General features: G+C 39.3%; 1 protein-coding gene across 8 annotated transcripts; it reads right to left on the bottom strand.

The window, feature by feature from the left end:
- Window positions 1-4318: 4318 nt before the first annotated feature.
- On the bottom strand, window positions 4319-48140 carry LOC123880021 (protein AF-10-like). 8 transcript variants are annotated; one of them, XM_045927893.1, is made up of 26 exons: window positions 47807-48140; window positions 44827-44974; window positions 43956-44035; window positions 42908-43072; window positions 40386-40461; window positions 39791-39912; window positions 35098-35241; window positions 33562-33655; window positions 31330-31389; window positions 29843-29968; window positions 29193-29337; window positions 28595-28772; window positions 27654-27752; window positions 27009-27121; window positions 24386-24461; window positions 20986-21123; window positions 18120-18176; window positions 12829-12929; window positions 10107-10243; window positions 9366-9470; window positions 9001-9037; window positions 8198-8369; window positions 7522-7633; window positions 7174-7308; window positions 6023-6132; window positions 4319-5198 (listed from the first exon to the last, which is right to left on the bottom strand). In XM_045927893.1, exons 2-26 carry the CDS (start codon window positions 44945-44947, stop codon window positions 5163-5165), a joined length of 2739 nt encoding a protein of 912 aa, XP_045783849.1. In that variant the 5' UTR covers window positions 44948-44974; window positions 47807-48140; the 3' UTR covers window positions 4319-5162. The 8 variants fall into 8 exon arrangements, with proteins under 8 accessions (XP_045783849.1, XP_045783848.1, XP_045783850.1 ...); XM_045927892.1 differs by having other exon boundaries at window positions 47914-48140; XM_045927894.1 differs by having other exon boundaries at window positions 7174-7305; window positions 47914-48140.
- Between the last annotated feature and the right edge of the window lie 7551 nt (window positions 48141-55691).

The following is a 55691-nucleotide window of genomic DNA, read 5'->3' as shown; positions in this document are numbered from 1 at the left end:
TCAACGTTACACAGCCTCAAGAATTTATATACAAATTTTTAAGCCCTTGTAATTTTAAAACTAGTTACTTTTACGGAAAACTGACATACCACATCCATAGCTTCTTGAACGTGTCTACAAAATTACATCGAGTCCGATTCGTTAATATTCAAATGAGAGCCAAATTACGTTTGTATGGAGCGAGTGACGGAGAGTCCCCTGATAACATCTAAACATCAACCATTGACTAATGATACATTGGAACGACATTGAATATTTGAGGCTTGGTCAAATACAACGCGAGCCGATAACCGCACGGAGGTAGGATACGAACGCGACAGGGAGTATTGTTCGAATGTATGGAAAGGGTCGTTCATCTTTTCTGTTCATATTCTTTAGTCTAATTTACGTCGTGTTGGCTGCACGTCCCGCGTTGTATAAAGCATGCCAATAAAATGGCGGCGTTACTGTTCCCTCTCACTCCCACACTAAACCTGTGTATAATGTGTGAGTGAGACGACACAATTGGTACCGCTTCATTACTTTATTCACACGCAATTTCCAAGCCATTAGATCTTTCAAAATAAACTAACATCGAAACATTGAACAGGGTAATCTAGTACATGACATCAATCTTAAACTATACTTCAGCCATTATACTATTTTCTATTTGACATATTGGTAGTATGGCGCTTTCTCTGTTGCGTAATCCCATACTAGTGATAGAGACAAAATTATGTGAGCGCTAAGCATTTTGAGTCACAAGCCAATCACAAACGAAATTATGTTTTTTAATTGAATTCCGAATGTTTTTTGAAAACATGTTTGTGATTGATTGGTTAGTGTCTCAAAACGGTCCACGCCCACTGAGTTTTTTGTCTCTATCATTTGTATGGGATTACGTAACAGAGACAGCGCTATACTAACTTCTTTCCGCGGTTAAGGAGGATAGTATGTTTACTTGTATCCATGTATGAGCTTCAACAAATGTCAATCGAATTTGTGCAATTGGAGTCAAATTGAAAATTGTATAATAGAACAACTATGTGTTTCAAATAAGAAAAGCATCACCATGTTTAAAATTTGAGATTTCTTTATTGTTCTGCATATTTTTAATCTCGGTACGAAAGTTACGAATTCGTCCCCTTAATTGAAATGCATAGTAAATATAGATTCAACACATTTACATTTTATTATGACATTAATAAACAAACATTAAGGGCGAACACAGTCTTTTACACATCTTATTTATACCATAGTTCCAACGATTGATACAACTTGACAAATCAATTCGCTTCGACCAAAAACTGCACAAACAGCTATCGTTCTCTTGCCGCCGCAGGTATACTTTCGTTTTTCTTAATTTGCTTAAAAGGTAAAAAATTAGCTTCTCGCTGAAATGTATAAGAGGCGCACTATACGAGGCCTATACGACATTGTTACTGTGAACAGACATTAAAAAACCGAGTGAAAACCTAACTCCAGAGGGTCTAAAACGCCGAGCTAATCGTGTCGCTTACGCGTTTCTCCGAGGTTTCTGCACTTTGTTTACTTTTTAAGCAAACTAAGTATAATAATCATTTATTTTTGAAAATTTCGTATCTAATTGCCCGGTAATTAGAATTGTACGTCCAAGGTAGTCTTATGTTAATAATACTTCCGTTTTGGCACATTTATCGTGTAAAAATTTGACGTTATGTCAGTTTGTTTCTCAGGTTAATCGATCCGTTTATTGAAGTTTTTGAAGTTTTAGTTGACTATTCAATTTTTAGTATAGTGCATGAATTTCGAAAACTCACTCGCCATATTTGCTTGTCATGTCAAAAGTATGATTATGATTAGATAAATATAATAGTCCTTAATTTAAGGGTAAACAGTACTTTTGATATGACAGCTAACACATAAAGCGGTGTATGCTTTCATTATAAGATAATCTTCTGAATACATGTTTTGGTACATACTACATGCCAAATGTGCCAAAAGAGATTTCCCATATTACGAAGACTAATCGCCTTAGTCAATATTACGTCCATAGTTTTTGTCCAAAGCTTTATAGTGACACTAAAAGTAGTGCAGCCCGAAATCGTATTATTGTAAGTCCGTGTATTGTATTCATCGATTATCATTTCTTACTTTCTAAACTTTTTACTATAATTAGTTATCATAATTTTCCGCGTCTTTGGATATTATCTATTAGAAAAGAAACGTTTCTATAATTAACTTATAATAATAAATCAACCGTTTGTTGTGTCTTACTTATGGGCATCGAGCACATCAACTTGTACCGTAAATGATTATTTCTCTTTTCTCTATCCACGCAAAGAAGTTAGCATAGCGTTCTATTACGTAACGTACGTACGTACCGCAAACGAAACTGGGTTTTATAATTGAATTTCGAACATTTTTTAAAAACATTTTCGAATATTTTTTGAAAACATGTTTGTGATTGGTTTGTGTATCAAAATGTTTAACGCCCACTGAGATTTTTGTCTCTATCATTTGTATGGGATTACGTAACAGAGAGCCCTATACTAGCTTCTTTCCGCGTTACTTTCACGCTATTTCCAGAACCATTTCCAAACAATACGTACGGTTGCTCTTGATGCTTGGTTGAGCATTGTGTCCGATGCTTAAAAGTACAGTACTACCACTTTTAAAAGTGACGCCGATGTACCTGCGCAGAAATCTTATTTTCGAATGGCGCGAAAACATCTCAGCCAATCATAGCACGCATCCCTCTGCTATTGGATGTTGCCTATGTACCATGTTTTGTACGCGCGAATTATGAGCGAGATCGCACGAGTCTCTGCAACTTATAAAAATGGTAGTAGTGTAACGAAAGGGTTGAACATAAAAAATACCTGATTGTTTACACAGAATTTTTATAAAACGACTTTCTATTCGAATTTATCTATATCCTAACGTAAGAATACGTCAGATTTCGTAACTATATTAGTCATTAAGTTTTAAAACACTTAATATTAAAAATAAAAGTTAAAACATAATATATTTTATAATAAGTAGGTTTAATAATAATCTAAAAAGAGTCTACTCTATACAGTGGGCGAATCGCCGCGTCATTTTTTTAAAAACTATAATAATACTATAACTATTTATTTAACCACAACTATATTAACATCGAAGTAAAACCGCCGGATACCGACTATAAGAAATTGCATGATTTTTTCGTTGAGTAAAATGGCATGCTAGTTTAGTTACTAAATCCGATTGGATGGGTTCGATTGTTTGTCTATTATTTTTTCTAGAATAAAAAAAATTGGAAATAATAAAATAAAATACTTAGTATTTAATTAATTAGCAGTTGTTCAAGTAGCAGTTTCAATAAAATGAAATGAAGGCGTGAAAAAGATCCTTCTAGAGTTTTCCTACTCACAAAAGGATTTTACAGAGTACATGGTACCTTTATCGCTATGTCGTGGATGCTTGAGGGAAAGCGACGCGACACGAAGCGATGCGACTTTATCCAAGTGCCCATTAGCAATAAGACTTGCAGAAGCTAGTTCTGGCAAGTCACTCGCGTAAGATTTTGCGTGTGTGTGTAGTGTATAATCGGTTCTATACGCGTTTGTTATTATTTTTTCGTAACTGTTTTTTATTATTATTATCCCCTATTTTCTCTTTATCAGAGTCGTCTTTTTACAGCATAAAAACGCTTTGGCTACGAAGAAAACATTCTTGAATCAAATCATGAGTCCTCAAAACAAGTTAAAACTTGAAACCTAACAAATTCGACGTAGCTGGTGACACATGAATAGAGCAACAAGTGTAAATTAAAAATTTATAACACCCCCGACAAAGTATTTGAGTTTTCCAAAACAACATTTTCAAATAAATAATTATGTATTTAGGCAACGTCCATCTTGACAGCTTGACATTTGTCAATTGACATAAAATTATGAACCTAACGGTTATGTAACCTTCTTTTCTACAAGAAAACTAGAAAAGAGCTGATAACTCTTAAACGGCTGCACCAATTTTTTTGGATTATAGCTAAGAACACTCTCGATCAAGCCACCTTTCAAACAAAAAAAACTAAATTAAAATCGGTTCATTCGTTTAGGCGCTACGATGCCACAGACAGATACACAGATACACAGATACACAGATACACAGACACACAGATACACAGATACACAGATACACACGTCAAACTTATAACACCCCTCTTTTTGGGTCGGGGGTTAAAAAATATGTATTTCTATATTGAGTTCAGGAACCGAATAAAGATAAAAAAATGTTACCAAAAGTTGTCAATTTTCAAAAAATAAAATATACATTTTTCATAACTTACTTAGTAGGTTTAAAGAACACAGGAATATTAATTTTTGAAGCAATATATAATATTTTACTTATTTAAAACTAGTGGATACTCCGCGTGTCCTACAACGCTAAAAAAAGAAAGAGTTTTTTGTTAAATTCAATTAAACTTTTACAAGTAGTTTTGAATCGTCAAAAGCATCTTCCGCTGTCCTGTATGTTTTGGAAAACTTAGATGCTGTAAACTATGAGTATAGGGAGAGATTCCATCAAGTCATCATGTTGATACAAAAAAGAACATCAAATAAAAATAGTCATCAAGAATGCTTGAATGTTAAAACAGTTATATAATAATAGTTGCTGGATATTAAAATGAGATTATGCATTATAAAGTTATAAAAACAAGCAAAAAGAACAAAAAACCTTCAATATTTTTTTTAGTAAAGTCCCTTCCAAATGCTGCTACTTTCGTCGTCTTTTGAAATAAAAACATATTATTTGCCTACGTATATGGGTGTTTCAATGTTTTCGTTTAAGGGGCATGAGACGGGTCTGCCCGCGAAAATTCTCACAAATTAGTCGATACTAGAATTAATTTCTTTCAAGTAAAGATTGTTATATAAACCTGTGAGGAGATACTGCCACTGTCGCAGTTTACGTTGTCGTATTAGTTTACAAATTGCGAGAAACCAAATTAAATTTGAATTGCGGGGGCAGACCCGTGCCTTGCATCGTGAGTGGTGTCGCGTCGCTCGCGTGGGAGGTGCAGAGGCGGTTCGGTGTGAGGTGAGCTAGCGGTCGCAGTTGAGGATGGCGTCGATGGAGAAGTCCCGCCGGCGCTGCGGCTCGGGGCGCAGCAGCAGGCAGGCGCGCAGGGGGCCGTGCGGGCCCGCGCCCGGCTCATTTCAGCTGGGCTTGCCCCCCGCCTCGCGCATTATTAGCTGAAACAATATGCAAGTAAATGTTTATAGCCTCGATAGCTCAACGGTTAAAGGAACGGATTGAAATCCGAAAGGTCGCCGGTTCAAACCCCACCCGTTGCACTATTGTCGTACCTACTCTTAGCACAAGCTTTACGCTTAATTGGTGGGGAAAGGGGACTAGTCCTAATGATAAACTTGTCTAATATTTTTTTATAAAAAAAAAATAAGAAAGAAAGAAAATATTTATATATTCATCAAGATAGCAAAATTCAGGCGAAGGATTCTAAAGTTAGAAGTCTGAGGGTAGCGAGGGATTGAAAGCCACAAGAAACAAAAACTTTGCTATCGTGTGATAGTTGTTTATGTAAGTAGCTACTCAATATAAATATAAAATATTGTATCATAGGCAGGTCAGTCACTATCGAGCAGCTGGTTGTTTTATTACATGGTGACAGCGGTGGGATAGTAACTACACCTATACTATGTATAGTTTTTTAGTGATAAATACACATTTTCACCTAAATAGCGAAAAAATGCAAGATGTAAAAAAACAGGTTTTGAATTATTGAAAGTCACTAGTTTAAATAAAATAGAGAATCTGAATAGTTTCGTGTCTATAGTGTCGGTACCGACCAAACGGGAGACCACGACGACGCTGGTGAGTTTAGTTTCCTTATTTTCTTCTCACTGGTGTCGCGTTACAGTTAGATATCACTTCGAAATACAATCCATCAGCTCGCTAGAAGAAGCGATTCGAATCCCCTACCCATACCGACTGGCTGGAGTGAACATTTGGTTGGCGAACATCTGGGGAATGAACAAGGGGAGGAAGCTCGGCTTACCTGTGGTCGCTCAGAGGTGATGGTCTCGTTGCGCGGCGGCGCGGTCGGCGCTCGCCCCGGCGCGCCATTCTCACGCGGGCAGCGCGGCGCCTCGCCCGGCCCCGCGACCACTGAAAAACATGTCATCTTCATTAATAACTGGCTTGTTCCCGCATTTTCGTTCGCGTAATGTATAATGAAGCTATTTATCAGTGAACGAACTTTCAGCATCAGATCCCGGTACTGGGTTAGGTTCACAAAGCGTGCAGGATCTCTCACGGCTGCAGACAACAGGAGCGACACTGTGTAATGGTGGAGGCCCAAATAATAAAGATGTTGATTCTAAACGTGCTTTATTGAGACTGATATTTTTTTTAAAGAATATTAGCCATGCTAATCATGACTAATACTCCCCTATCCCTCTAATTGAGGGTAAAGCTTGTGCCAGGAGTGGGTATGACAATAGTGCAACGGGTGGGGTTTGAACCGCCGACCTTTCGGAATTCAGTCCGCTCCTCAACCGATGAGCTGTTAAGGCTCTATATTATAGAGCCCTATACTTATTGTAATATGCGTTTGCAGTATTTGTGTTTCAAGTGCTATAAGGTCACATACTATAACGGTCTCACCTGCAGCGGCGAGACGGCGACTTATGGACTGCGATGGGTACAGATACTAGGCTGACATAGCATGCAGTATTTTTTTTATATATATAAAAATAGCGAGTAAACGAGCAGGCAGGTCACCTGATGTTAAGTGATTACCGCCGCCCATGAACATTTGCAGCACTAGAGGTACCACCAATGCGTTGCCGGCCTTTCAGAAATTTGTTGGTCCGCCCCTTGAATAACTCTATGTTGTAATTTAGTAGGAAAACCTCTATGGAAGTTGATTGCACAGTTGCATGTGCACCAGGCACCCAGGTGTTGAGGGTGAAATTGCCTGCGGTGGCGGGCATGAGGTCAAACAGCTCTTCAGAGCTCTCCTCGCTATGCTTTACATAGCGATAGAACACGCAAAGAGAGCTTACATCTCTGTGGTGCTCCAGGCTTTCCAGCGAGCCAGTTAGGTATGTATCACGGCTCGCACAGCGCCTCCAGCGGTGCAGGATATCTCACGCCATGTAGCCAGTGCCGGCGGGTACCAGGAGCGCATAGCGTGCAGCGTCTCACCTGCAGTGAGCGGGATGGCGAGGCGCGCGTTGACGGCCAGCAGGTGGTCGCGGCGCTGCAGCAGGTTGCCCACGTGCTCCTCGAGCCGCACGTTCTCGGTGCGCAGCTGGTGCAGGCACGACAGCAGCGACGCTACTGTTCACAATCACTTCATAACATATCCGCTTACACACATAGCCCAAGCTATTTAAGCGAGCGAAACAACATTATACGAGGTTTCACATAATGTCCGTACCATCCGGCAAGCTGAGGTTACTGAGCGGAAGCACAACGCGCAGGCTATTATGGGTACCTATTTCTTTCGAGTTCACATTTATAATATTAGCCGTGGTGTGACATATGACTTACTATCGAAATGTTGCGCCTGCTCCATCAAGAACTGCGAGCCCTGTTCCCACTGCCGCTCGAGCAGCTGGTCCAGGCTCTGAGCGCTCGACGTGCTGCGACTCGAACTGGTGCTCTGATATCACAAACAAATTACCTTTTATCACTGTACCATAGCAGTGTAGCTACTAGCAGCATAGCGTTCGGAAAGCTTCGAGATGTCTTCTCATCCACAATTCCAGAATGCTTGAAAACCAAAGTATTCAAACAGTGCGTGTTGCGATTGATATAATTGGATCCAGACATGGTCGCTATTATAAACCTCATAAGAAAGCTCAGTCACACAGCAGGCGATGGAGAGAGCTGTGTTTGGAGTTTCTCTACGTGATTAAATTAGAAATGAGAACCAGACCGACCGACATTGCTCAACGGGTTGCGAAGCTGAATTAGCAATGGGCAGGGCACATCGCTCGAAAAACTGTTAGACGTTGGGGTTCCAAAGTGCTGGAATGGCAACCTCGAGCGAACTCGAGAACAAGTTTACCGTGGTGTACGGGAGCCCCTACAAGAGACCTGCGCCCAGAGGTGGACGTCCATCGATTGACAACGATGATTATGGGACCGCCTATATGAGTGAGCGAGAAGCCAACTCTGAACTCCTGTGGTTGAACACGTGCGAGAGGGAGCAGGCGTGACTCACGGGCGCGGCCTTGTTGATGAGCGGCGGGGGCACGAGCGCATCGGGCGCGCCGGAGCCGGCGGCGTGCGCGGCCAGCTCGGCCGACAGCTGCTCCTGCAAGCGCGCCGCCGCGCCGCTCTCGGGGTTTAGCTCGTTGCCGAGCATGTGCGGCGCCGTGCAGCTCGCGCCTATCCTGCTCGCACAAACACCACACCGTCAGCAACCCTCGTTCGAAACAACAAAATACAAAGACCTAGTAAACGTTGCTTTTTCCAAAATGTGAGTGAATAGGCAACTTCTAGGCAAGCACGCTTTATTTTAGTCTGCATCATTACTTGTTAGCAAGTCTGATTGCGCCAAACCTAGCCAAGCGCTAGTCTAAAAAAAAATGTTTGTTAGAGTTATATTCTCTTCAAATCACTGCTATAAGACATTTATCCGTGCAATAAAAACCACTTGCAAAGTTTTGGCTAACAAAATAATAAATTAAAAAGTTAAATATTAAATGGCGCCAAAATTCAACTGTCAATTGCGCATGTGCGTGCATCGTCAGGTGATGCCTATTGTCTATGGTCAATTATGGTAGTAGTACACTACGCCAGTCGCAGCGACGTCGGCCATGAGCCAAAGAAAAAGCCAGGAACCCAGTGTACCATAATGGAAAAAAACATTTTAAAGCAATATTACGCAATGTTTTCCAAACAAAACAATGTTATAATGATTTTTTTTTTATATTATACAATGTATGTGAATATAATAGGTATTTTGATTGAATAATCAGGATTTTAAGATATTGTGAGCGTAGATAAAATATCTTCACTTACCTATTTTCCAATTTAGGCTTCAACGGGCGCTCTGAACCTGTAAACAAACTCATTTTAATTTTATGATTTTACGAATTTAAAGTTACTTTGTTTGTTATCTTTTCACGCCGAAACCGCCTACGATTTCAACAAGAGAGAGTGCTAAGGATCCAGGGGACTGTCATAGGCTAGGATATGGAAAACTTTTCCAGCATCAGTTTTCCCCTCCATTTTTAATATCAACCTTGACCTTCAAGTCAAGAGTAAATATGCACCTTCTAGGCAAACGCGCTCCATCTTAGTCTGTATCATCACTTGCCAGCAGGTGCACTTGCAGTCAAGCGCTGTATATAAATTAAAAAAAGTATAATCGGGATAATACGTACTGGGCGAACTCGGTGGCGAGTCTTTGATAGTCTCTTGGTAGAGAGGTGGCGGCGTGGCTTGTGGCGGCCGGCGGACGCTAGCCAGCGTGTGTGTGGCCGTCGGTTCTGGGGGAAAATATCTATTTTTTAAAATTCCGATACAAGTTAGTTTTGAATGCGAACTCACGTGGTGGTAAGTGATGATGCAGTCTAATATGGAAGCGTAAGCAAAGAGTGTTTAAAAAAAACATTCGAAATTCAATATGAAAACATAGGTTCATTTGTGATTGATTGGTCACTCAAAATGGTTAACGCCCACTGACTGTTTTGTCTTTGTCACTTGTATGGGATTACGTAACAGAAAACTACACTAACTTCTCTCCATGGTTTAAGTGTAATAACCATTTTAAATTATCGATTAAACTAAAGAAAAGCACGTCAAATTATTGTGACGTCACATGCCAGTATTCCATAGAAGCTCGCATACTAAGCGCGTTTTGATGTTCAAAACAAGATACTGATTTGACTAGTTGTCAAACACCGGCTTGATGTCACGTCAAAACTGAGAACTAAAGTAAGGAGCATCCAAAGACATGACGTCCGAATCAGGCGAGAAACAAGACGGAAATTTTAGTCACAACGTGAACGAACGTCTGTTATCTATGACCAGTGACGTGCAGTGTCGAACTTCTCTATTAGCTCGTCTCCTTGAACGGGGTATAAGAAACTCTAGCGTAAGGTCGAAGCTTGTGTTGGACTTACGCATTGGTGGCGGCGTGGCCATGGACACCACAGAGGCGGCCATCGCGGCGCGTTTCTTGTTGCGTATGGCTGGCGGCATTGGCCCCATGTTGGTTCCAACGTTGGCATCCTTGCTGCTACCCGCCAAGCCGCTCACTCTGCCGGATAAAGCACAAATATAATAAATCTGGACTGGACCGATGACCTGAGGAAGGAGAAGTGTATTTGGTGGAGCGCTCTTGAAAAGATCTATGTCCCAATGGTGGACGCTTATACACTAGTGGATTGGATTGGATTGGATAATGATATCTATCTATTCTTTCTATGTGGACTATGATACTTTCTGTTTGTATTTTTTATTTTAGTTTTTTTTGGGTGAGTAAAGGATATTTATTTATTTTTTCATAATGATAATTTTATTGCATTTTACAATAATAATTCTATTCAAATACAAACTACTCATACTATTAATTATAACATACCCGCCAGCAATTTCATCCGCGTGGATTTCGTTTTAAGAATAACGTAGGAAGTTTTTTATTTTCCGGGATAAAAAGTAGCCCATGCCAATTCGCCCTGGACGGATAGTGACGAAAACTGTTACAATGATTGCTTACAAAGCTTTCTACTTGTACCTAAATAATTATCGAAATAGCTTACAAATCTATACCAATTTTCGTCATAACCGGTTAAAGACAGTGAAAACGTAACAGATATAAACACAGACGCTTTTGCATTTATGATATGTATTAGTATGGATTATTTTAAATAACAATAGATAAAACACTCCCGTCGCAAAATGTATATTAAAATATTACTACTATTCAGAATAAAATTACGCTTATTGCAATACCAAAAGACAATATTTATATATATACAAATTAAATACTACCATGCAGAATAAATATACACCTTACTAAATTAAAAAGAAAAGAAAGGGAGAGGAAGACCTAAAGGATACATCTAGGTATATTATATATATATATATATATATATATATATATATATATATATATATAGAACAGGTTTGTAACTGATTGACTGACAAACAACGCACAGCAATGGACTTTGGTTTAAATAAATATAAATAAATTAATAGAATTATATTAATAGTAGAATTATATTAATAGTAGTTATTATATTAATAGTAGAATTGAATATATTTTTATTCAAGTAAACTTTTACAAGTGCTGATTTTTAATTTTGAACCTTGCATTCTGAAGACTAACATAGGCTACTAATTACTAGTCATAAAAGTTAGAGTCACCACGGAATTTTAAAAATCTTATGTATGGCCGCAGATTAAAAATGAGTATGATGTCAATTCCTATGAAAAACCCGGCCAAGTGCGAGTCGGACTCGCGCACCGAGGGTTCCGTACTCGGGTATTTTTTGACATTTTGCTCGATAAATCAAAAACTATTATGCATAAAAATATATAAAAATCTGTTTTAGAATGTACAGGTAAAGCCCTTTTATAAGATACCCCACTTGGTATTGTTATTTTACTTTGAAAATTTAAACACATTTTTAATTATTTTTCAATAATCTAACCACAAATTCACGGTTTTCGGATTTATTCCTTTACTTGTGCCATAAGACCTACCTACCTGTCAAATTTCATGATTCTAGGTCAACGGGAAGCACCCTATATGTTTTCTTGACAGACACGACGGACGCACGGACGGACAGACAGACAGCAAAGTGATCCCATAAGGGTTCCGTTTTTCCTTTTCAGATACGGAACCCTAAAAATCGCGCACGCGCTCACTGAGCCATGCAGTTTAAAACTATACGCACCACCACAAATGTCTTTTACGAGAAACCAAATTATAGGACGCAGTTGACAGCCGCGACTTATAGGTATTTGAATAGTACATAGTACATATGCAGAGATACATACTGAACTGTGCAGTAGGTCTGATGGAAGCAAGTCGAAGTGATATGTTACAAATACCTGTGCACACAGCAGTTGCGGCTTGCGGACGCGTCTCATAATTTGTTTCACGCTTTAGTCATTCTTTTTCATTTCAAAATCAAGATTTAAAAATGTGAGCCCAGATAAACATTTTAAAAATATCATAATAATTATGATACTTTAACCGAATAGAATCAAAAATGATATAGCACCAGCATATACATTCACAGTAAAAGTCATAAATACACTTTTAAATAAATGAAAATAAACATTTATGATTCTATTCTAAGTTTTGTTTATTGTTTTTAGGTTAAGTATGTAAGTTGTAGTAATGTAGGAAATGTTGCATGTTGAGAAGTAACAGTTTTAATTATTACTAAGAACGCCAGCGCACACAAGCCACATTGATTAGCATACTAACAAATACATATAATAGAATGGACATTAGTATAGATTTAGAAACTATGTAAATACTATTAATGAATAAATAGGCTTAATAAATAGTAAATATAAATAAATAAGAACGCCAGCTCACTAAAAAACTGATTAAAGTTGGATGTGTGTGGGTGGGTGTGTTTGTGGGTGGGTGTGTGTAGGGGGGGGGGGATAAGGTACGGATGAACGTGTGCGTGTGCGCGCGTCCGTGGATGTGTTTGTGGATGGGTGGGTGCACGCGTGTTTGGATGTGTGTGGGTGGGTGGGTATGGGTGTGGATGTGCATATGCGTGTGTGCGAGTGCGCGTGTGTTCATGTGTGTGACCCTGGTATGAAATAAATTTATTATTTATTTACTGAAACTCTGTCAAGAATGAAGATGATACTTGCCCAGGTTTGCTGGCGTCCTGCATCTCGTAGGCGACGTTCAGGCCGCCCCAAGCGCTGCGCCCGCCCACGCCGTGCGGCGAGTGACTCGGCTCCATCGCCGTCTGCAACAACAAATACTATGTATTTTAAATTCGGTAGAATTATGACGTTTCTTAATGTTACCAGAGATAAATTATTTCCCATACAAAAATGATGTGATCATTTATGTAACGGGGTCTATTTCAAAAACTAAACTAGTTAAGAATGTGAAATTTCGGTATATTACGTACCATGTACTGTATTTAAATAACAAATACCGAAAACAACGATTTATAAAGTAGTTTATAAACCTGCGTTATCCCGCACCGGGTTCGTGCGGGTGTGTGTTCCCCACCCCGATTGCCATTTCGCGAACTTTAGTTTCATTGACATAGTCGAGTGATCGAGTCGAGTAATTTTATCTTTTAATTTTGAATAGTGCTAAAACGTGGACACTGACAAATGGTCTAACTAAGATCCGAAATGGGTCGATTCACAAGAGAATCAAGGTCACTGATATAGCACAAGCTATTAGCAAGCCGTAGCAGTAGACAGGCCATACCTCTCGCAAGGGCGACGGCCGTTGGAGCCGGAAAGTCCTTGAGTGGAGACCACGTATAAGCAAAAATAGTGTGGGATGCCCTCCAGCACAATTGACGGACGATAAAAAGAGGCTGGCGGGAAGTGGCTGGATGAGGCAGGCTGAGGACCGAGTATAATGGCGCTCATTAGGAAAGGCCTATGTCCAACAGTGGACATCCACAGGCTAATCTAAATATATAAAAGGAAAGCTAACTAACTGATCTGTCAACGCTCAAACTACTGGACGGATTAGGCTGGAATTTGGTATGCAGATAACGATTATGACGTAGACATCCGCTAACAAAGGATTTTAGAAAATTCCCCCTAAGGGGTTAACATAGGAGTTTCGAAGTCCACGCGGACGAAGTCGCGGGCGTAAGCTAATGATGATTAAGATGAGATAAATACAGAATGACTGACATCTTACCTCCAGAATCCATACTGAAATAACATCATCATGTCAATAATTCATACAGATATCCACACCATAACTTGCGAAATACCGTCAATTAAACTCAAGGTTCAAACCCTATAGTTTCGCGAACCCATCCAATCGCACGTGTGTACTATGAGCCGATTGAATAAAACTATATAAATAGACTTTAGATTCAGGCAAATTGAAATTAAACTAATATCAGTACTGTAACGAAAAAATTAACAAATCGACAGGGAAAATTAATAATTTAAGCATGTTTATCCTCACTAAAATATAATAACAATATTACAATTTACCACTGAATATCAACAACTAATTCACATGCTAAGTAATTATTATGATCCACGTGGATTTAATAAATAAATAAAAAACTAGTGAAAATTCTTTAATTTTTCGGGATGAAAAGTAACCCATATCACTCTAAAGGACTTTAACTATATCCAAGCAAAAAACAAGTCGATCCGTTGCTCCGTTGCGGTATTATCGAAAGAACTGACCAACAGACACACTTTCGTGTTTTAATATTAGCAGTATTGTAGTCCGAGTAGCGTTGTTTGTATTTAACAGAAAGCAACACGTGCAAGTTTAGCACATGAACACATGCTGAACGAAAATACGCGCATGCGAGAACCTAACCGAGTCGGAACTTTAAACCAAGTGCTTGAGATCGCGAACGAAACGAACGACAGTTAAGCTGCGTTGACACGGTACGACGATGCTCCGACCGAGTATACTCGGATAGCAACTAGCAACCCAAGTGCACTCGGACGATGTCGTCCGATCATAGTTAGCTCGGACCGCGCTCTATTTTTACGAGTCCACTAGGATCATTATCCATATTATAAATGCAAAGTGTGTTCTGTTGTTTTTTTTTTTTTGCCTGGGTATAGTAAAGACCTGAAGTACTTTTTATCTCGGACAATCAATGAATTCCCACGGGATTTGTTTTACGTGAATGAACTTACGGGCTTAAGCTAGTCTGTTTATAAAAATACAATGAATTGAAATGGAAATCGCTCCAAAAGGTAGGTAATGAAATAAATCCAGTTACGCTTCCAAATTCGTCTTTTTTACCGTAATTTTCTTTTTTCGTGCGATTCTACGTACCGACAAATCTATGTGATATGATCTGACATCTTTAGATCTCAAAAATGAACAGCAAAATGAACAGAGAGATAGAAATAATCTCGGTATGCGTAAATCACTATCCGTGTATGCTCCTATATAGTTAATTCGTACCAGTACGCTCGGTTCGAGCGTCCTCGTACCGTGTCAACGCAGCTTTACGCTGTTGATAACATAGACTAAACAAAAAAGTTAGATGGAAAAATATTCGAACACGTGCGGACAAACTGATAAAAATAAGCTGACTATACAACCTAAACGCTGGGGTAGAGTTTTCAAAACCGTGAGCAGTAAGCACTATTGAAACATTTGATAAGGATAGCACAGACTAAAGGAAAAATAAGATATGTCTACCTAATATATTATGTAACTGTATATTCATAAATCTGGCATCTCAAATTTAGAATCATTAATTATGGTCTATTTATTGTGCCCGTTTTTCACATTTTTTTATTTTTCAATCAAAATAAAAAACAGTAGAGTAATTAAAAAGAAAAAATATGTATTCGTTGCTGGTGATTCAAGTTGAACAAATACAAAATTTACGAAGTGATATCATCCACTATCAATACATTAAAACGCAAAATAAACGAAAAGTTATACAGTACGTTAAAATTGATACATGCTCAGAGCCAAGAAAAGAACCATATTATTTTATCACGTATACTTTTCAATAATTTATTTGCAACTCAATTAATATTCAAGGATCTATCATATTCCTATAAGTGCTTGATACAAACACAACAGGCTTCACTCTTACCAAATGTCCGATCACTTTACGTCTATCTTTAGTCTGCGGTTGATAATAATTGTAATTGCGACTCACCATTTTATAATATCTCTATAGTAAATCCAAGGGATTCACGCACTAGAGCTCATCACGATAGGGGTCTGTTTGCCGTGCACTAGAGTATAATAATATAATACAAGATTCTGTTGTCAATATGTTAAAAAGACTAGCCCCCTTGCGACAGATGTTGCTGAAACCGGCACAGTAGGCCGACTGCGAGCCGAATAGCTTTAAAGTGTAAAGTTTCTGTTTAGCATAGCATCTGAATGGAAGATTACAAATGGCGCGCGCGCATCAGGTAGCTAGGGGGTTGGGTCGAGACTCGAGACAGGGGTGCAACTCGCAGGTAAATCGCAATGTTTGGCTTTGCCTGGCGCTCTTTACACTATAGATAACGATTCTCGGAAAGTCAAATGAGATGCAATGAGATGTACAAGGTTTTTATTGTTCCAGTGCCCTTTGTTTTTCATAGGAATTTTAAAAAGTATAAATACCTATAATGTATGAGTGAACAATGCTATTTTTGAGGTATTACGCCTACTATATTACGCAATGGAACTCGGCAGCGAAAGACCTTTGTGCGAAAGGCGTACGAATGCGTGGGTGTACTAAGGGCGCAAGAGAATTAAGGATTAATGGATTGTTCTTATTAATTACTAGCTTAAGCCCCGACTTCGTCTGCGTGGACTACAGAAATTTCAAACCCCTATTAGATATACCCACTTAGGGGTTGAATTTTCAAAAATCCGTTCTTATTAACTTCCTTCTCTTTTAATATATAAATATCTAAATATACGTATAGACAAGCTTTTAACCACGACTTGGTTCGTGTCATTCAAATAAATATATAAATCTGATTAAAAATTACAGGTTGAGATGGCAACCGTGGTGGGGACGCCCCGCACACCCGCGCTAACTCTCTGCGGGTGACGTGGCGGATATGCGGGGCGCCCCCCGACTCATACCCTGATTGCCATCTCAACCTGTCGCATATTATAGTAGTAATTATTAAACAGTAGGCACTTCATCACAAGTATGAATGAAACGTATGCCGAGTGGTATTTTAAGAATTTCGAGGTTCGTACCATTTGCAACGCAGTTCGCATAAGTGTTCGGGTTTGGTGTCTACATGTGTGATATACATTATACTAGGATCCACAAGCTTTTCGCTATGATCCGTCTAAATAAACAGACAAATCTTTGGTTGCCTGAAAGAGATCGCTAGGTAGCGAATGGTACCTAGTGTGTAAGCTTTTATCACCATAGGAAGTGGTTTGTAACCTTAGCTTATGCTTCGTAATCTTGCTGTAATCCTAATATTTATGTCTGACACGACACTTTACACTTTACTAACAGCCCGCTCCGGTTTCGCGCGGGTGTTATACGTACTTAGATAATAAATGTGGTGTCAGCTTAGGGGTCAGTGTGGTTATTTTGTTATACAGCGTGTAACCAGAACGCTAGCAAAACCTTAGCGTTATTATTATAGTACTATTTGCCATTGCTAACTAATGCCAATAACCATTTGCCACTTGTAGTTTTAGTGATTTAGTATTTTTCAAATCCTCATATAGCGTGCAAAACTCGGTCAATGTCCCACCCATGACGCGGCATTGACTTCGAGTGACCTATTTAGGAACGTTCGTTGACCACTAGCGTCTGTCAGATGTTTTATTTGCAATATATTGTGACCTTTTAAAAAATACAGTACTTTTTAAATTTTTTTCATAGTTTTTTATGGCATCTTATCAGTGATCTTCAGTACTATCACTTGTCTTCATTTTTGCTAGCGTTCTGGTCACACCCTGTATTTCAAAAGAATAAGACAGCATTTCCGGTAAAAGCTCTCCAGTTGGCTTGATTTCTCCAGACTTTATTGATGAACACCGCATTAAAAGCCGTGGGATAGTTTAAAGCGAGATTTAGATCTAAGCGTACAGAGGGACAGACGGCGGAAAGCGACTTTGTTATTCTCTCGATCTTAGGCTGCATCATCACTTACCACCAGGTGAAATTGCAGTAAGTGATAGATTAACGCACAGTTTATGTTAATAAAAAAATGTCACAAGGGCCTTAGTATATCCAGCATTTTGTGAAATGTAACCTTTTATTGTGAGATAGGCTTGCGCTTGACGACAATTAAGAAACAGCAATGATGCGGTCTAGGTTAGAGCGTGTCTAGAAGATGCCTATTCATTCTTGCCTTGAAGATATTCAAGTTATACTTGGCAGGAGGCTCAGACGCCGCAAGGGCATTGCCTAATCGCGAATGAAGAGCTTTGAGGTACTGAAAAATAAAACCCTCTTAGCGAAAGACCTTCTATTTTACGCTAAACTCACCTGTTTGTGTGGCTGGTGGAAAATATGAGGCGAGGGCATCTCAGAAGGCAGCGGAATCTGAGGAAACACCATTGGCATATATCTATGTAGCTTATGTAGGTATTAAGGCCGGGCCACATTACAGCGGCGCTTCGCGTCAAAATATTCTCCGTGTCGCGATGCACCGCTCTAGTACGACATCCACCATACGAAATGATTGGAATAATATGCTGAAGCTTTGTGCAGAGCTGCGCAGCGCTGCTGTAATGCGGTCCGACCTTAAGCACATATGTATTACTCAATTTTACAGGTACAGAAGGCTCACTCCACAAATACGTTCAAACAAATACGAGTCATGATACGACGAAATAGAGTGTATTTCAGCTCGGACAGCGCTGCGGCCGAAATTCAATAAACGTCTCCCTTTCTACCGTGAACACTTTTATTTCTTATCTCTCTGTTCATTACAGACTAGCGACCCGCCCCGGCTTCGCACGGGTGGACATTTATTTTTTCTATTTTCCGGGATAAAATATAGCCTATACGGATTCGGAAGAATCCCTCTAAGTAATGGTAAAAGAAATTTTGAAATCGGTCAAGTAGTTTTTGAGCCTATTCAATACAAACATACAAAAATACAAAGGTTTCCTCTTTATAATATTAGTATAGAAGTATAGATAAGTGCCGTGGAGGGGAGCACCGCTGTATGTATATATGCCGAGCCCTGACCAAGTGATATTAGGTGTTACCATTATGCTACTTAAATGCCAAAACTATGTGTAATACGTAAAAAATGACTTCTCACGCGCCATATTAACTTTGTGTCAAAATATATCATGTCAAAAGTACGATTTTAATCCTTATTTTGAAGGTGAACCTTTGACATGACATGACAGTTCTATAATGGCGCGAGAGAAGTCATTTTATACGGACTATAACTAATGTTACAACTATCTTACAATACGCGCAATCTTACTTAGCTGAACAATGGACGCGTGCTAAGAGTGACTGAGAAAGCAAAAGCGTCAATACAGATGCAGCTATTGGAATTTCTGTCCATCTCATCTCGTGGGCCATTTACACATGCTCTCGTGCTTCCTACTCTCCCTTGAACTATAAGACGTTCACAGGAGACATCGTCGCGATATGTGACCACAGAAAGTGAGAATGCAAGCCTACACAGTAGAGTATAGTGCCCGACAAACAACTTCAATCTGAAGAGCATAGGAGAAAGTTATGGCGAATCCAGAAAGCGAAAGTCGACGTATCAACCAATCGCATGCACCCGCACTGACTGATCTACCAATGGCGTGCACGCGCCATTGGCCAGCCATCGGGTCATTGCTCAAGTTGTTTGCCGGGTACTGTATAAACGCTGCTTGATGCTGAGTTCTTCGAGAGTGGACTTGTTTGGTCCGAAATTCGAAGAATATTGAGAGTATCTTGAAGATACTCTCAAAATTTTTTTGGCCGAGTAAACTTGCGCAAATTGTAATGAGTAGTCAAAAATGTACTAAACGGTACATACTTATTCTAGCATTATTCGTTTTCCATAGTCAATTATCTATTTTAAAGATCTTAGTGCATCCAAAGATGAGATAGATTGAGCATTTTACTCAAATTATGAAAAATACTGGACTGAACCTTCTTCACCCTCAACCTGTAATAATTTTAAATCCATCTTTCGTTGATGCATGCAGCTACATTCCTTATAAATAATTTGTTAGTTTTCTATATTTCAAATTACGATATATTTACAAGCATTGTCGCGCGTATTTCAACTACGCGCGTTAATCGTCTGCAGTAGGTTGGTGACTCAAAATGGTTAACGCCCACTGAGATTTTTGCCTCTATCATGTGTATGGGACTATGTGACAGAGAGAGCGCTATACTAACTTCTTTCCGCAGATAGGGAATAGAGAATTCTTGGTTGCATCCAGTTTACGCACAATCTTCAAAGCGAGTGCACGTATGTAATATGTGTCAAGGGCAATGGAACAGCAAAACACGCTCTTTCTGGACGCGACGTACGCGTGAAACGATTCGCGACGAATTGGCCTCTTCCGTATGCTTAGTATGTTTTGCATCTCACCAACCTTGAAAGAATTCGATCCTTGAAACACAATATCGCCAGAGTAAAATGAACCTAAAGTTCACCGATTCAAAGTCAAAATTCAGTACCACCGACTTTAATTTGTAATGTTTCCGCTTGGAACGCTAGTTACATGTACGGACGAACTTGAGCTTTAAAACAATGAAGTTAAAGCCCATTTTATTTTAACGCTGCAGTGTTTCGACTGTCGATTTCTATCGATGATGGTGAGATGTATAATCTTCTACTAATCCTACAGGAAAAGGTCTATAGTAGTATGATGAAGCTACATGCACACGAAAAGCGGAATATACACACATAAATAATAATTAGTGCAACACTACCACTTTTATAAATAGCATCGGCATAATTCGCAACCTAACGCCGACTAGAACCGAATGTACACCAATGAAATACAGGCCTTATTGCTTGACCTTAAGATTTTAAACAAAAGTACAACAGAGACTCGTGCTAACTCGCGCGTACAAAACATGGCGCGTAGGAAACAACCAATACCGGACGGACGCGCGCTACGATTGGCTGAGAAATTTTCGCGCCATTCAAAAATAAGATTTCTGCGCAGGTACAACGACGTAACTTATAAAAGTGGTAGTACTGTAATAATGTAATATACAGTCCGACAAGGCTCTTTTGGCGCTTGAAAAGGGGCGTTGTTGTAGCTTTATGCTGACACAGAGAACTATCAACAAGTGCACTTGTCAAGATGACGGCTTTAGTTCCGATTTTGGGCACGCGCCAAAAGAGCCTTGTCGGACTGTATGCGCGGTTATGAACCTGCGAGCACGCGATGGCGGTAGCGGGAGCGGGGGCGAGCGCGGGCGGCGGGGCGGACGCGGACAGGTTGAGCCCGTGGCCGGCGGGCGGCAGCGGCACCGACACGAGCAGCGAGGCCGGCCCGTCGCGCTCCTTGCCCTTGCACGGGACATACGCCGTTAATACCCATACCCACATACTGGGTGTAACCAGAACGCCACCAAAACTTAGCGAAATTATTATTCTACCTAAATACAATCCAATGCCAATAAACATTTGCCTTATCTTGTAGTTTTAGTAATATAGCAAATTCGCAATGTATAGCGTGCAAAACTCGGGGCAATGTCTCACCTGCGACGCGGCATTGACTTCGAGTGACCTATTTACGGAACGTTCGTTGATCTCTAGCCTCAATCAGATCAGAGAATCAGATTTTATTTGCAATAGATTGTGAAGTTTTAAAAATATATGTATATATTTTTTTTTCGTGATTTTTTTGTAGTATTTTATCAGTAATCATCAGTACTATCACCTGTCTTCGTTTTTGCTGGCGCTCTGGTTACATCCTGTATAATGCATCCGAACTGACTATACCAATCAAATCCCGCCATCTTGTTACATCTTGCAAAGACGCGGATGCAAGTTAAACAACCGCGTCAGTAAAAACATATATTTTAATTTTTAAAATATATTTTTCCATTTCCCTTTTTAACTGATTTGTTATTCTAATTGTATGTTCTGGAATCGTTATTAAAAAAATCATACTAAAAAGATTTTCGCTTTTTTTACTACTATATTATACGAAAACAATATATGGAAGCTTTATTAGTATTTTTTGAAACTATTGCATAAAAGCAAAATCAAAACACGATTGTGAGTTTCATAGTAACACAAAAGTGTTTTAATATCTAGGTTCAAGTCTATAGCGCACACATTGACTTTGCCTAGACTTAAGTTTCAGTTAAATCGAGAAAGATTTATGCCAGCGGTATAACGCTGTCTCGTTTTAACAGTGTCTTAAGCCTGAGCAAAGTCAATGTGCGCTCTAAGATCTCAGCCCCAGAGTTATGTGCAGTTTCGTACACTTTTTTATCTAAACTCATATTTTAAAATCCAATCCTTAAAATCTTGATAACATTTGTCTTGGTCGTTAGTTTCTTGTTATCGTCATCATAGTGCGTCCTTTTCACTTCTATACAATTGCGCAAGAGAGAGCGTTCGATATTAGCTCGATTTCATGAACAAGGTATAGCATAAAACTTTTGACCAACAAAAACACTAATGACTTATGACATAATAATATCTTGTAGCGCCAAATTCCACCAGCCCATCGCGCACTGACAGCCATACATTGTCAGTCACTTTAAAATCTATACTCTATCTATACTTATAAATAAAATTGAAGTGTCTGTCTGTAATTTCGAAATAACTACCTCATATGATTATTTCAAGTGCACCATAACAGAATTACCCGTTTTTAAAATTTTTGTCTGTCTGTCTATTTGTTTAAACAGGCTAATCTTCGGAATGGCTGAACCTATTTTGACGGGAATTTCACAGACAAGTAGAGGATTAACCAGGGCGTAACCAAGGTGGAACATAGGCTCTTTTATTAACCGACTTACAAAATGGAGGAGTATTGTTTTTCTACCTATGTACACCGATATATCCGATATTTCTGAACCAATTTGCGTATTATTTTTTTAATCGATAGAGGAACTTTGCGACATTGTTCCATAAAAACAACCAACCTAGTTAGTGCAACCTAGTTAAAATAATATAAATCTATTTTCTAGCGCATGCTGTATAGTAAAATTGTGTTTGTATGAGTACTGTGAACATACCAGCACTTGTTAACAGGGCTCTCTCCGTCACTTACTCCATACAATCGTAGCCCTAATTTCATTTGAATATTAAGCAACCAAAGTCCATGACATTTTGCAGACATATTCTAGAAACTAATATTTGTGCCTGTGGTGTTTTAGATTTTTCTAAAAATATGTAGTTTTAAAATTACATACAGGGGCTCAAAGATTGTGTGTGAATTTTTAAGACCGCGTAGCTTAGAAACCGAATATTTTAACGGAAATCTGGAAAACCACAGGCATTAGTGCCCGGAACATTTCTATAAAATTCCATTGAGTATGATTGGTTAGTATTCCAATGAGAGACGAACTACGTTTGTATGGAGCGAGTGACGGAGAGACCCCTCTTAAACCCTATACGGCCAAAAATAAATAAATTGAATCCTTCTGCAGCAGTGTAATTTGTATAACTAAGAAGTATTGTTTTGGTTAAGAAACAACTCCAACATTTTTTTACACATCAGAGATAGTATGGCAATAAAATATATCACTATGCATTCTTTTTCAATTCATAATCAGGATTGTTACTGATAAGACCGCCTTTGAACTCTAATGTTCGTCTACTCTTTTGTATGTCTTTCTCTCTGTGTGTGTGTGTGCAATAAAGTATTCAAACAAACAAACAGGATTTTAAAATAATATGAAGGTAGATAAAATATATAAAAAGCGTCACAGAAGCTTCTATATTAACATGCTTTATTGCGTACTAAGCATCGCTATAAAGCATGATACGAAGCCACGCGTTCAAATACCAATCAAAAATCGAAATAGCAGCGTAAATCATCTCTCTCTTTCACAATATACCTATGTATAGTGTGTGAATGAGATGGCAAGTTAAGAAGTATTTTCACGGTCTCCTTAATTTAAGCGCACAATCAGTTGTCTTTTAGGGTTCCGTATCCAAAGGGCAAAAACTGAGCCCTATGGTCATTCTGCTGTCTGTCTGTCTGTCCGCGTGTCACTAGCTCGTAGACTAAATGAGTTACAAACCTGAAATTTCGGTATTTGGTGTAGAAGCTTAACCCAAAACCAAATATTGAACGAATAAAAATTCTATTTAATTATTTTTCAGAGGAGCTTCCATACATGAAAAAGGAGCAGAAAAAAACCTTAGCATATGGGGTATCATTGTTTAGAACTCATTAAGTAGAGGACTATTTTTTTTTTTACCTTAAAAATAAAGAAATAGGGGCCGGTCAAAGTTGTTAGGTAATAGACCATTTTTGTGGTGGTGGTTATCTCAAAAACTAAACTGGTTAGGAATATAAAATATTGGTATATTATGTACCATAGACTGTATTTCAACAACAAATACTGAAAACCAACGATTTATAAAATAGTTTGTAAGTTGTGACCAAAACAAGCGAACATTTTTTGGGGTTTTCTTTCATGGTTTACTGTGATGGTCTAATTCGGAAAGAAATATTACATACACCCAAAATATGTTCATAATTATGCACGGAACCTTAAAAGAGCGAGGCCCGACTCGCACTTGACCGATTTTTTTGAACTTGCTATCTGTTAACGAACATACATAATGTATTATATCAACTGACCTGAGGCTGCGACGGCGAGCGAATGTTCGAGACTTGGCTGAGGCCGCTTGGGCCCGGCATAGGGCTCGGTAGATGCCTGTAAGGTGAACAGATGCACTTCTTTCGTTTTACGTTGAAATTCATTCTGTTATATTGCTTTGTTCTTTTTTCTTATTATTCAATTTACTTATTAGTAAGTGGGGTTTATTCGCTGAAAACAAACATAGTTTGACTTTCATTTGAATACTAACCAATCAAACTCAATAAAATTTTGTAGATATATTCTGGGAACTAATATCTATAATACGCGACAGGTTGAGATGGAAATCGGGGCATGAGGCGGAGGAATCCACGCGTCACCCACAGCGAGATAGCGCGGGAGCCGTGCGGGTGTGCGGGGTGTTCTCACCCCGCTTGCCATCTTAACCTGTCGCGCACTATTTATCTGTGGGGCATTTCACGTCAAGCGGACAATAATATACTATAAGTCCTGAACTATTAGACATCACGTTACAATTTTTTTTTGGTGAAGAATAAGTACATGTAAGCTTTAATTCACGGTAAAAAAAAAATATTTTTATTATGGCCAAGTTACTCAAATATCGATTTGAAATGTTCACTTCCGGTTTACTATACGTTAAAAAATTTAAATTTAGAATTCGATAAAAAAAATAAAAATTTCAACTTTTTAACTATAATAAACAATGCTTTTTAGTTTTTTTTACAAATGAATTGTTACAAATAATAAGCATCCAAAAATAACGGACTTCATTCGTAGTAAATTTTTAAAAGCTCACAACTCAGCAATAAAGCGTCATGCGAAAAAAACATTGTGTGTATATATCCTCGTCTACTAGAAGTATAACTGACCAGAGTATAAACATAAATTCACGACCTCACTTTTTTTTGGTTGTCCGCTTGACGTGAAATGCCCCCTGTACTTTTCCAGATTCCCGTTAAAATACGCAGTTTGAAAGTTACACAGTCAGTACAGAATTTACATGCAAAACTTTAAAACCACGTAAGTTTAAAACTAGTTATTTCTTTGCAAATCTGGCAAACCACACACATAGATATTAGTTTCTAGAATGTGTCTACAAAATTATTTCCAGTTTATTTTGCTAGTATTCAAATGAGAAAAAACTTTTCCTGTATTCGCCATTTTTTATGGCAATTAAAAATAAGTGTATTATTTTTATCTAAATGTTTACTGCTAAAAACACTGTCACAGTTGTTTACGGATACTCGGGCAATTTCTCAATAAGTTGACATGTAGTTAACAGAAATTGTAAAGGCGTGTTTTCACTGATCAACCATGTAGAACAACTTGATTAGTTTCAAGAAGTCTTTGTACGACACGTGTATATGTTTCGATTTAATCGCACTTGAAATCTAAATATGGTATCAAAAGGAGTTTTATCAGCTGGAATTAAAATTATTTTTGAGATATTGATACAAGAAATTATGCAAACTCTAAAAGAAAACTATCGCTCTATCTTGTTTTTATAAATTTCCACTTTAGCTATATATACTTATAATAAAACTGTAACTGGACGATTTCTGTACAATTAATAATAAACATAATGTAATGTGTATTTTATATTTAATGTACATGTAATTTTGAAAATTTTAATTTGAGAAAACATTATTATCGACAAAGACAAATTCGTTTTGGAATTTTCGTCTGTCTGTCTGTCTGTGTGTACGCGCATCACACGAAAACCACTGAATGGATTTTAACGAAATTTGGTAAATGTGTGTCGAAATAAATTTTATCGATAAAAAATCCCGATGGGACAGAAATCCAACACGTCCGGAGAGAGATCAGGCGTAGGACTGACAGCTTTACGTGCTCGCCGCGGCACGGGGATGACACACCGTCAACTTCAAGTTGGCGCTGAAAATTTCTTAACGAAAAACCCATATCAAAATATTTTTTGGCCGACCAGGGAATCGAATATAGGACCTCGTCATCCTCAAGCTACCCATTAGACCAATGAGACGCCGAATATATTATCAGTTAAACGACCCAGCCGTTCTACCCAAGTCGACCAGTGAAGACGCAGGTTTAGCTCGAAACAGGAGTCTTATTGAAAACCTCGTCAAGTTCTTGAAAACCGAGATCTTAGTCAGCGTATTACTCTGAAGTACACATGCGATACTTGTTCCCACGGAAACATTAGTAGCTTTAAAATAACAATAGCTTTAGTTAGGGTTCTAAACATATCAACAATATCAAGAAATGAAATCTAGCTTTTTGAGTAATAAGAAAAAAATCTCGGTACCACAGACTAATAACTATTTGGTTAACATAAAAACTTAAGTTATAGCTCTTTTATTCACTAAACTACATAGTTTATGCCCGCGATTTCGTCCGCGTATACACTACAAATTTCGAACTCCTCTTGTAGCCCTTTAGGAGTTAAAATTTGAAAAATCCTTCAATAGCAGATATCTACCGTCATAAATAGCTATATGCATGCCTTTCAGCCCGACCCGTCTTCCGAACGATCCGAACATCAATATATGAAGCTATTCACACTTGTCTGAAACTGATATCAAAATGTTGTGCCACTGGAACATCCAAGCCCGACTACCGACAAATGGGAACAGGCTGTAAGGGGGTAAGGTGAGATAGTCTGACCTCGGGCTGGGCTGCGACGCGGGGCTGTGAGCGGGCGGCGGCGGCGGCAGCGGTGGCGCCGGGCTGACGCTGGAGAAGTGTGCTGTAGCGCCTTCTGTACCATCCGTCTTAGCCTGCGGACCAACGTAGCACATGTACAGGGTGCTAGACAATGTCTGTAACGTCTCAGCAAGCTGAGGTTAGGAGCGATGTACCAAAAAACTAATGAGCCTCATATAGCGCGATACCCATGGGATATATGAGAACTTAAAGAATTTGTTTAAACTCCAATGTGACAACCCTGTAAACAGCTGATCGCGGAAATGAACTCTTAAAAACTTCTGTGAACTCAAAGGGGTCTCTTATAGGGACTCTCTCACCACGATATTCAGCGGCTCGCTGTGACTCGTCCGTCCTAGGTGGATTTCCAACGCTGCGCCATTCTTGCACCTTGGGACTCCAAGGTTTATTAATTTTTTTAACTATGTGCCCTATACATAGCTACTTCAGTTTCAAAATGTCGGTTACTCTGGTTCTCCTACGGATCATAACTTCTGATTTAATCCCATAAGGAAACTCCAAGCATTAAAAGAGTTGCCACAGGATTTTCAACCTTAATCCCTGCAGATAAAGTCGCAAGAAACCTAATAAATGTTATAATCTCACCTTTTTGATGATCTTCTCTTCCACGTTGGTGTCAAGAATCCCATGGCTGGACGATTGGTCCCAAGACGTGCTGCTATTCTGTGCGTTGCTCTCCACCGACTGCGTCAAGAAATACCAACTTTAAGATATTGTTATATTGTGTGGGCTTATTGCCCATAGGTAGATGCTTTTGACGATTCAAAAGAACTTGTAAAAGTCTAATTGAATAAAAATATTTTGAATTTTGAATTATGAGTGAGGGAGAGGTGCGAAACATAGACGACTATTTTCTTTTTTAATTTACAGACTAGCGCTTGGCTGTAATCAGCCTTCCTAGCAATTTGCAACCATAGAGCTATGTCGGTTACTCTGGTTCTTCTTCGGATCTCATCATTTCTGATTTGACCATGTAGAGAAACTCCAATGCCCGCTGAATGACTGTAAGCTTTCTTATCAGGCACATTCTTAGCAACTATGTCTCGAAGCCATAGCTATGTCACATATCTAACTCGGCTAGGCGTAGTTCAGGATGCTTTGAGATGTTTTCTTGGCCAATATTCCTCCGAGCTTGAAAACCGGTCTTCAATAATAAGGAATAGAATACGGAATGCTCTTCCGGCTTCCGTTTTTCCCGCTAGCTATAATATTGATGACCTGCGGGTGATGGACACGGGCGGTCCGCCATCCACAGTGTAGTCCTCGGGTTGGTTGGCGTGCTGTGTTTCCGGCATGCCTCTAACGGTGTTTGGGGGCACGTAGTGTCCCAGTGGTGGATCTGCTGCGGCGGACATCCGCTGGCGAAGTAACGAGGTGTTGCCGGTCCCTTGTGCTCCCGTCATCAGCGATTGAACTTCGTGAGGTTTTTAATCGGTAGGAGTCCGGCATAACCACTGTGCTCCCCCGTGACCAGTGGTATCCACGACAGATTTTCCTTATGAAAACAAAGGGTAGTTTCAACTGACCGTGGCGGGTGGAGTGGTGGCCACGTACTCCGCCGCCTGCATGGCCATGTTGCTGGCGGCGACCGCCTTCCTCTTCTTGGTCTGCTTGCTGTCCATCGCCTCCGCGTTGGTTATCACCGACTCCTGGTACAGCGACTTCGCCGTCACTGTCTGTACTACCGACGTACTCGTTGAAGTGCTGTAACAAATTATTATCATTAAAGCTTATACTTTGTCCCCGTTGACTACATAAATTTCAAACCTTTTTTAATAGTCCCTATTTTTAACCTCCTTGGGGTTGAATTTTCAAAAAATCCTTTTTTAGTTTATGTCTACCTCATAATAGCTATCTGCATGCGAAATTTCAATCTGATCCGTCCAGTAGTTTAAGCTGTGCGTTGATAATAATCAGTTAAACACGTGTCATCTCACTAGAAATTTGCCATCTCGACCTGTCGCGAACAGCTAGTGTTAATTTTTCATAAAGTTTGGTTCAAAGAAAAGAAAAGCAGCATATGTCCGTTTCTGGGATACAAGCTGATCCCAGAAACGGACATATGCTGCTTTTTATCGGAGAAAATCAAAAAGGGTCTTCACACAAGGGTCAAGAAATACTCACGTTTGCAGCAAAGGTGCGGGCGCCAGGGAAGCCACGGCCGAAGCGACGGAGCTAATAACGCCACCCGTTTCTTGCTTGGTGGCTTGGGTCGGTGACGAGGGCGGCAGCGGTATCTTCGAAGTCGGCGTCTCCCTGCCGCCTGGTGCTGTGGAAATGAACTGATATGCACCAAACAGATCTATCTGTTTCAATGAATTATAGCGCATCAAGCTTATGGTTCTTTGTAACTAGCCAGACCAGACCATACGAGCCTGGTCTGATGGGTGCCTGTGGCCTTTGATAGCTTTTTTTAATACAAACAGCGAACAAACGAGCAGGCGGGTCACCTAATATTAAGTGATTACCACCACCCATGAACATTTGCAGTACCAACAGCCGATGCGTTGCGGGTCTTTCAGGAGTTTATTGGTCCACCCATTAAATAACCCCATGTTGTAATCTAATAGGAACACCGCAGAAAGGAGTTCAACCCACAGTTCGCATGTGCGTGAAAAAAAAAAAGGATCTGGCACAATGGGTGTTCGAAGTACACCAGGCACCCAGGTGATAAGGGTGAAATTTTACTAGTGCTTTTGAATCGTCAAATTATTTTACCACTGGTTCGGAATGCCGTTCCTACCGAGAAGAACCAGCAAGATACTCGGCATTACCTTTGGGTGTGGGTCCTGGGCCGGCGTTGTCAGCGCAGTGCTGGGGCGACGGCGCGGGCGTGTTGGACTTGCTGCCTCCGTCGCCCGCACCAGAACCGCGACGCGACGGCGACGGCTTCTTTTTATCTGTACCAGAATTTCCAATGTTATAGGTACATCGATATATCCACACTAATATTATTAATACGAAAGCGTGTCTGTCTGTCTGTCTGCTAGCTTTTCACGGCCAAACAAATTAACCGATTTTGATGGAATTTGATACAGAGTTAGTTTACATCCGGGGAAGGACATAGGCTACTGTTTATCGCACGCACTCGCTCCCAGTTGGGCTGCAGACTCTTACGTTGAAATCTTTTTGCTTTGCTTAGATCTAAGTTTCGGTTAAAACGAGACAGATTTATGCCTGCGGAAAACGCTGTCTCGTTTTAACAGTGTCTTATCTCTGAGCAAAGTCAAATCGCTCTATAGATCTTAGCCTTAGGGCTTAGATTTATAGAGACATACTTTGTCTTTGCAAGACTTAAGTTTCAGTTAAAATGAGGCATACTTATGTGGCAATATAAGGCTGTCTCGTTTTAACAGTATCAGAGATTAGAATGAGTTTATGACATGACTACAAAAAGGACAACACACTGACTACATTATATAACTACATACTACAAAATACATACATAACAACAAAACAAATTATATAAGCTAATTACAGTGCAACTACTATGCACATATCATGAATAACTCATACAAGATTTCACGCTGTAGTTTTTTAAAAATAAACACAGCGAGCAAACGAACAGGCGGGTCACCTGATTATAAGTGATTACCGCCGCCCATGAACATTTACAGCACTAGAGGAACGCCAACGCGTTAACAACTTTTCAGAAATTTGTTGATCCACCCCTTGAACAACCCCATGTAGTAATCTAGTGGGATCTTTGTATGCCCCTATCCGGGACGTGTTGCGTCAATGCATTCAATTACTTAGCTAATTACAACTACAACACATAACTAGCTATAGGCCAACCGTTTAACTGAGACTTTAGTTTTAAGGTGGTTATCTGAATATATAAAAGAAAAAGGTGACTGACTGACTGACCTATCAACGCAAAAACTACTGGGCGAATCAGGGCAGTCATATGAGTATCTGTACAAGATATGAAATAAGTGCTTCAAATGCAGCCCGAAAAATAAGAGCCAATACGCTTGTTGCTCAAATTTTTTGACTTATTAGATGTTAAGTTTTATTTTAGAATAAATATTTTGCTGTCATTTGAAAAATTCTATTACTAATATAATCTAATAATTGAATACTTTTTTTTTACTGTCAATGACAAGAAATATAAATATTTTGCAATCGTTATTAAAATTTGTGTTCATGATATGATAAGATTATGATAAAAAATAAAACCGGTAGGCCTATAGTACGAACACTACGAACACACAACACATATGCGTATCTAAACTACTATTGTAAGGAGGGGAACACGAACTTTTGTCGGCCGCTTTTTGTTTGCGACTCCCAGCCGTCTCTGTTACGTCGTGACAGGTCTCTGTCCGAAACGGTAGGTTTCTTGTTAACTATACATCTCATACTACCAATAAGACCACAGTTACACCTGTAAGTTTTATTCAGGTAAGTAGCTTACATGATTGACTTAGGAAAAATTTACTGATGTAAACACTCTTATAACTGTCATTTATTTTCGTAGTTTCTTTTTCAATTAATTACGTAAGCTACTTAATCGTAAAACTTACGCGTAAGCTACTTACGTGAGTAAAACTTACACGTAAGCTTTTCTGTGAGTACAACTTACACGTAAGCTACTTACGTAAGTAAAACAGACGTAAGCTACTTACGAGAGTAAAACGAACACGTAAGCTACTTGCGTGAATGAAACTTACATGTAAGCTACTTACATGAGTGGAACTTACACGTAAGCTTTTTGAGAGTAAAACTTATACGTCAGCTACTTACGTGAGTAAAACTAAGACGTAAGCTTTTTGAAAGTAAAACCTACACGTTAGCTACATACGTGAGTAAAACTAAGACGTAAGCTTTTTGAAAGTGAAACTTACACGTCAGCTACTTACGTGAGTAAAACTTAGACGTAAGCTAATTACGTGAGTGAAACTTACAAGTAAGCTTTTTGTAAGTGAAACTTACACGCAAGCTACTTACGTGAGTAAAACTTACAAGTAAGCTTTTTTGTGGGTAAAACTTACTCGTAAACTACTTACGTAAGTAAAACTTACATGTAGGTTACTTACGAGAGTAAAACGAACACGTAAGCTACTTATGTGAGTGAAACTTACAAGTAAGATATTTACGTGAGTAAAATCGACATGTAAGCTACTTACGTGAGTAAAACTTACACGCAAGCTTTTATGAGTAAAACTTACACGAAAGCTTTTTGTAAGTAAAAATTACACGTAAGCTACTTACGTGAGTAAAAATTACACGTCAGCTACTTACGTGAGTAAAACTTACAGGTGTAATCGCGGCCTAACAATATCTAAAGAAATGTACCACTGTCTTCTTGAAGTCTAGTTTCCTTCTTGGCGGTTACGTGAAGTGCGCTCATTTCTGCGCAATGACTAATTCTAGGTGGCAAGGAGAGTGGGGGTTCTAAACTAAACTAGAAAAATTACATTACGATAGAATCGCAGCAAATTAAAAAAAAGTGTATCCCCGTGAACGCCTAACTTATTTTTTTATATTTTGATTGCAATTACGTAAGCCGTTTGCTGACCATAAATCTATGTATTAATCTTAGGGATTAGATCAGATTAGATTCACAACGTTTAACACATTTCTAATGTTACCCGTTGCCAGTATACATTTGACAACTACATACTGCGTTGTGTAATCTGTTAAACGATAGTTATATCACATTACTCACACATAAACTGTAAAGACTGTAAGTGAAATGCGAACGATCTGTAACTATGTTCACTCAACCGCCAAGAAGATTTACGCGGGATATATATTTGACACAAAAAGGACAAAATAGCAAAAGAAGCTACACTACGTTCACTTTAACTTATCACTTGCCGTCATGTTGGCAACATTGCACTTTACACAATAATAACCCGTAAATCGTCTAGAATAAGGAATAAAAACCCTGACAAAGCACTGGTGCCAACATGACGCCAAAGGACAAGTTATAGTGAAACGGTCTGTATAGCATGTTAAAATAATTAAGAAGAATGAGATTAAGTGTTAAGGTCTAAAGGTCAATCTACACTAGAATTTTATCAACATGATATATTTTAAGTTTTTAGTATTGACTATGTAGACTACTAGGCTGTATCAATTGAATTAAGCTTATACAAAATTTATATTACATTAATACAAATGCGTATGGCAGCTTTAATGGTTGAAAGTTGTACTTATTCACCTTGATATTTACACTAAGTATATTTAAAACAACAAAGTGGCAATAGAAACTTTATATAAATAAATAATTTGATTCGAAAACTTTAATGCACTATATTTTTTTGAAGTGATTATCGCATTTTTTAAATTTTAGCATTAAATGGCTAAAACATACTTATCATAACATTTTCTTAGTTGATGACGTAAGTTTTCTTTTTTGTAATCTATCATTTGTGTTTTGTGGTGCAAATATATACATACATAACTTACTATATTATGTGGCGATTGAAATACCTGCCCTAAGACAATTTAATTTTAAAAAACTTTTATAAAATGTGTAACATACCCATAGGCTGAGTTGTATTATTTGGAGTCTTCGCCGAATTCGGGGTATTTTTGCCCGATGCCGCCCCTCCGGTATGCGAGGCCTTTCTACTGGGCTGAAATACAACTTAAAATTACTATTTCATACACAAAATAAACATAAAATAAAAACAATTTTTAAAATTATTACAATCATAATATCAATATATCATTGCAATTTGTGAATATTTTTAATATTTATAAACTTAAGTAAGTAATTTCATAAAGATATTTCGGCAGCAACTAGTTCAACGGAAAGAAGATTATATCGAACTTACTAAATACGCATGTTTGTCGGCGGCTTATTTCTTTTTCAATATGAATCACAATATTTCACTTATGTGTGACAATTTGAAACTAAGCCGGCGACACGACATTTCCTAACCCTAAAAAATATTAATCAAACAAAATACTAACGCTATTTATTAGTAATATAAATCAGGACATAAATATCAATGAATCCCTACACCAAAATACTAGTACTATTGAGTCTATTTTCACGTCACGATTCTATATATTATATTATAAGTGTCTTTACACATGACGACTTTTTCAGGCACACAAGTTTCATGAACGCGCGACATAAGCGCGGCAAACTGGATCTATGAACGTAAACAATACTCTTAGCACGAGTACGCACATCTCATCAACGATGATAGATTTCGAAAACTATAACATCAAAGTAAAATGGTGTAATTAAATTAAAAACAAATTATATGTATTACTTTATTTTCGATTTTTGGCAAATGTTTACTTCTGTTTTATAACATTTTAGCTTTTGGTTTATAGTTCAATAGCAACACGTCTATTATAGTATTAGTGCTTCTGTACACACTTTTAAAACACAGAGTTTTGGTCCATTTGATTCGGATGTCAAAATGAAGAATTTTTTTTTACTTCACGAAAACTATGAAAGATTTCGAGATGTGCAAACTCATGTTAGTGGTACAGCGCGTGAACAGTCGCCGTGTGCTAAGGCTCAGTGTCGTAAGTATACGCGCATAGTGGGAGCGGCGCGGGTAGCGGGAGCGGGTGGCGGGGGAGGGTGCGGATTGGGCGGAAAACGCAGATTTCTACTCGCGAACACAGTACTTCATGGGCCTCTCAGCGTTAACGCGCGTTGTACGTCTAAATTTCCTAAACCAGTCATCATATAGATGGATTACAAAAAAGAAGAATTTTATTATAATCAAGGTTGTTCAAAAAATACCATTGGAAACTCCACACAATTCTTTTATTTCTTCCAAAATTAACCACTTGTCGATTGGAATGATTTGGATCACAAGAGTTCCCAAATGGCGGCCGTTCCAACACGGCACTTAAAATCTTCTATCGAAAAAATTCAACCGCACGATGCGAGCGGGAAGCGCAAAACGTGTTCCCGCCCGCTCGTTCCGCACACCCGCTCCGCTGTCACAATGTCAGGCAAAAGGGACTAGTATGTCATGACAGCCGCATGCGGTTTCCGCCGCCCGCGCCGCTCCCACTGTGTCCGTGTACTGAGGCCCGTGTGACGTACCCCTTTAGCTTTAGCCGTGTGAGTAGGAGTCACGCCGCCGGCGGCCGGGGACGCCTCGCCCTCCCGCTCGCTCGAGTCACTCGACTGGCTGTCGTGCGACACTGGCTTGTACGGCGGGATAGTCTTCACGTTACCGCCCTTCTTCTGCACAATGACGAATTGCTTTTGACGACTTCGCTGACGCAACGGTGCGCGCTGCCCTCATTGTAAGGTTTCGGAACCGACACCCATAATATGGCCTTTTCATTTCATTTTATATTCTTACAAACTCCAGAGCATTATCAAAAAAGATAGCCAGAAATTAAATTTATCAGTTCCAACATGTAAAACCGGTTCCGGAACCGATCAAGGACTTCAGTATAAGCAAGAGATCTATTAAACCGCCCCGGTACAGATTATTGCGCGTCCATCTTAGACTTATCATGTCATCGCATGCGCTGACACATGGTTGAATAGAAAACACTCCATTCTCAACTCCAGCTAAGGGGGCAAGCCTTAAACAATTTGTTTCCTGCCACCAATATAGGCAAGCATAAGATTCCGAACGTACAAGATGACCAAAATCAAATTTCCCGTGGTGTGTACAAATCCTAAAACGATCTACACTAGTGGCGTGCAGTCCATACAAATAAATAAAGAATGAACGAATTTCAGTTTATTTGAAATCAATATATCATAAAATTAATCAGTTAGAAATACACTGTTTCCGGTTATAGATAAATCAACGCCAAACTAGTTTCCGAAATACACAGTTGTGTCTCTCCCAAACTGCTAAACAAAAATTCTAGCTCTTTTGTGTAAAATTAGAAAGAAAATTATTGGAGCGAGAAAGATAAAAAATATAACTAATATACTTTGAAGAGCAAGATAATCTGAAGAGCGCTAGATACAAACCCTATAGAACTCTCCCGCAAAAAAAAAAAAACTTGGCCGGTTAATTGCCTCTTGCACGCCACTATTTTAGAAAACCATATTTTATAGAATTAGACGCAGGATATACAGGCTGTAACCAGAACTCTAGCAAAAACTTAGCTATAGTATTACACTACCTAAACACAACCCAATGCCAATGACCTTAATAAATAAATTGCCTTATTTTGTAGTTATAGTGAGTTAGTATTTTACAAACCGGAATGTATATCGTGCAAAATTTGAGTCAATGCTCCACCTACGGCCCGTCATTGACTCCGAGTGGCTTACTTACGCAACGTTCGTTGACCTCTAGCGTCAGTCAGATGTTGTATTTGCAATATATTCTGAACTTTATTAAAAGCAGGATTTTTTTAATTTATTTTTTTCGCGGTTTTCTGTGGTATCTTATCAGTAATCATCAGTACTATCACTTGTCATCGTTTTTCTAGAATTCTGGTTACACCCTGTATAATCCAAGTTACCACTCACAGTAAAAATATACGTTCGTGAATTAACCCCTGAAAATTTGATTTTGATTTGATCTGTCTTCAAAGCGACATTACCTACTAAAGTTAACTTTATACTAATATATTAAATTACACCCATAATGTAAAATTGAGCTGCGTCGATACATAGGATGGGGACACAGGATGGCTTGTTTGAAGGGTCGATTCACATTTTATCCAGATAAGACATTATAACCAACCTATTGTACTACATTCTAGTCTCAATAAAGAACCAAACATTTATAGTTTTTTTGTCTCTCTCGTCTGGCTTTACACTGATTAGCCAATGTCAAGTTTGTAGTTATTTACAAGTTAGGGAAACTATATGTATAAGTATGGACTTTGTCTGTGCCGGCGCCCGCCCGCCCGCCGACATACACGCGGCGCCCCTTTAGACGGCGCTTCCCAGTCAGTTCCGCCACCAATAAACACCAGCAGAACACAAAAACCAGCCACATCTAACAAAAAAACACTCCAAAAAGGCACAACACGCGCGCCAGCAAACGCCACCACAGACGAAGTCCCATTTATAGTTTAACATTTAAAATGTTTGAAGTGATAACTGATAAGAAATTATATGACATATGTAATTAGTCGACATAAAATTGGTCGAAAACATCTAAAGTATCTCCTCCAAACCCATTTTATCAATACGAAAGTGTGTTTTTTTGTTAGTTTGTCGTTTTGTCCTTCGATCGGGTCGCAACCGAGCAACGGGTCTTCCTGATTTTTGGCATCGGTACAGTTATAGACCTGGAGAGTGATTTAGGCTACTTTTTATCGCGAAAAATCAAAGAGTTACCACGGGATTTTTATAAACCTATATCCACGCGGGCGAAATCGCGGGCATTAGCCGGTTAGTGTATAAATCTTTGCTCAAAACCACTAATAAACTTGGGTTTAAATGAAAAGAACTAAGTCATGTAGCAAACTATGTATTTCTTGACTTAACAAGCTTAAAAGAATTTTTATTCCGTTATAGGCTTGCCTTTGACGACAATCATGCTTAAAAAAGCAATGATGAGGTTGAAACGCTTGCATAGAAGACTTGCTTTTTTAAAAAGAATATTAGCCATGTTAATCATGATTATTATTCCCCTTTCCCCTCCAACTAAGCGAAAGCTTGTGACAGGAGTGGGTACGACAATAGTGCAACGAGTGGGGTTTGAACTGCCGACTTTTCGGATTTCAGTCCACTCCTTAACCGTTGGATTATTGAGGCTCTGAAAGTATTTAGGGTACAATTATATGTATATAGGTTATGTTATTGAGGCTTTGAAAGTACATATTATTTAGGTTATGTGTGGCAGGAAATATGGACGCAGACCTTGTACGGGCAATGTGAATCGACTCTTCAGTAAATGACATACACCCAATGTTAGTCACAACTGCTAGCCTTTAGTGTTTCGTGTATAATCGACTTCCAGTTTACTTAGTATGATTATATTTTGTTCCGATGATGATGACGTGAAAGAAATAAAAATTGCAAATATATGGATAGGTGTATCTATAAGGGAGTCTGCAGACTACAGAATTTTGATAGGCTGATAGTTTTGAAGGTCTAACCTTCAGGTGCATAATTTAATACACATTTAGGTCGATGTGCCGATTTATAATGGAAAATATATGTGAAGAGCTGGCGAATAAAACTGTCTAACTACGCTTAAAATCTTTTATTTTGAATCCGGAAGTTTAAATGACGGCTAACTATCGGCTATCTGTTGTAGAATATGAAGCGATGTATGTGAGCCGATTTTTTAGTTTGCTTGATACAAGTACTACCACTTTTATAAGTCGCGTCGGCAAAATTCGTTTGCGCAGAAAAGCGCAACTTAAAGTCGAATAAAACCGAATGTACACCAATCAAATACAGACCTTATTGCTTGACCTTAAGATTTTAAACACAAGAACAACAGAGACTCGTGCTATCTCGCTCATAATTCGCGCGTACAAAGCATGGCGCGAAGGCAACAACCAATATCGGACGGACGCGTGCTATTGGCTGAGATATTTTCACGCCATTCATAAATAAGATTTCTGCGCAGGTACATCGGTGTCACTTATAAAAGTGGTAGTTGTACTTCGATTGGTGTCGATGCGATGGCTGCGCCAATTGCGCAAGCAAATTGTCGCAGCCATCGTCAATCCGCGCATTTGTAGCCCGATCCAACTGAACTCCCTGCCGATCATGTAGTCTGCGAGGACTCTTATAGTGATAAATAGATAGATGGCAATGGCAATGATATAAATGAATGAAAACCATCATTATAGCCTGAAATACAATATGTACATAGGGATTATTTGGTGAATTACCCTCATGCTCGGAAACATAGATAGTTTATTGTTCTTGAATTGGAAACTAAATAAGCAATCACATAATATATAATTATCATTGTAAATCATAGAGATAAATCTAAATTTTATTCTTCACTTATAGAGCTTTAGCACCTATAGTCTGTTCTAACTTATCTGTGTTCGTCGAAACAACTGCGTCTAAAGCATATTACGATTGACAGAAGTCATATGAAACGCCGAATTTAGTGGGGCATTTATATCAATATACTCACCAGTTATGCCTGGGACACTGGTCATGTAAAATTCCCCACTGCTTGAAGACCAAAGTATTCGAACAGTGCATGTTGCCATTCATAAAATATGGATCCGAGACATGGACCTCATAAGAAAGTCCAGTCACTCAGCGGGCGATGGAGAGAGCTATGCTTGGAGTTTCTCTACGATATCAAATCTGTGATAAGGAATCCGTAGCAGAACCAGAGTAACCGACATTAGCTCAGCGGCTTGAGACGCTGAAGTGGCAATGGGTAGGGCACATAGTTAGAAAAACCCATCATCAGTGAAGTTCTAACAGTCCGTAAGTCATTTTTGGTGGGTTTAAACATTTGCGATTCGATGGAGATAGTGCTCCCGCTTTCATTCAACGCCAACAACTCCATTTTAAATCCTTATTCAAAATATTATTATGTCAAGGATTGCTAACGAATATTTTATAAAGCTTTATTACTCTACTGTAAAGTAGATATTTTTGACTTACGCATTGTTAGAATTTCACTGACGCGATAGACGTTGAGGTCCCAAGGTGCTGAAACGGCGACTTCGCACTGGAAAGCGCGGCGTTGGAAGACCCCTTGGAAGATGACATCGAACGAGTCTCATATGAGCCGCTGGATTGCGGCGGCGCATGACCGAGGCCTGTGGAAATCCTTACAAGAGACCTATGTCCAGCAGTGGACGTCTATCAGTAGTTAGTGACTCACCAGCTTGCTGTAATGGTGCTGGCAGTAGCCGCAGTACTTCACGTTGTCCAGATAGTTGCCCGCCTCCTCGCACAGCAGCCCGAGGCTCTGCGCACACGTCACGTGGAACTGCTGCTTACATCCTGCGCACAAACGGAGGCTGTCATTGATCTATACTTACAAAAAAACTAACTGGATTTTCTGTACACGCTTAGAAAATTTTTGTTGGAGAACTTATTTTCTTTTTATTTGTACCAGAAATTTGTAGATAACAATAAAGAGAAAAAGAAAAGTGGACAGGAAAGCACTTATCTCTATAAGAGATCACTACCGCAGTGACCCTTGGCAGTGCGAGAGGTTGTAAAGAGAGTAGAATAGGTACAACAAAGATAGAAAGTATTCATTTTTCATTTTATTACATTTATCTACACTCATATCTTGATAATCTATCTCCATTCCAAATTTCAACCAAATCCGTCCAGTAGTTTTTGTGTGAAAAAGTGACAAACATGCATACATCTATCCATACATACACACAAACTTTCGTGTTATAATATGAATAGGATTATGCAGCAGTTTCATAAACTACTACTTTAAATAATAGTAACAAACTCACCGGATTTGTTGCACTGCATGCATGCGCCGGCGTTGGCGCGATGTGTTTTCCCCATGTCTTGACAAATGTAGCATATCTGTAAATAAAGTTGATAATATTATGTAATATTACATTATTTACACACCACTCGCTCGCCAATGTCTTTTTTTTAAAGAATATTAGACATGCTAATCATGACTACTTCTCACTCCCCTATCCCCTCCAACTAAGCGTTAAGCTTGTGCCAGGAGTAGGTACGACGATAGTGCAACGGGTGGGGTTTGAACCGCCGACCTTTTGGAATTCAGTAAAAGAAATAGGTTTAAGTTAAGATTACTTTAGAATATTAATATAATAATAGTTGTTAAAGATGTTGTGTAGAGGAGGTTAGGCAGGCGATGAAGAAAACACGAGGTCGAACTAGACGGAAACTATATATATTGCTTCACCACTTAGTTTAGGTACAATCTTATAGTTTGACACTTCGTAGGCTTCCAGAACGCCCTGTTCCAGCAGATGTGGATGCAGGAGTTCGTGCCACCTATGAAGGTTGGTAGGTTTCCGGAACGCCCCGTTCCAGCAGATGTGGATGCAGGGGTTCGTGCCACCTATGTCGTTGGTACTACTGAAACTAGCGTTTAACTCTGTCCCAACAGATGTGGATGCAGAGTTCGTAACTCGTTTGAGTACCGAGCGAAGGAATCCGGAACTGACTCGGAATTCATTAGGAATTGATTAGAATGATTTGATTAGAATCGATTGGAATGATTTTACAAACATATGCTAGCCGATATATACAACTGACCCGCAGTTCTCGGTAACGCGAAGTAACAGATAACTAGCGCCATCTAGTTCTCGGGTCGAGTACTAAAATCGGTGTTACAGTCTCCCCCTCTGTCTGCGAAGTCGTCCCGACGAGAGAGACAGGAAGTTGTAGTCGTTCCTTGGAGATCTTCCTCGATGGCATCGAGGAATTGTCGTTGTTAGCCTTGGTAAGAAATTATTCTCGTCCATCCAATCTCTTAAATCTTCGTTCAGGCTTTGTGTTAACAAAGTGCTTATCCACCCTCCCCCTGCACTGAAACTGCTCCAAGGACAAAGTAGCTTGCTTCCCATTAGGATTGAACACGTTTTCGTTCTTGGTAAGAAAAAATTTGGGTGCGTCGCCATAATTTTCCAGCTTTCCATAGCATCTTCATATAGAGCATCTAGTACAGGATAATGATCATCAAAAGTTCAAAGTGTTTCCTCTTCAGTGGGCTGAGTGTCAAAGAGATGAGCGGACTATAAGGTTAGTCTGACAGCGTATTTGGCTGACTGTCTTCATGAAGCGAAGGCGAAGATACTGGTTCCAGTCTAACAGAACGCATAGTGACATCAAGGTAGTTCAGAAACTCTCTTCACAGAGTTCGAAGATGTTGCGTGGATCAACGTCCACGGAGATACACGTTTCGTCAAAGACCTGCTCGTCGTCCTTCATAAGTCGCTTGTAGTCGCGTCGGCCGTTGCGTCGGATCGGCCACCAGTTGGAGCGCCAATTTGTAGAGGCGTTGAACCAGCCGCACGTTGGATCGCCAATTTATAGAGGCATTGGACCAGCCCCACGTTGGGCGCCAATTTGTAGAGGAGGTTAGGCAGGCGATGAAGAAAACACGAGGTCGAACTAGACGGAAACTATATATATTGCTTCACCACTTAGTTTAGGTACAATCTTATAGTTTGACACTTCGTAGGCTTCCAGAACGCCCTGTTCCAGCAGATGTGGATGCAGGAGTTCGTGCCACCTATGAAGGTTGGTAGGTTTCCGGAACGCCCCGTTCCAGCAGATGTGGATGCAGGGGTTCGTGCCACCTATGTCGTTGGTACTACTGAAACTAGCGTTTAACTCTGTCCCAACAGATGTGGATGCAGAGTTCGTAACTCGTTTGAGTACCGAGCGAAGGAATCCGGAACTGACTCGGAATTCATTAGGAATTGATTAGAATGATTTGATTAGAATCGATTGGAATGATTTTACAAACATATGCTAGCCGATATATACAACTGACCCGCAGTTCTCGGTAACGCGAAGTAACAGATAACTAGCGCCATCTAGTTCTCGGGTCGAGTACTAAAATCGGTGTTACAGTTGCAAATTAAATAGCAAGAGGTAAATGTTGTAATTTAACAGGGCTCTTTCCGTCACTTACTCCGTACAATCGTAGTTCCAATTTTATTTGAATATTAAGCAACCAAAGTCCATGAAATTTTGCAGACATATTCTAGAAACGAATATCTGTGCCTGTGGTGTTTTAAATTTTCTAAAAATATGTAGTTTTAAAATTACAGTTGTTCAAAGATTTGTATGTGAATTTTTAAGACCGCGTAACTCTGAAACCGAATATTTTAACAGAAATCTGGAAAACCACAGGCATAGATATTAGTTTCTAGAATATGTCTGCAAAATTTCATGGACTTTGGTTGCTTAATATTCAAATGAAATTGGAACTACGTTTGTATGGAGTGAGTGACGGAGAGACCCCTCTTAAAAAAAAGGTGAATACCTTATTGTATCTCTCCGGGGGTATGAGCCGCAGCACGATGGGCTCCATGGAGGTGACGTTGCCGAACCTCACTTCGGGGATGTAGAGCGCGCACACCACGTGCGCCCAGCCCCCCGTGTCCGTGCGCTTGAGCGCGCCTGACTTGGACGGACACAGCTCACACCTCTGCAAGTTATCACACCCTGAGCTGCTGATACACACACTATTTATGAAGTGAAAACTTCTTTACATTACTCAATTTATGAAACCTGACTATCGCAGTCAGGTTTCATAAACGTCTCAATAAACGCTGAAAATATTAGATAGTAAAATTGTTTTTCTGTCGCTTGATATTTTAAATGTTATTGTACATTTATATAGATAAGCTCAGAATTTTCTCCTCTTTCATTTGATTTCCCACTTGATACAATAGCAAAAAAAAAATTTTGGAGACCTCCACTTTTTTTGATGTAACATCCATTAGATCAAGTTTTTTCGTATAAAATATAGCCTATGTCACCCGGCCCATTATAACGAATCAATTAACACCTCATTCATCAAAATCGGCCCAGTAGTTTAGGCACTACAGTGGAACACACAGATTCTGGATGCAAACATACATACAGACATACATACACATATTACATACATAGACTGCTAAAATCATAACCCTTCCTTTTGACTTCGCTGCAGTCGGGTAAAAAGCTTCAATGTAGAAAATATTTTCAATTACTGTAAATTCAGCCACTTGTATAGACAACAATTTCTGTGACTGTATATGATTGTCGAAAAATCCATTATCACGAATGTAAGATCCAATCATTGTGGACAAATGATATCTGTTCCCAAAAATAAACTACAACTAAGAAAGTAAAGTAATAAAAAAAAAGGTTTTAACTGCTTTACTTGACTTTAGATGGCGGTCTGGATGAAACACTATAATGTGTCAACCATATGCTATTAATTTTTACACAAACAAAATTCTGCTCTAAAACAAATATAATAAAATCCAATTTTCATTGTCTACTACTACATTATAAGTATAGTAATTAAAAGAAGTGTGACTTACCACTTTGCCCTTGGTCTCTGGGCTTTCACATTTTCTGCAGTACCAGGGTCCAGTTGGTACAGCAATAATTCCGTAGCAGGCTGAAAAATATGGTTTTTTAATATATAAAATATGTATCTACATATCTACTTCATATTCACATTAATATATCGATTCGTAATTTCGAAGGCTGTAAATCCATACAAAACCAAAGGCCTGGGATATAACACGTACAGTAGCTTTCTGTTCGGAATTTCTTCAGATTTAAAGTTCAGCATAATAGTCTGCGATTCATTGGTTTTGGCCTTAACTAAGAGCTGTTAAAACCTAGACTTTCTTTTCAGATGGTTAGGGGATCAATTCCGGGCACGCACTTCTAACTTTTCAAAGTTATGTGCATTTTAATTAATTAAATATCACTTGCTTTAACAGTGAAAGAATCATCGTGAGGAAACCTACATGCTTAAGAGTTCTACATAAAGTTCTCAAGAGGGTGTGAAATTTGCCAATTCACAGTTGGCCAGTGTGGCTGACTATGGCCTGACCCTTCTCATTCCTAGAGGGAACTTATGGTCAGAAGTAGGCCAGTGATAGGTTGATCAGGATGATGATGAATGATAGCGAACTCACTCTTACAATGAAGACTAAAGGCCGATTCACACTAATTGCGTACACGTGACACCTGCATAGTGACGCGCGTAAACCCCTAACATACCGGGTTACGCATATGTCCACGCTTTACGCAAGCGGTGTGCTATGTTTCATACAGTTTTATACATTACAACGCAATGATACACGCTACGTGTACGCTTACGCAGCCTGTGTGAACGAACTATTAAAACATATAGCAAATATGGTGAGTGAGTTCCTAAAATGTATGCACTATAGTCACCTTGATGCACTGCCACTGTACACCCGTTGCCGTCGCAGTAGACCAGCGGGTTGTCGGGCCACCCCCGCTCATCCGAGCACACGCAGCATCCGCCAACCATCTCCTTCATAATCTCCTTCATATTGAAGGAAGCATTATTGCACTAAGCCTATGAACAAACAAAACAAACCTTTAGCATCACAGCTATATTTAAAAAAAACTTAGATATCAAAATCAGAAGTGTTATTTCTTATGATATGATAGAATAGAATTAGATTTATTTGTTGATCCAACACATAATATAAAACACAAAAAGATATATTACAAATAATGATGTCTTAAAATCTAACTTAACAGTAACCTAACTTAAACAGTATATACATATATATATTGTGTCATGGCAACGAAAAGGCCCAAACTCAGCTGAATGTTGTGGATACACAATGTACCCACAACACTGGTATTCTGTTCCAGCCCTAACGAGGGACATCCTAGTAGATGATGGTACCTTCTCGTGCGAGTATAACTCCCGCTATGAATGTTATTTAACAAGTTGAGCTTGATTGCATGCATATTGCATATCTTGTACTACAGAATACTTAATAGTACCTTCCAGATACAGAAAGCTCACTTCATAATCTACATAAAAAGCAACTGTTACAGCATAATAAAGTCCAATTCAGCTGACAAAAAGCTACAGCCTAAATAAAACAAGCCCCTCTATTCTATGAATAAACTCTTTTCTATCTCTCTTATGAAATAAGACATATGAGAGAGTGAGAGCCTGAAAGAGTGTGTCAACGTAAGTATATAGAGAAAACCCTTCACAAGTAGGTGGAATATCTTAACCGTCTGAACTGTTCTTTACTCAGGTTCAACTGTAGTTACTTAAATTACTATCCATATTACAGATGTCAAAGTGTGTTTGTTTGTTGGTTTGTACTTCAATCACGTCACAACAGAGCAATGGGTCAACATTGTTTTTTTTTTTTGGGTAAAGTTAAAGACTTGGAAAGTAACATAGGCTACTTTTTATCCCGGAAAATCAAAGATTTTCCACAGGATACTTGAACACATAAACCACACAGACAAAGTTGCTAGAGCAATCAGCTAGTACAGAAAATGTCAGTTCCTAACAGGAACATAATAATTTATTGAACTCATACAACAGCAAGATTGAGTTTCCTACCCTCTGCACTAGGAAAGATTGCCCATCGAACTTTACAAAGAGATTTCAGCTTCATAGTATTCAATATGTGTATCTTGTATGTCCTACCTGTAATGGCCTGTATGGCCTCATACCCAAGTAAAAGTCAAAAGCACTTGTAAAAGTTTATTTGAATAAAAATCTATTCTATTCTATTCTATTCTAAAAAGTTGATCAGCGGCAGCGCTCTGAGGAGCGAGCTATGTTGGGTATCTCTCCGCAATGAGAAAATTTGCAGAACAACAAAAGCAACCAACATAGCTCGAAGGATTAGCAAGCTGAAGTGGCATGGGCAAGTCATATCTATCGCAGAACTGAGGTGTTATGGAGTAGAGACTACGTATGGGATGTGTCCTGTATGTGAATTTTAAGACGACTTCCAACCCGCTGGTCCAATGACCAAAAGAAGGTAGCGCCAAGTGGGTGGATGAAGAAAGCGTGGGACCGTGTTTGGTAGTATGCTCTTGGAAAGGTTTATGTCCAGCAATGGACTCATACAGCCTGATGTAATGGGTTTTGTTTTTTAAATATTTCTAAGCTATCTGCAATCAGTAATTTATGTGGACTATAGTCAGATTATATGAGTGTGTTAAGGGGTATGTGGGCTGATGTAATGGGTAGTTCGTATAGTTCTGCGTAGGAACTTACTTTATATGGCAACATTTCTTCAAATTCCAATTTTACAAACCAATTCCCGGTATTAAAAAAATCCGGTATTAATACCAGTATTGAAAAAAATCGGTATTTGGAAGCTCTAATTATGACGTACGCATCTGCTAAGAAAGGATTTTTGAAAATATGGGGTAAAATACTGGTTTAAAATTTGTGTAGTCTAGGAGACCTTTACAGGATGCTGTTACTAATTTTTTAAATTTCTTATGTGTAGATTGACTGCCTTTTTATTGTTGTCACTATTGCTAGTATTAGGGGGCCTTTGGCTAAAAAAGATATACTCGAGCATCGTGGGGACCTATTGGATTGTGAAGATTAGATGCTAAAAAGCAAAAAAGGTTATATGATGTACGCTATAGTTATGTTGATAGCTTTTCAAAAATGTGAAATAAATTATCACTAAGAAATACTCGAGTGCTTCAGACATTAATAGTGTATGCACTCCACATGTTTCTGGTAGTGAAAAAAAATGCCGGCTTGCATGGTGGGGGTGGCCGTACGAAGGGGTAGAAGGTAGTGCTCTATCTTAGGCTGCATCATCACTTACCACCAAGTCTGATTGCAGCCAAGCTCAAGTCTATAAATTTAAAAAAAAAGAAAGAGAACCAAAAATATTAATCGAGCACATCAGATATTGAGAAGGGATGTTAAGTGAAACCTCAAGTAGCTCTTATTCAAAAGACTGGCCATTTGGACGCGACCAAAAGTCATAGCCAATTTTTGCAATTTTGTGAGTCTCACGTTTTCTTAAGTCAAATTATGAGATTATTGAAATGCACACTTTTCTGCATGTAATTAACTTACCTTGCCTTAATCTGACGCGCTCGAGTAAATGCCAAAATTCCCGCCTGGGATCTCCTACTAAGTAGCCTAGGAAATGCATCAATGCACATAAATCAATAACTCTGTTTGGAGCATACAAAGCTGCGTGGACATCATCCTGTATCATTTTAGTTACGTAACCTACTTTTCCCGATCAATAAGCGTCGTAATGTTGCTTAGATACTAAGTTTTTTAGCAAAAAATCCTACATTCTGTAGGATCTGAATCGGCAATTGGATGGATGGACAGTGATGATGAAACTGGTATTTGATTTGGAATTCCATCGCAATATATATTTACCACAAGCAAAACACATCCGTTCATTGTTGAGGAATATTAATTTCTTGCCAGTCCACAACTTATTCATTCATCATTTTCTATTATTTGACAAGCAATGAACGCCTCACCTGCTCCCAGCTTTTACGGATAAACTGAGATCGCACGCGACACTACTATGTATATTTATTGAAGGAACTAATTTAATTAATATCTTTATTCACAAAGATCTTCACTCATCACGCGTTCACTTTATACAATCATTATTACCGCGACAACAAAGAGTACCTATTAATAATGCGTTAAAAAAAAAATCTCACGCGCCATGTTACTTTTTTTAACAATAACTGGTTTGGTTTTAGAGCGCGCCATATTAACTTTATGTGTCAAAACTCAAAAGTGCGATTTTAGCTAGAATGACAGTTACAATTGATCGCAATCACCTCTGATTGGTTGACGCTCGCTCATAATTGGCTACAGTCATGGCTACAGTGCAGTGTTGCAACACGAATACCATAAATTCAGCCAATCACAACAGGAGGTCCTTCCATAAAATTTTCATAGATGTCTATGAAAACATAGCTTCACACAAGTCGCCACGACAGATACAAAATACTAGTCTATGCCCTTTTGATTGTTAGTGTCAATCAATGACACTCGTTAGAGAGTAGTATGTTCCTTGCAATTTTCAATCAAAAAAAATCAAACATTTCGAAGAGTAAGAGCTAACCCAAAGAGTATAATAATATGAGCTAACCTATGTGGAGCTAACGCGCACTCATCGCGCACTGCAGTTTTCTGCACGTTTGTTCTCCACAAAATCTGTGAACTATAGAAAGTACAAGCGGCGCACTGCGTGATTATTAATTTCAGTAACAGTTTAGTCATCGGTTTCGTTTGAGTTTCGTTTTCGTTTTGCGGGTTTGGGATCGTGACAATTTTAAGGTTTTGTACCTCAATAATTAATCCCTTAGAGGATATTACCCACATTAAATGCATAAAAGATAACGAAAAGAAAGTTTTAACGAATGACGATGACATAAAAGACCGTTGGAGAGAATATTTCAGGTTTTTTTTTTTTAATTATATAGACTAGCGCTTGGCTGCAATCAGACCTGCTAGTAAGTGATGATGCAGCCTAAGATGGAGCGCGCTTGCCTAGAAGTTGCATATTCACTCTTGACTTGAAGGTACCCATATTATAGGTGGAAGGGAAAACTGACGCCGGAAGGGCGTTCCATATCCTAGCGGTTCGAATTAGGAAAGTTAATGAATGAAGAGAATGAGTGGAGTGGAGAGCTAGGAGTGTACCAACTAACTTGGGTGTGGTGAAGTAAGAATAGCAGTATTATGTATGAAAAATGTTAGAGCGACACCAGATAGTATACCAGCTGAAGTATGGAAGTTTCTAAAAGAGGATGGGTGGAGCTGGCTGGCTTTGTTCTTCAATAAGATGTTACACGAGGAGGAGATCCCAGAAGAGTGGTGCAACAGTTTGCTGGTGCCCATTTTCAAAAACAAGGGTGATGTACAAGACTGTAACAGCTACCGAGGAATAAAGCTCATGTCACATAGTATGAAGATTTGGGAAAAAGTGATTGAAGAGAGGAGACTGAGGTTACCTAAAACCAGTTCGTGTTTATGCCAGGTCGAGGTACCACAGATGCAATATTCGCACTCCGTCAACTCTGCGAGAAATACAAGGGTGCACATAGAAACCTGCACATGGTATTTATCGACCTTGAAAAGGCATATGATAGAGTTCCTCGCGAAGTTTTGTGGTGGGCTATGAAAGTGAAGAGATTGCCTGAGAAGTATGTGAGGCTTGTGAAAGCGATGTATAGACGAGCGAATACAAGGGTCCGATCAGAAGCTGGCGTTACGGACAGGTTCAATGTGGAAGTAGGCTTGCATCGGGGATCGGCTTTAAGTCCTTATTTGTTCGTCCTGGTGATGGATGCTCTGACGTCAAGCATACGGGAACAAGCGCCCTGGTGCATGCTGTTTGCCGACGACATTGTGCTTGTCGGAGAAGATGCGGCCGACGTCCAGAGTAGACTGCGTAGATGGCAAGAGAAATTGGAGAGTGTTGGCCTGAGGATCAGCCGAACGAAGACAGAACATCTATTCTGTGACTTCGGTGGCCCCTCCAGTTTCTCTGATATCTCTTTGGATGGCGTAACTCTACCGGTCTGCTCCAATTTCCGGTACCTCGGTTCGCTCTTCCAAAGTGACGGTAGCATTGATCGAGACGTGAACAATAGAATGAATGCGGGATGGATGAAATGGCGACAGGTCTCAGGTGTTATATGCGACCCGAAAATGCCCCATAAACTTAAGGGGCATGAGACCGGCTTGCCCGCGAAATTCAAATTTAATTTGGTTTTTCGCAATTTGTAAACTAATACGACCACGTAGGCTTATTATATATTATTTATTTTAATTATTAAAAAATTGCAATCTTAATCATCTTTAATTAAGTTTAAAATATTTGGTAATTGTCATTTGTCGTAATCAGTTGGTCGGTTGGCGATCCGGGTAATCGCGAATCCGGATGACTGAGGTCGGGGTAATCGATTCTCTACTGTATATTGTAATAAAATGTCTAATAAAATCTAACCACATGAAGTTTGTAAGTATTTTTTCCTTTTTATCTCATATATTTAATCAGGTCAAGGTATGATATTATTTTAGTCAGTACTACTCGCTACTAAGCACAAACAGATCTACGGAAAATTGTCGTCTATCTCCGGATTGCTGGTCTGAGCCATGAAATGCCAGGCTTGTTTTGGCAAAGTATGAAGTATGATATCTATCGCTTACCGTTTCATACATTTCCTAGACATTGTATGCAATACCTAGCCACTCTATATTATAATTCCAAAATGCTCCTAGAAAATTTATAAAATGTAACAGTAGGTATACCATAGAATCACACTATCTCACTAATATTATAAAGGCGAAAGTTTTTGTGTGTGTGTGTGTGTGTGTATGTTTAATACTCCTTCACGCAAAAACCACTGGACGGATTTGGCTGAAATTCGGAATAGAGATAGATAATATCCTGGATTAGCACATAGGCTATCCTAGAAAATCAAAGAGTTCGGATTTCGAAAAACCTAAATCCACGCGGACAAAGTCGCGGGCGTCAGCTAGTTATTGAATAAATAAAAAATCAAATGCAGCTAAACGGAATTATCATGACGTTCATGATGCTACTGATCACCATAACCCTGATCATGTTGTCATCATGATTTTCAGTTTATCAGAAACGGAAGTTATTTTCTCTCTTCGAGTACCTAAGTATGTACACACGTTATCAGATAAAGCTGAGGAAGGACAGATTTGCTGGTGAATCACGCTTAGAACAAACTGACACGCCCATTAATTGAGATGACGCCGTGGCTGTTGAAACAGTGATAATAACAATTTATACTTAGCCCGATAAGCAGAGGAAAATCACACTGCCGAAAGTATGCACAGTTTTTAGGGTTCGTACCCAAGTGGTGTCCGTCTGTCTGCCCGCCTGCATGTCTGTTTGAAAGGACTTTACCTGTACATTCTAAAGCAGATTTTTATTTATCATTATGCATAATAGTTTTTGATTTATCGTACAAAATGTCGGGAAAAATACCCGAGTACGGATCTCAGTGCGCGAGTCCGACCCGCACTTGGCCGGTTTATTAGGGTTCCGTATCTCAAAAGGAAAAACGGAACCCTTGTAGGATCACTTTGTTGTCTGTCTGTCTGTCCGTCGTGTCTGTCAAGAAAACCTATTGGGTACTTTTCCGTTGACCTAGAATCATGAAATATGGCAGGTAGGTAGGTCTTATAACACAAGTACAGGAATAAATCTGAAAACCGCGAATTTGTGGTTACATCATTATAAAAAAAATTAAAATGTGTTTCAACTTTCAAAGTAAGATAACTATACCAAGTGGGGTATCATCATTTTATGGCTTTACCTGTACATTCTAAAACAGATTTTTATTTATTTTTAACCGACTTCGAAAAAAGGAGAAGGTTCTCAATTCGTCGGAATCTTTTTTTTTTTTAATGTATGTTTCTCGATTACTCAAAGACCCTTGGACCGATTTGGAAAATTGTTTTTTTTTTTGTCTGAAAGGGTATACTGTGCAGGTGGTCCCATATAAATTTGGTGAAGATCTGAATTCGGAGATGGAGAACGGAACTCCTCAATGGATAAGAGCAAATTGCTCGCGATCAGTGTAATAGCTAGTAAACAGTACAGGGTTTTATCTGGGCCTAGCATATTATAGTTAAGTTTGTGTGTATGTGTGTGTGTATGTTTGTTACTCCTTCACGCAAAAACTACTGGACGGATTTGGCTGAAATTTGGAATGGACATAGATAATATCCTGGATTAGCACACAGGCTACTTTTTATCCCGGAAAATCAAAGAGTTCCCACGGGATTTCGTTAAACCTAAATCCACGCGGGCGAAATCGCGGGCATCGGCTAGTAATTTTATACTAAGTTTAAGATAGATAATAATCTATCGGCAATTCGCGGGTAGTAGTCGTGTTTTTGAGCTGTTTTATCTTGTTTTCATTTGCTTTTTACCCAACTGCGGCAAAGCCATAAGGAAGGGTTATGATTTTATGTATGTCTGTATGTTTGTATCCAGATTCTGTGTGTTCCACCATAGCGCCTAAACTACTTGGCCGATTTTGATGAATGAGGTGTCAATTGATTCGTTGTAAAGGCCTAAGTGACATAGGCTATATTTTATATTAAAAAAATTGACCTAGCGGATGTTACATCAAAAAAAGTGGGGGTCTCCAAAAATATTTTTTGCTATTGTATTGGGGTGTCAAATGAAAGAGGGGAAAATTCTGAATTCATGGGCATAAATGTAAAACAACATTAAAATTCACCAAACGACAGACGAACAATTTTACTCTAATATTTCAGTGTTTTAAGACGATCACAGTCGGGTTTTAATTTTCAACTTTTTCTTGTTATGGGTCTTACTTTCGCGATATAAAAATGTTTGAGCAATAATGACTTAGGCATGATTTAAGTATTACAGATCGGTCTCGTGACGAGGAGGCACGGAGGCACCCAACGCGGCACCTATTTATAGAACGCGAAGCTGGCGATTACAGTTGTTGCTACGAAAATAAACAAATTGACTAGAGTCGCCATTGTATTTTGGGGCAGGAGTCAATTGACGCGCTGCGTCCTATCTGGCTAAATCACGAGCCGAGTTGCGCAAATTATTAAAAAACCCGGCCAAGTGCGAGTCAGGCTCGCGCACTGAGGGTTCCGAACTCGGGTATTTTTTTCCGACATTTTATCATAAGTAGCACAGGTCCTAGATATGAAATAAATAAATAAATTTCTTAGACTGCATCATCACTTACTACCGGCTGAGATCGCAGTCAAGTGTTAACTTGTCATCGATAAAATAAAATAAAAATATCCGCTAGGGACTCTACTACATGAACAAATAAGCTGGTGGCACTGTATCATCATCATCATCAGCCTGTGGAAGGGGGGGCCTTCAGCCGCAGCAGTGGGATTGGTCCAACAGCCTTCCACTGTGGGACCAATGTAATGCGCGTACGTCACTGCCGCGCGTCGCGGCTGGAGAGAATATCGTGCGGGGTGCTGACGCGACGCGCAGTTCCGCTGCAGTGCAGTTCGAGTGCGTGGGCACCTTAAAGCGGCTGGCGGGGAGTGACTGGGTGAGGAAGGCTCCTCATCCAGCCACTTCCCGCCAGCCGCTTTATATCGTCGATCCATCGTGCTGGAGAGCGTTCCACACTACGCTTGCTTATACGCGGTCTCACTCAAGGACTTTCCGGCTCCAACCGTGCTGGTACCACTGTACCGATGGTATTGTATGAGAGTAAACTAGGTCTACTTCATTGCTACCTGCGTTAAATGTACTAACTTTTGTTGGAAGTTCACTAACTGACGTGAACTAGTATAGTGCCGCAAAGATTTGGCCCATGTTGTCAGTTTTGTACAACTTTCTCCATTGACGTCAGCGTTAGGAACAGATGCAGACTGGACGGCGCCGCCAGAGCATCGATTCGGCTCCATTCAATGCCAGGCCCCCGACTCCCGACCCCCAACCCCTCCAACTATCGCTACCGACTACTCCAGTACGATGTTGTATATACTTCTTACTAGCTGATATGTTTATTACTAGCTGATGCCCGCGACTTCGTTCGCGTGGATTTAGGTTTTTAAAAATCCCGTGAGAATTGTTTGATTTTCTGGGATAAAAATTAACATAATGTCACTCGTTTAGAGCGTCGATAGCTCAACGGTTGAAGAGCGGACTGAACTCCGAAAGGTCGGTGGTTCAAACCCCACCCATTGCACTATTGTCGTACCCACTCCTGGCACAGGCTTTACGCTTAATAGGAGGGGAAAGAGGAATATTAGTCATGATTAGCATGGTTAATATTCTTTTTTTTTTATACAAGTCGACCCGTTGCTCTGTTGAGTCCTGAATATGGAAGTACAAACCGACAAACCAACAAACCAACGCACTTTCGCATTATAAATAGATTATTATAGATATGATACAGGTTCTTTCATACCAAAAGAGTACCAAACGGGGTTCTATTAATGTCACTTTGCTATGTGTTTGTTTGTCTGTCTGCATGTCACGAATCTCTTATTCGAAGACGAAACGCATTGACGAATTTTGTCATTCGGCTTAGAACTTTGACCCAAAACCGAATATTGAATTTAAAATTCAATTATTTTTTTAGGGGCTCTCATAGCCGCGATAGCCTAGTGAACTCTTATTCGGGAGATTGGAAGTTCGATACCGGGTACGCACCCGGTATCGAACTTCCAATCCAGTTTTTTCAATTCCAGTTTTTTTTGGGTTCCGCACCTAGTACATATCCGAAGAGTGTGCTAAAAGCCGTACTACCAAGCCTCCGCTGTCCGTCAGTCCGTCTATCTGTCAGCAGGTTGTATCTCGTTAACCGTAATAGGTAGAGAGTTAAAATAACTAGGCAGAACTGCTCAACCGTAAGGATTAAAGGATAGGTATTTATACCTAATTGGACTACTTTTGGAAAATCGGTGCAAACATAGAAAAAAACATCAGCCGTTTTTGTAAGTCGGTGGAAAACATTCTCGGTCTCGGTTCTATTTTTAACGAACACCATAAACAGCGAGTTGTTGTGATGGCGTCTTAGGTATTCTTATCTTGACCATACATCATTCTTACGTTGACTGATTCTCTGATACACGCACGTGTTTGCAAAAACACTTGCACGCCGGGGGAGTCTCTTGAGGTAAGGGTTCATTCACATTAATACAGAGTCGAAGCGAATTAAAATTTTGACGTCGCGGTGCGCTTCGAGTCTGTCAATTTGATTCAACCCTAATGCAGTGGTTCGACCCCGTCTAGCGAGAACGAGTTGAATTAAAACTAATAACTAGAAACGAGTTGGCGAGCAACGAGAAGCGAGTGTGTAGTTGGGATACGTATGTGTTACTGGGTTCGCTTGGAGAGTTGTTTGTGCGATGTTTTGAAAAACTTTGAATGCCGTTTATATTTTCCATAAAATCGGCGACAGGCTTCTCTTTTTAATAGCTTTTGCCTCACTGATCGCTCAAAAAATAACACCATGTATAGCGAAAACTGTATCGAATCCATTGAATCGCGCCGCAGGTAGAATGATAATATATAATTAATATGCATTCTATTTCCCAAGTGGTCAAAACAATTGAAAGCACGTACTTCTGTAAGTTGTACTAGCAGTATGTAGCAGGCACTGATCTCTACTAATATAAATAGGTACACTGGACCTGCTTCTGACGATCTGTTTTTTAAGCAACTTGATTGTCTCTATTTCGGCGCTGACAGCTGCACTCTGCAGTGACATCTGTCAACAGAGTGTCAACATGAAGA

The sequence above is a fragment of the Maniola jurtina genome, chromosome Z (assembly GCF_905333055.1).
Source record: "Maniola jurtina chromosome Z, ilManJurt1.1, whole genome shotgun sequence".
Taxonomy (NCBI): domain Eukaryota; kingdom Metazoa; phylum Arthropoda; class Insecta; order Lepidoptera; family Nymphalidae; genus Maniola; species Maniola jurtina.
The sequence above is the reverse complement of the archived record's forward strand: the minus strand, read 5'-3'. Positions and strand labels throughout refer to the sequence as shown.

What these genes read in the sequence shown, in the direction of transcription:
- LOC123880021 (XM_045927893.1), bottom strand. Translation starts at nt 44,947, where the DNA reads ATGAAGGAGATTATGAAGGAGATGGTTGGCGGATGCTGCGTGTGCTCG. An exon ending in CAGAGACCAAGGGCAAAGTG is followed by an intron (nt 43,073 to 43,955) that starts GTAAGTCACACT and finishes GATAACTTGCAG; the next exon opens with AGGTGTGAGCTGTGTCCGTC. An exon ending in CCCGCACCTTTGCTGCAAAC is followed by an intron (nt 28,773 to 29,192) that starts GTGAGTATTTCT and finishes AATTTGTTACAG; the next exon opens with CACTTCAACGAGTACGTCGG.